General features: G+C 46.8%; 2 protein-coding genes across 2 annotated transcripts; both read left to right on the top strand.

The window, feature by feature from the left end:
- The first annotated feature begins 19447 nt into the window (after positions 1-19447).
- LOC119931589 (histone H2B type 1-P-like) lies at positions 19448-19825 on the top strand. The gene has a single exon (XM_038750378.1). It carries the CDS (start codon positions 19448-19450, stop codon positions 19823-19825), a length of 378 nt encoding a protein of 125 aa, XP_038606306.1.
- A 9793-nt stretch (positions 19826-29618) lies between these two features.
- LOC119931304 (zinc finger protein 2-like) lies at positions 29619-64539 on the top strand. Its single transcript, XM_038749863.1, has 7 exons — positions 29619-29699; positions 32499-33028; positions 33718-33817; positions 36062-36138; positions 37392-37518; positions 39471-39587; positions 61329-64539. Exons 2-7 carry the CDS (start codon positions 32618-32620, stop codon positions 62744-62746), a joined length of 2250 nt encoding a protein of 749 aa, XP_038605791.1. The 5' UTR covers positions 29619-29699; positions 32499-32617; the 3' UTR covers positions 62747-64539.
- The last annotated feature ends 7122 nt before the right edge of the window (positions 64540-71661 follow it).

Genomic DNA, 71661 nt, shown 5'->3' with positions numbered 1-71661 from the left:
GATAAGCCAGTTCTACATTTTGTCTTCATGAGGCCTATTTGCCAGCAGATTCATAACCAGGGCCATTACAGGGCTCAAGACATAGTGGATCCTGTTCAATGCATATGGTTTGCTCCTGATCCACCAGGTAACAAAGAGAGTGACTCAGCTGTGCCAAACATGCCAAGCCTTCAACGTCATCCCGAGAAAGGAATTGCAGCAAGGAACTCAACCATGGATGACCTTGCCTTTTGAAAATCTGCAGATTAATCTGCCTCCTTGCAATGGCTATAAATTTGTGCCAATTGTGATTGACCAACTGACTCGTTGGGTTGAAGCTGTTCCTGTGACCAAAGCCACGAAAGTTATTTCATGGAAGAATGCCTCAGTGAACTTTATAAGGTGTTTGGAATTACCCATAGGTTACACACCCCATTTAATCCTCAGAGTTCAGGCCTCAGAGTGGGTTAACCGGGGGATCAAACCCTATTGGGAAAATTGTGCTGAGAAACACAGCTAAAGTGACCTCAGGTATTGACAATTGTTTAGTTTCAGTTACGGAACAGCCCTAGAGTGGACACGGGCCTTAGCCATTATGAAATCTTGTTTGGTCACCGCCCCCATGACCCGTCAGTTTGCTGTCCCCAATAGCTCTTTACTGGGGGGAGACCAAGTTGTTCGACTGTGTTAAATCTTTGTGCAAGCATCTTGTCTCACTTCAGAGAGCTGGAGCTCTTTCTCAGCCAGTGCCACTGGGCTGTGGGGTTCATCCCTACCAACCGGGTGATCGTGTGTGGGTAATGACTCCCAGATGATCTAGCATGCTGACTGGTGTGAGAAGGCCCCTTGCAAGTAATTCTAACAATCCATACCACCTATCGTGGAAGGAGGCGTCTGGAGTCATCACTCTTCAGTAAAGCCAGCAGCCTTTGATGGCAGCAACCCAGTGATCATACAACCCTTGAAGTTGCACCCCTACCCCACCTCGGGCGATTGGAACCTGACAGGACGGTTACTATGCAATGCTTAATAACTGGGGCCTGAGTGTTGACTTCATCTTTGGTGGTCCAGGCGGTTCCCTTACCAAATAACATCTACCAGGATTTAGTCCTCAAAACTGCCTCCACAAGCTCTTGCATTACCACCCTGAAGCCTCAGCTGAGGCTTCCTCAGTTGCGAGCTCTAATACAACTGAGATTAAAAAGGCAGTGGATAAGAAATATGGATGGTGAGGCTATACTAATGATTTTAGTTTGACTCAAAAGGGGGGATTGTGGAAAGTTATATGCAGGCCATTTGGTGTAAACAGCCTTAGCAGAAGTAATATCATTTTGAGGAACACAAAAGAGAACTTTAAAAATGTCATTGTATAAAGTACCTTCTGAGTTAGAAAATCATTAGTAGTTGCTAAGTTTTACTGCTGAACATTGGGGATGTGTCAACAAGCTCTGGCACCTAAGACGACCTTATCTGGGAATCAAGATGTCTATGTGAGTTATTGAAATACACACTTAAGGGGGAGGTGGGGCTATTGTTTGGGTAAAAATGTAACTGAAAACGTGTCTTCTGGGTCTTACACTAATCAATTCCCGAGGTGTGTGTTTGACCATTCTTCAGAATAAAATTTGGAGACCTTCTGAACCATGTGTGACTGACTATGCAGAGCAATGAACAGGCATAATTTGACATGAAACAGGAGTGCCTAAAGATTGTGAAGTCAATCAATCAATGGTATTTATTGAGCTCTTACTTTGTGCAGAGCACTGTACTAAGAAGGTAGACATGTTCCCTGCCCTCAGCAGGCTTACAGTCTAGAGTTGTACTAAACACCTGGAAAGGAACAACGGTAATGATAAGTATGGCTTTATATTAAGCACTTACTCTGTTCCAATCCCTGGGGAACCAATTTCTATTCCTCTCAGCATTCACCATTTAAGAGGAAGGGAGAGCAGGAATTTTAATCTCCATTTTACAGAGCAGGAAATTGTGGCCCAGAAAAGTGAAGTGATTTGGCCAAGGCCACACCAAAAGCCAGTGACAGAGCTGGAATTAGAACCCAGGTCTCCTGAGTCCCTATCCACACTGTTTTCACTGGGCATAATGCCAAAATGTACTTTTCAGGAGTTTACAATCTCATAGGGTGAACAGGTAAACAAAAATGTTTTGGCTATTGCCAAATTAAGTTTAGGACAAATGGAACCCCCATGGTCACAACAATAATAATAATGTTGGCATTTCTTAAGCACTTACTACGTGCCAAGCACTGTTCTAAGTGCTGGGGTAGATACAGGGTAATCAGGTTGTTACCAGGTAAGGCTCACAGTCTTAATCCCCATTTTACAGAGGAGGTAACTTAGGCACAGAGAAATTAAGTAAATTGCCCAAAGTCACACAGCAGAAAAGTGGCAGAGCCAGGGTTAGATCTCACGATCCCTGACTCCCAAGCACGTGTTCTTTCCACTGAGCCATGCTCATTCACCCATGGCTCCCACTAGAGCTCAACGCAGGCAGATGCTGCCATTGTGAGCAGTGATCCAGTAAGGCACTGGGCGTGACACACCTGCTGAATAAAAACAGTAACAAGATACCTGTGCAGTGATGACAATCTGGTCATCTGTAGATCTGATCAAGGAGAAGGTTCACACATACCAGCATCAACATAAGGATCTCTCACGGAAAGGGTTTGTGCATACTGTCATTAAAAGCTAGAAGAATCAGTGCTATTTACATTGTTTCAAGAGTAATTTCCACTGTAAATGTGTTCCTACATATTATCAACTAAAGACAGGAGGAACTTGCTCAGCATGGAGGATTCTGGGATGGACTGGGAACTAAAGAAAGGAGTTTGGGAAGCATTTTGGGAGTTTGGACTTCTATATCTTTAAAAGACACAAGTTTTTGCTGCATAGGTGTGTTTCTACCTGATTATGCTGGGATGGTGCACCCTGTACTGTGGGGCCCGTGGATCATTTAATAAAGAGGATCAGTCTTAAGACAAGATTCTGGTGTGTGGTTCCTTAATAACGGTTCCTAGTGTGACAGATTTGTTACCGATGGAGGTCAGTGATTACATACTCTTCAACACTCATCATCATCATCATCATCATCAATCGTATTTATTGAGCGCTGACTATGTGCAGGGCACTGTACTAAGCGCTTGGGAAGTACAAATTGGCAACATATAGAGACAGTCCCTAGCCAACAGTGGGCTCACAGTCTAAAAGGGGTCATCAACACAGTCATCAACCTTCCACTTCAACACCAACTCTCTTCTCGACCCCCTCCAGTCTGGCTTCCATCCCCTACATTCCATGGAAACTGCCCTCTCAAAGGTCACCAATGACCTCCTGCTTGCCAAATCCAACGGCTCATAATCTATCCTAATCCTCCTCGACCTCTCAGCTGCCTTCGACACTGTGGACCACCCCCTTCTCCTCAACACGCTACCCAACCTTGGCTTCACTGACTCTGTCCTCTCCTGGTTCTCCTCATCTCTCCGATCGTTCATTCTCAGTCTCTTTGGCAGGCTCCTCCTCCCCCTCCCATCCCCTTACTGTGGGGGTTCCTCAAGGTTCAGTTCTTGGTCCCCTTCTGTTCTCCTTCTACACTCACTCCATTGGTGACCTCATTCGCTCCCACGGCTTCAACTATCATCTCTACACTGATGACACCCAAATCTACATCTCTGCCCCTCCTCTCTCGCCCTCCCTCCAGACTCGCGTCTCCTCCTGACTTCAGGACATCTCCATCTGGATGTCTGCCCGCCACCTAAAACTCAACATGCCCAAGTCTGAACTCCTTGTCTGCCCTCCCAAACCCTGCCCTCTCCCTGACTTTCCCATCACTGTTGACGGCACTACCATCCTTCCCGTCTCACAAGCCCGCAGCCTTAGTGTCATCCTCAACTCTGCTCTCTCGTTCACCCCTCACATCCAAGCCGTCACCAAAACCTGCCGGTCTCAACTCTGCAACATTGCCAAGATCCGCCCTTTCCTCTCCATCTAAACCGCTACTCTGCTCGTTCAAGCCTTCATCCTATCCCTTCTGGACTACTGTATCAGCCTCCTATCTGATCTCCCATCCTCTTGTCTCTCCCCATTTCAATTCATACTTCACGCCACTGCCCAGATTGTCTTTGTCCAGAAACGCTCTGGGCATGTTACTCCCCTTCTCAAAAATCTCCAGTGGCTACCAATCAACCTACGCATCAGGAAGAAACTTCTCACCCTCGGATTCAAGGCTCTCCATCACCTCACCCCCTCCTACCTCACCTCCCTTCTCTCCTTCTACAGCCCAGCCCGCACCCTCCGCTCCTCTGCCGCTAATCTCCTCACCGTGACTCGTTCTTGCCTGTCCCGCCGTCGACCCCCCGGCCCACGTCATCCCCCTGGCCTGGAATGCCCTCCCTCCCCACATCCGCCCAGCTAGCTCTCTGAGCTAGGCCCTACTGAGAGCTCACCTTCTCCAGGAGGCCTTCCCAGACTGAGCTCTCTCCTTCCTCTCCCCTTCCTCCCCCTCTCCATCCCCCCCGCCTTACCTCCTTCCCTTCCCCACAGCACCTGTATATATGTATATATGTTTGTACGTATTTATTACTCTATTTATTTACTTATTTTACTTGTATATATCTATTCTATTTTATTTTGTTAATATGTTTTGTTTTGTTCTCTGTCTCCCCCTTCTAGACTGTGAGCCCACTGTTGGGTAGTGACCGTCTCTATGTGTTGCCAACTTGTACTTCCCAAGCGCTTAGTACGGTGCTCTGCACACAGTAAGTGCTCAATAAACACGATTGATTGATAGATTCCACTCTCTGGATTTTGACACCTTCACTCCATTGGTACTGCTCTGAGTTCTTCAAAGGGCTATACACTCTTATAAACACGACAGCCAGTGTGGCAATAGAACAACAGGTCTCAGTCCGCATGAAAACCTTATGGGATGCCCCATGGTGGACCACTCCTTGCTTCCACAGCCAATCTTGCAAAATATGCACCTTAAAGATGATTTGCTGTTAGATTATCGTAGATCACTAATTAAATGCATTTGGAGTTTTCATACCCAGTTCTAGGAAGCCCTTCCAGTGGAACCTGACTCACCCTGCCATTCTCTACCACCAAGGAATTAGATCCAAAGATCCAAAGTGTTACTCTCCACTTCATGACTAGACTGTAGTAATAATAATGATAATAATTATAGCAATGGTATTTGTTAAATGTTTACTATGTGCCAGGCACTTTACTCTGCACTGGGGTTGATACAAGCAAATGGGGTTGGACACAGTCCCTGTTCTACATAGGACTCACAGTCTCAATCACCATTTTAGAGATGAGGCAACTGAGGGACAGAGAATAATCATGATGGTATTTATTAAGCACTTTCTACATGCCAAGCACTGTTCTGAGCACTGGGGTAAGTACAAGGTCATCAGGGGGTCCCATGCAGGGCTCACAGTCCTAATCCCCATTTTACAGATGAGGGAACTGAGGCACAGAGAAGTTAAGTGACTTGCCCAAAGTCACACAGCTGACAAGTGGCAGAGCCGGGATTAGACCCCATGACCTCTGACTCCCAAATCCATGCTCTTTCCGTTGAACCATGCTGCTTCTTTGTATATATGTACAAATATATGCAAGTGCTGTGGGGAGGGGAAGGGGATAGGGAAGAGGGAGGTAGGGGGATGGGGAGGGGAGGAGGAGGAGAGGAAAAAAGGGGGGCCCACTCAGGGAAGGCCTCCTGGAGGAGGTGAGCTCTCAGTAGGTCTTTGAAGGGAGGAAGAGAGCTAGTTTGGTGGATATGTGGAGGGAGGGCATTCCAGGCCAGAGGAAGGACGTGGGACAGGGTTCAAAGACAGGACAGGTGAGAATGAGGCATAATGAGGAGATTAGTGGCAGAGGAGTGGAATGTACAGGCTGGGATGTAGAAGAAGAGAAGGGAGGTGAGATAGGTGGGGGCGAGGTGAATGGAGAGCCTTGAAGCCGAGAGTGAGGAGTTTTTGGTTGATTCGAAGGTTGACAGGCAGCTACTGGAGATTTCTGAGAAGGGGAGTGACATGCCCGGAGCGTTTCTGTACAAAGATAATCCAGACAGTAGAGTGAAGTATAGATTGAAGCAGGGAGAAACAGGAGGATGAAAGATCAGAAAGGAGCTGATGCAGTAATCCATTCATTCACTCATTCATTCAATTCATTCAATGAATAAATTCAATCACATTTATTGAGCACTTACTGTGTGCAGAGCACTGTACTAAGCGCTTGGGAAGTACAAGTCGGCAACAGATAGAGACGGTCCCTATTCAACAGCAGGCTCACAGTCTAGAAGGGGGAGACAGACAACAAAACAAAATATATTAACAAAATAAAATAAATAGAATAGTAAATATGTACAAGTAAAATAAATAGAGTAATAAATCTGTACAAACATGTACACAGGTGCTGCGGGGAGGGGAAGGAGGTAGGGCTGGGGGGATGAGGAGGGGGAAAGGAAGGAGGGGGGCTCAGTCTGGGAAGGCCTTCTGGAGGAGGTGAGCTCTCAGTAGGGCTTTGAAGGGAGGAAGAGAGCTAGCTTGGCGGATGTGCGGAGGGAGGGCATTCCAGGCCAGGGGGAGGACGTGGGCTGGGGGTCGATGGGAGGACAGGCGAGAAAGAAGCACAGTGAGGGGATTAGCGGCAGAGGAGTGGAGGGTGCGGGCTGGGCTGTAGAAGGAGAGAAGGGAGTTGAGGTAGGAGGGGGTGAGGTGATGGAGAGCCTTGAAGCCGAGAGTGAGGAGTTTTTGCCTGATGCATAGGTTGACTGGTAGCCACTGGAGATTTTCGAGGAGGGGAGTAACATGCCCAGAGCGTTTCTGCACAAAGATGATCCGGGCAGCAGCGTGCAGTATAGACTGAAGTGGGGAGCAACAGGAGGATGGGAGATCATAGAGGAGGCTGATGCAGTAATCCAGTCGGGATAGGATGAGAGATTGAACCAGCAGGGTAGTGGTTTGAATGGAGAGGAAAGGGCGGATCTTGGCGATGTTGCTGAGGTGAGATCGGCAGTTTTTGGTGATAGATTGGATGTGAGAGGTGAATGAGAGAGCAGAGTCGAGGATGACATCAAGGTTCTGGGCTTGTGATCCAGTCGGGATAGGATGAGAGATTGAACTAGCAAGGTAGTGGTTTGGATGGAGAGGAAAGGGAAGATTTTGGCGATGTCTTGGAGGTGAGACCGGCAGGTTTTGGTGACAGATTGGATGTGTGGGGTGAATGAAAGAGTGGAGTCAAGGATGACAACAAGGTTGTGGGCTTGTGAGATGGGAAAGATGGTAGTGCTGTCTACGGTGATGGGAAAGTCAGGGAGAGGACAGGGTTTCGGAGGGAAGATAAGGAGTTCAGTCTTGGACATGTTGAGTTTTAGATGGTGGGCAGACATCCAGATGGAGATGTCTTGAAAGCAGGAGGAGATACGAGCCTGAAGGGAGAGAGAGAGCGTGAGGGTTGAGATGTAGATTTGGGTGTCATCAGCGTAGAGATGATAGTTGAAGCCGTGGGAGTGAATGAGGTCACCAAGGGAGTGAGGATAGATAGAGAACAGAAGGGGACCAAGAACTGACCCTTGAGAAAACCCTACAGAAAGGGGATGGGAGAGGGAGGAGGAGCCTGTGAAGGAGATGGAGAATGAATGGGCAGCGAGATAAGAGGAGAATGAGGCGAGGATGGAGTCTGTGTGCAAAACCAGCACAGGTATAACAATTAGTCTAGTTAAGGGCTTTAGTGAAACTACTGGCTCCCTGAAGGGAGGTGTTGGTGTTCCACCAACCCAAAACATAGTTTTTTTGTAGGAGGGCAGTCCATAAAGGAGCGGTCATGTTGGTAGTCGCATTGAATTCCCGGCTCTCTCAGCACTGCCTGAAACTGTCTGTGATGGGGATGCCAAATTACAACAGTCTGTCCTGCTCAGAAATCGGAGGTAGGGAAGGGTGAGGGAAAAAAAGAGCGTGAGAAAAAAAACCCAGCTTCTAATGCTTGGAGCAAGGGAGAGGTTTCTAGGGCATTCAGAATAATAATCCTTCTAGTTCAGTCATCTGTGTTGACCCAGGGATTTCCTCACCACTGTTCTACCAGAGACGGGATGGAGCGCCGTGGCTCTTTCCTGCCACCTGCATGCCACTTGGTGGTCCCTCTTATCTGTAAACCACACTCCAGTCCTTTGGAGAGTGCCTCCTTTTCTTTTGGGGGAGGGTGTCCCTTGTACTGGAGGCAAAATAAGGTCCAGTGGGAGTGGGGGTAAGAGAAGGGCCTCTTTTAACTTCCCTGCAAGTGAGGGTCCTCCTTCACTCCAATCCCTGTGTTCAGTGTCTGGGGTTATCAATCCTGGGGAGGATTTATTTGGATTCTCTCTTTGGTGTGTGGTACAGGAAGAAGAATTCAGACCTTTACTGGGTCGGAACCATTGGTACCAAAGGGCCTCATAGGTGGCAACCACGTTTTTCTCAAAGGGTGTTTATCCGTTCTTGGCGATCTTCCATCCTGCCGATCCAAATTGGATTGGGGTTTGCTCTTTCCATAGGCCATACTGCCATACCGCTTCTGTGACCCCAATATGCAAGGAATGTAGCTGGACTCTTTGGAACAGTCCGAGGTCTTGGAATTGAGACACGGCATCCAAAAGGTAACCGAGTGCCTCCACCTCCTTTGCCTCCCATTTCCAGTGAGCTCCCATGTGAAGAAGGTCATAGGTGGTTGTGCCTTGATGGAAAATTCAGGAATGTGGTTTCTCCAAAAACCTAAAGCACCCAGAATCGGCCGGAATTGTTTCCAATTTTGGGAGTCAGGCACAGTCTCCCATCCCATCAATAGACCCAGGGGAAGCACTTCTCGACCCCCTTCCCATTTCACCGCTAGAAATGTAACGACTGGGCCAGGATATTTTTCTCCGGGGCCACTTCCACCCCATGGTTTGTAAAAGTGTGAGGGCATCCTGTTGGACTTGTCTTACTCGCACCTCTGTTGGTCCACCAATAGAGGTTGGTCCACCAATAAAGATGTCATTGATATATTGAAGGACCAAGTCGCTGGCTTCTAATGGGAGCTGTTCCAACAGCTGGTTAGCGAATTATGAGCGATTGTGTGACTGTGTGTGCCAATGGTCATCACCAACATCCAGGGTCTGCTCCCCGGGAAATTTGTGCAACCCGTTGTCTAATACAGATTTCTTAAATTATCTTTCAATTCCAATTCATGAAAATCCTGATTCAGTTATCATTCCCCTTTTTTTCTTTCGCTACACATTGCTAGTTCCATAATGAACCTATTATGGCAAGTTTCCTTGTTCAGACCACCATGTTTATACTGGCCAAATATAAAGATGGCAGTCTGTGTTCAACTTGCTCACAGACCTTTTCTTTCTTCTTCTTTTTTTTTTTTTTTACCAAATTAGTAATGGAACCTACAGCTAACATAGTAGAATCTCTGATTTGGTAATTGAATAGCCACCCCTACAGGAATTCCTTTCCTGGGAGAGAGAGAGAGAGAGAGAGAGAGAGAGAGAGCGAGAGAGAGAGAGAGAGAAAGAGAGAGAGAGAGAGAGAGAGAAAGAGAGCAATTCAAATGGCAAATGGTCTCCGAATGACCTCTTTCACATTTTCACTCTTCATTAACCTTTCCAGCAATACAATCCATACTTCAAAAAAGAGAAGTTAATAATTTGCTTGAGAGAGGCGCCTTTTCTCAAACAGATTTTCCTTCTGATCTTTTAAAGTGATAGCTCCAGTCATGCTCTCAAACTGTGGAGCTACCCCGTTTCCTTAGGAATTTCTCTTGCAGTACACAATACAAATTTTCATAACACTATCCAGTTCATTCAAACACAACTCATTCTACACACCTTCTTACATAGACACAAGGGTGCATCCAGTCCCAACACATTCGTACGACCTGCTAAGTACCTTAAAACAGAGCATACACAAAACGTTACTCACCTTCCACTAGCATTGCCCTCATCATAGCGTGGCTTAGTGGAAAGAGTGCCAGTTTGGGAGTCAGAGGACGTGGGGTCTAATCCCGCCTCCGCCGCTTGTCTGTTGTGTGACCTTGGGCAAGCCCTTAACTTTTCTGTGCCTCAGTTACCTCATCTGTAAAATGGGGATTAAAAGTTTGAGCCCCATGTGGGGCAACCTGATTACCCTGTATCTACCCCAGCGATTAAAACAGTGCTTGACACATAATATTCATTTATTCATTCAATCATATTAATTGAGCCCTTACTGTGTGCAGAGAACTGTACTAAGCGCTTGGGAAGTACTATTTGGCAGCATAGTAAGCGCTTAACACATACCATTATTATTATTATTATTATTATTATTGAGGGAAGTGCCAGTTCATCTCCCACATGAATACTCCAGTCTTTCCAAGACCGCACCAATGAGCCCTGGAAGGCTGGTTATGTCGCGACTGCTCCTCGAGTATTATATAAAGCCAACGCAAGGAATTGGGGTCTGCCAGGGGCCGCCATTTGAACAATCTGCCTGCAGGAGTTGGTTCTCCTGTTTCTCCTCATCTCTCCGGCCGTTCATTCTCAGTCTCCTTTGCGGGCTCCTCCTCCCCCTCCCATCCCCTTACTGTAGTGGCTCTGACCCTCAAGGGTCAGTTCTTGGTCCCCTTCTGTTCTCTATCTACACTCACTCCTTTGGTGATCTCGTTTGCTCCCACGGCTTCAACTATCATCTCTACGCTGATGACACCGAAATCTACATCTCTGCCCTTGCTCTCTCTCCCTCCCTTCAGGCTCGGGTCTCCTCCTGCCTTCAGGACATCTCCATCTGGATATCTGCCCGCCATCTAAATCTGTATATGTCCAAGACTGAACTCCTTATCTTCTCTCCCAAACCCTGTCCTCTCCCTGACTTTCCCGTCACTGTAGACGGCACTATTATCGTTCCCATCTCACAAGCCCGCAACCTTGGTGCCATCCTCGACTCTGCTCTTTCGTTCACCCCTTACATCCAATCCGTCACCAAAACCTGCCGGTCTCACGTCCACAACATTGCCAAGATCCGCCCTTTCCTCTCCATCTAAACCGCTACCTTGCTGGTTCAATCTCTCATCCTATCCCGACTGGATTACTGCATCAGCCTCCTCTCTGATCTCCCACCCTCCTGTCTCTCCCCACTTCAGTCTATACTTCACGCTGCTGCCCGGCTCATCTTTGTGTAGAAACGCTCTGGGCATGTTACTCCCCTCCTCAAAAATCTCCAGTGGCTACCAGTCAACCTACGCATCAGACAAAAACTCCTCACTCTCGGCTTCAAGGCTCTCCATCACCTCGCCCCCTTTCATTCATTCATTCATTCAATCGTATTTATTGAGCGCTTACTGTGTGCAGAGCACTGTACTAAGCGCTTGGGAAGTACAAGTTGGCAACATATAGAGACGGTCCCTACCCAACAGTGGGCTCACAGTCTAGAAGGGGCTCCCAGTCTAGAAGTGAGCCCCCTCCTACCTCACCTCCCTTCTCTCCTTCTACAGCCAGCCCGCTCCTCTGCTGCTAACCTCCTTACTGTGCCTCGTTCTTGCCTGCCCCACCATCGACCCCGGCCCACGTCCTCCCCCTGGCCTGAAATGCCCTCCCTCCACATATCCACCAAGCTAGCTCTCTTCCTCCCTTCAAAGCCCTACTGAGAGCTCACCTCCTCCAGGAGGCTTTCCCAGACTGAACCCCCTTTTTCCTCTCCCCCTCTCCATCCCCCCACCCTACCCTCTTCCCTTCCCGACAGCACCTGTATATGTTTGTACAGATTTTTTACTCTAATTATTCTACTTGTGCATATTTACTATTCTATTTATTTTGTCAATGATGTGCATCTAGCTTTACTTCTATTTATTCTGATGACTTGACAGCTGATTACAAAACATGTTTTGTTTTGTTGTCTGTCTCCCCCTTCTAGACTGTGAGCCCATTGTTGGGTAAGGACCGTCTCTATTTGTTGCCAACTTGTACTTCCTAAGCGCTTAGTCCAGTGCTCTGCACACAGTAAGCCCTCAATAAATACAATTGAATGAATGAATGAAAGGAGCCCTCGGTCGCTACTTCCCCTAAGGGATCCAGAGTCCTTTCTCCCATTGTGAACATCGCAGCCAGACAGATAGATAGGTCTCCAAGAGAAGACCTAGAACCATAGACCCATAGAACTGTGTGCTTTACATAATATCTGTCTGTCTGTCTGCAATCACAGGAAGCAATGGGCCAAAGGGCATTAAGTTTAACACGTTGTTTACATGAAGTACAAACTGCATTGTTAATTCTGCTAACTCTTTGTGGCTGGCTCCTCCTCTGCCTCCCACCCACTAACTGCTGGTGTCCCTCAAGGTTCATTTCTGGGTCGCTTTATATTCTCGTTCATTCAATCGTATTTATTGAGCACTTACTGTATGCAAAGCACTGTACTAAGCGCTTGGGATATTACAATACAACAACAAATAGACACATTCCCTGCCCACAGCTAGCTCACTGCCTAGATGGGGAGGCAAACACTGACATAAATAAATAAATAAATAAATAAATAAGTAAGTAAGTAGGTAAGTAAGTAAGTAAATAAATAAATAAATAAATAAATAAAAATAAATTACATAAGTGCCGTGGGGCTGGGAGGGAGGATAAAGAGTGCAGTTTGCACCTTGCATTAACAACTTGTTAAGCCTAATACCCTTCAACATATCACTTCCTGCGATCATCCCAACGAGCCAGACAGGTAGGCTCCATGTGAAGACACACCCTCAGGGGCCTGAGGTGAGACACCTTAAGAATGGAACACAAAGGAACTGTAATCAATAGATGAGGATAAATAGGCAGAAGAAGCTCGATATAACGGTCAACTAGTATAAAATGTCTGTCACTACTATCTCACTATCCTCTGAAGGAAATTCAGAGAGTGAGCCCGGGCCCAGGGACCTCTTAGGTCAGGGACGCTCATTAAAGGACCTATACACCAGAAGAGATTGATCATTCCACGATAGGAAATTCTAAAAGTCCCTGTATTGATAAATTAAATAGTCTCAGCAATCTCATCGCTCCTGGGTGAAGGGCTTAACAGAAGTAGGATCCGTTGTGCTTGATATTTTTCTGCATGTTAATAATAGTTTATTTCTGAGATACTGAATATCGTGATATATTCCCTTGGTAAAGCTGAGTCACGAACCGTCCCCATCCCTAAATGACTCTATTGGGAATGTAGCAGAGGATGAATAAATGGAGCAAGTCAGGACAACGAAGAAGGGAGTGGGAGAAGAGGAGAGGAGGGCTTAGTCCGGAAAGGCAACCCGGAGATGTGCCTTCAATTAGGCTTTGAAGTGGGGGAGAGCAATTATCTGCCTGATATGAGGAGGGAGGGCGTTCCAGGCCAGAGGCAGGATGTGGGTGAAAAGTAGGCAGCAAGATAGACGAAATCACGGTACAGTGAGCAGGTTAGCATTAGAGGAGCAAGACTGCGGGCTGGGTTGTAGTAGGAGAGTACTGAGGTGGGGTAGGAGGGGCCAAGGTGATTGAGCGCTTTAATGCCAGCAGTGAGGAGAATTTGTTTGATGCAGAGATGGGTGGGTAACCACTGGAGTTTCTTGAGAAGTGGGGAAACATGGTGTGAACCTTTTTGAAGGAAAATGATCCACGCAGCAGAGTGGAGTATGGACTGGAGTGGGGAGAGACAGGAGGCTAGGAGGTCATCAAGAAAGCTGATTTAATAATCAAGGAGAGATAGGATAAGTGTTTTCATCCATGTGGTAGTAGTTTGAATGGAGAGGAAGGGGTGGATTTTAGTGATGTTGAGAAGATAGAACCGACAGGATGTAGTGATGGCTTAAATATGTGGGTTGAATGTGAGAGAGAAGTCCAGGATAATCCCACGGGTATGGGCCTGTGAGACAGGAAGGATGGTGGTGCTATCAACAGAGATGGGAAAGTGAGTGGGAGGACAGAGATTGGGTGAGAAGGTAAGAAGTAAAGTTTTAGTCATATTAAGTTTGAGGTGACCGAAGAACATCCAAGTAGAGTTGTCTTGAAGGCAGGAGGAAATGTGAGACTGTAGAGAGGGAGAGAGACCAGGGCTAGAGATGCAGATTTGAGTATCATCTGCATAAAGGTGGTAGTTGAAGCTGTGTCAGCGAATGAGTTCTCCAAGGGAGTGGGTGCAGTTGGAGAATAGAAAGGGAACCAAAACTGAACAGTTAGGGGGTGTGAGGCAGTGGAGAAGCCCGTGAAAGAGACTGAAAATGAGTGACCAGAGACATAAGAGGAGAACCTAGAGAGGACAGTATCAGTGAAGCCGAGGTTGGATAATGTTTTCAGGAAAAGGGGTGGTGGCCAATGTCAAAGGCAGTTGAGAGATCGAGGAGGATTAGGATGGGGTAGAGAAGGATTAGGATGGAGTAGAGACCTTTGGATTTGGAAAGAAAGGGATCATTGGTGATCTTTGAGAGGGCAGATTCCGTGGCATGAAGGAGATGGAAGCCAGATTAGAGGGGATTAAGGAGAGAATTGAAGGAGAGGAATTTGACACAGAGGGCATAGCCAATCCGGTCAAGGAGTTTGGAGAGGAATGGAAGTAAGGAGATGGGTCAATAACTGAATGAAGCTGTGGGTTCAAGGGAGTTTTTTTAGGATGGGGGAGATATGGACATGTTTGAAAGCAGTGGGGAAGAAGCCACTGGAGAGTAAACAGTCCAATCACTTATCATATTCCGCCTTACTCACTGAATCAGCCTCCTTGCTGACCTCCCTGCTTACTCCAGTCCAGGCTTCACTCTGCTGCCTGGATCATTTTTCTACAACAACGTTCAGGACATGTCATCTCGTTCCTCAAAAAACTCCCCTGGTTGCCCATCTACCTCTGCATCAAGCAGAAACTCTTCATCAATGACTTTTAAAGCCCTCAATCATCTTGTCCCCTCCTACCTCACCTCATAACTTTTCTACTACAACCCAGCCCGCACATTTCACTCTTCTAATGCCAACATACTCACTGTAATAATAATAATGATAATGATGGCATTTGTTAAGCGCTTACTATGTACAAAGCACTGTTCTAAGCGCTGGGGGGATACAAGGTGTTCAGGTTGCCCCACATGGGGCTCACAGTCTTCATCCCCATTTTACAGACGAGGTCACTGAGTCTCAGAGAAGTTAAGTGACTTGCCCAAGGTCACACAGCAGACATGTGGTGTAGCCGGGATTAGAATCCCTGACCTCTGACTCCCAAGCCCGGGCTCTTTCCACTGAGCAACGCTGCTTCTGTACCTCGTTCTTGTCTATCTTGTCACCGACTTCTTGCCCACATCTTGCCTCTGGCCTGGAATGCCCTTCTTCGTATCCAAAACACAATAACTCACCCCTCACTCCTTGAAAGCCTTACTGAAGGCACATCTCCTCCAAGAGGCCTTCCCTGACTATATCTTCCATTTCTCTTCTCCTACACCCTTCTGCATTGCCCTGACTTCCTCCCTTTATTCATCCCCTTTCCAAGCCACACAGCATTTATGTACATATCTGTAATTTATTTATATTAATAGCTGACTCCCCTTCTATGCTGTAAGCTTATCTATATTGTATATTGTATTCTCCCTAGTGTTTAGTACAGTGCTCTGCACACAGTAAAGTACTCAATAAACACAACTGACTGACTTACTACCTGTCAAACACTATTCTAAGTGCTGGGATAGATTGATACAAGTCAATTAAGTTGGACACAGTCTCTGTCACTCATGATGCTCACAGCCTAAGTAGGAGGGAGAATAGGTGAACTGAGTCACAGATAATTTAAGTGAATTGCCCAAGCTCACACAGCAAGCAATAGGCAGAACTGAGATTAGAACACCAGTCCTCTTACTCCCAGGCCCGAACTCTTTTCACTGGGCCATGCTGCTTCTTATGGCAGAGCACCATACTAAGCGCTTGAGAGAGTACACTATAACAGAGTTCACAGACACGTTCAGGTTATCTTGAGTGGTCTGCAGAGTGTGGGTTAGGGGACTAAGGATGAAGAGACAACTGATAGGTAAAATGGAGAAAGCTGGTGACGAGCCTTAAAGGAATGATCAGGAGTTTCTACTTTCACTTTCTCACTCACCTGAGCAAGTTCCTCTCGTGGTCTTTCTTCTCTCAGCTCCCTGCAGATATAAGCCCAGGTTGGGTGATAACATCATGTTTGGGAATTGGAAAGTTTGCTTATAGGGAAGGAAATTCTATATGGCAAATTGTACTGAGGACTTAGAGATCCCACAGAGCTCAGTCTTGGCTCTTGTGTCATCAGTGTCTGATTGCAAGAGGCAGGAAATGTCCATGAAGGACAGGTTTTGGAGACCCAGAGGAAGAACCACGGGGACTTTTATATCAAACTCATAAATTTATTCCCAGGCAAACTGAGAGAGGTCCAGGTGTGGGCACTTTTCCTGCCTACTCTTTTTTCCTGCTGAGAGGATGGAACACATTCATGGTATCCTGCAGGAATAGGACCCGATCTCTTCCCGAGATTTAAATAGACAGGACTAGGCAAAGCACAATAATGTTGCTGAGAACAGGGATCAACAGTATCAGACTATGTCCTCTTAACTCCCCAAGTGGCAGAGGGATTGAGGGAAAGGGAAACGTATTCTGTACTGGTCCAGAATTTGTGGGAGTGTTTGGGAGGCGATGGTTAAATGGAAGAGTTAAAAGTTGGGAGTTTAATGTTAGTAAAGGTGTGGAGGGGGTAAGGCCAGGCGGGGGTTGAAAGGTTCATTGGAAGGATGTTTGCCTACCAAACTATGCCACAACAGATGAATCCTGGCATCTGGCACATCATCACGTTGCTTCTTTAACAGTGTTAAAGCTGCACACTGGAAGGTCTGTGGGTCATCCCTTCAGGACCTGTTGACCTCTTTGAATTATGAGTTGGGGTATGAGTTGGCTAGAGTGGTAACAATGGTGTAGTGTTACTTTAGGGTTTACTTTTATGAGTGAGAAATAAAATTCATGATAAGGTTTGGTATAGTATGGCGGCCAGCAACAGGAATGCTTAGAATGATAACGTCCCATTATCAATGAATATATCTGAATATGGAGTTGAACACCTCCAATCACCCTGTAATTGCAAACTGGATGCTTATACCTTTGGAATTACATTAATCTCAGAATTAATGGATTATAATAATCCATTATAATTAAATAATATGTCGTGTTAAGAGGAGTGCTTGGAGAATGTTAAGGGTTTGATGGAAGTTCATTTACTTCTCCTGGAGAAAAGGTTTCTGAGGCTCAAAAACTCCACTTTGTGCAATCAAGCCCTCTAGGTTTGCAGTTGGCTAATCTGTAGTTCCCACGGAAAATGAAATATTTCCAGGAAAACTTTGTTGTTCAAATTCCTCCAATTCATTCACTAGTACTTATTGAGTGCTTACTGTGTGCAAGCACTGCACTAAGCGCTCGGGAGAGTACAATATAACAAGACACATTTCCTGCCCACAACAAGCTTATAGTCTAGGGGGACAGGCTTACAGTGCAGTCATAAAGTGGAGTTTGACACCTTGAGCTGAAAGGAATCACAAACTCTGTACCTTCTGGTGAGGAGTCAACATGAGGAGGAAACTCTTGTGCCACTCCCATGGAAACTGCATTTTCCGGAAGCACTTCCCGACCAATTTATGGGGCAGGAGACCTGGGTCCTAATCCTGGCTCTGTCACTTGCTTGGTGTGTGACCTTGTGCAAATCAATTATGTTTCTCTGACTCAATTTGTTTATTAGTAAAATAGGGATTACATTTTTGCCTCCCGTTTAGACTGCATCTGATCTGATCATCCTGTATCTACCAAGCATGTAGAGCATGGTAGGGGCCCAACTATTATTATTGTTATTTATAATCATTATTAATAATATTAACATTATTACCTCCCAGATGGGGTACAAACACAAACCAAAACTGAGCCCTCTGGGTTCATTCATTTATTCAATTGTATTTATTGAGCACTGTACTGAGCAAAGTATTGAGCAAAGCACCGTACTAAGCGCTTGGGTGAGTACAATAAAACAACAGACACACTCCCCGCACACAAAGAGCTCACAGTGTAGAGGGTTCAGAATAGAAAGGATACAAGAGGACAAGAGTGAACTGGATTATGTAGAAAGAGGGAGAGTACCCGATTTTTCTTTAAACGACTTGTAAGAAATACTAATTTGCAGGCGTTAACCCACTCGTACTGATTATCATGTTAAAAGGGATTTTATTTCATCGTGTTTAACATTAGCAGCTATGTTAAAAGACAAGGGTACAAGACATTCTGTGAAAGTGAAAAAGGGAACAGATAATTTTACACTTTATCAACACATTTCAGTTTTTATGTAATTGGATATGTTTGCATTCATGATTCTGAATGACATTTATAAATTCCATGCATAACGTCAACATAAGAAACTCAACTGCTTTAATAAAGAGATTGAATAATATCATTGAAAATAAAAACTATGTAAAACAAATGTAATATTTCAGTGTTTATTTCATTTAAAACTTGAGCCACCCACAGGGAGAATTCACTCCAGCACAAAATATCAATGTAAGGTAATCTGTGAAGGAATCATAATAAGAATGAAAAGGTTAAAAAAAGATTAATAATGTGAAGATGATAAAATAAAGGCTCCTATATCATTAATTTCTCAGGTCATAATCTTCGATAATCTTTGATCTTTTCTGAATGGATGGGCGATTATAAAACAAGCCGTTGGTTTCGCGGTTAGTGCTTGGCACATAGTAAGCGCTTAACAAACACCATTATTATTATTTCATTTTATTATTTTATTTTCTATTTTTTCTTATGAATCGGGCTTAGTCTCAGCTTTACTATCCTTGGCCCTGTTGTGGCTTCAGTATTCATGAGCAGCAGTCCGGCCTACATACAGAGCAAGAAGCGGCCTTGGACAATACTTAGTTCAGCAGCTTGTGTAGCAATTCGTCCTCTGTTCAGGGCCGGGTGGTGGGGCTACTGAAGGACAATTCAGTGTCTTGGGCCGCGTTGCTCTCCAGCTCCTACTCCATCGGGGGCTCCAGCACCTTGGCCAGGAGTGCCCGGGCCCGACCCGCTCGAGCCCTTGAGGAGCAGGGGCTAAACGACCCCCAAAGGGACCTGCAGCTCTTTCGCAAATGAGTACAATGTGGCCTTACACCGGACATAAAGTTAGTGAACTCAGGTGGAAATAGAGAAATAAAGGTGAATCATTTTCAGATTTTTCTATATGTGGGAGGGGAAGTGGGGCGTCACACCAAGTCAATTGACGGGTGAGAACATGGCTTTGTCACTCCAGGTAATAAGAAGAGGAAAAGGGAGTCTTCTCATTTGCATTACGTGTCAACTCATTTTCTTCCAATCAAAAGGGAGTTTTAGAGGACTCATTTGCCTGCCGTCCCTATAAATGCCAGAGGGTGTCCAGAACACAACCCCATTCTCAGAGACCAGCGACCGGCCAGGTTACACGATGTCTGAAACAGTCGAGTCCGTGCCAGTGCCCACAGACGGCTCTTGGAAGGTGGTGGCCAAGGATCTGAAGGCTCGCAAGAAGCGGAAGCACAGCCGCCGGGAGAACTACTCCATCTACGTGTACAAGGTGCTGAAGCAGGTCCACCCGCTCACCAGCATCTCGACCAAGGCCATGGGAATCATGGACTCATTTATCAACGACATCTTCGAGCGCATCGCCAGCGAGGCCTCCCGCCTGGCGCGCTGTAACAAGCGCTCGACCATCACATCCCGGGAGATCCAGACAGCCGTGCTGCTGACGCTTCCCGGGGAGCTGGCCAGGCATGCGGTGTCCGAGGGCACCAAGGCCATCACCAAATACACCACCGCGAAATGAGAGGCCCGTGAGATTCCTCACGCACTGAACCCAAAGGCTCTTTTCAGAGCCACACACGTTTCTCGAAAGAGCCTTATCACTTAATTTGTATTATGTATAATACAATTAGATTTGTATTAATTTGTATATGTCGGTGTTATTTCCTCCGCCCCCCACGGCCTGGGGTCAGCAATGAGTCCCCTGGCCTTGGTATGGTGCGATGTCATGGATCATCTACCGCCCTGTTATCTTAGGGCCGGTATCACCAAGGGACTGGCTCCTGCGGTCCGTGGTCGCCATATGATGCCACAGGGCAACTCCAGTCTCTGGACAAAGTTCTGCCGCAGCGCGTGGAGATGGTGGCACCCGGGGACTCCTGCGGCTGCCTTAGCACCTCCACTTTTTTCCCCCTCTTAATCCTTCCCAGTCTGGGGCTGGAACATCCTCCTGCATTCCTCTGAAATTTTGTCCATAGGGTGACGGTAGCAATTCTAGGCTGGTGGACCTGGACACAAAGTGGAGATCCAGAAGCAAGTGTTGACGTTAACATGTAGAGCTCACAGGACTTTTCACGCGGTAGGGGAAAACTTCGAGGAGGAGCTATCCCCGCCCTCCCCAAACCGGAGACGGTTTGGAGCCAACTTCCTGCAGGACCACCATTCAAACGCTATAAACTTAGTTTATCGTTTATAAATTATTAACTGAGAATTCAGAGGCTTATTTCAGGTCACGAAACATTTGCACAGGGAAGGGTTAGAGAGAAGGATGGGAGTTGGGGGGAAACTGCCTGCGCCAGCTATGGGTATTTGAGAATGGGAATATGCAAATGACCAAATAGATTCAAAGTTCTGCTTTCTAGGAGAAAACGTTCTCAGTGCCTGGATCTGTGGCTATGTGCTGAGGTCTTTGGGAGGGTATGGGAATAAAGGTCCTTAACTATGAATGTGATGCTGTCCCATTTTAATTTTTTTAAATTTTTTACGGCATTTGTTAAGTGCTTATAATGAATGTGTCAGGCAATGTACTAAGTGCTGGCGTAGATACAAGTTTATCAGATTGGACAAAGTCCCTGTCCCACATGTGGTCCAGTCTTATTCCCCATTTTACAGATGAGGTTACTGAGGCACAGAGAAGTCCCCCACGGTCACACAGCAGACAAGTGGCAGAGCTGGGATTAGAACCCATGTCCATCTGACTCCTAGGCCTGTGCTTTATTCATTTTGCCATGCTGCTATTGCTACCTCTCTGGAAGTGGTAGCAGTTGTCAGGAAACTGAAGCTGCAGATTTCACCAGCTCATCCATTGAGATTTTTAAGAGAATGCCAGTTCAGGCACCAGTTCCATGCATGAAGGGAATAGGGGAGGAGGAGGAGGACCTGACACAGACCATGGACACTGCTCACAATGGTGACCTATTTCCAAACATTTACTGTGGGAGGAACACCTTCTGCTAGGTGCAGAGAAGAGTCAGAGAAGAAAAACCTCCAAGGACACGGCTACTTTGTGTTCCAGAAACTTAGATCTACCCCTAGTCTACGTCCTCCCTGAGGATAGGCAGTGGGTGGAGAAACAGCATGGTCTAGTGGATGACCTCTCTGGACCTCACCCATCTTTCGGAGTGCCTCACAGCCCACCTCGCCGCCCTCTCCTCTCTACCCAGTCTTGATGATCAGATTACTGCTCTCAACTCTACCCTTTCTACTCAGCTAAACTCACTCGCTCCCCTTTCCCTTCGCCGCTCTCGCACCACTAACCCACAGCCCTGGATCACTGCCACTGTCCGCCTCCTTCGCTCTTATGCTCGAGCTGCCAAACGCTGCTGGCGAAAGTCTAAGCACCATGCCAACCTCGTTCACTTCAAGTTTATCCTTTCCTGCCTTAACTCAGCCCTCTCTTCTGCCAGACAAAACTATTTCTCCTCCCTTATTGACACCCATACCCATCACCCCCGCCAGCTCTTCCGTACATTCAACTCTCTTCTCAGGCCCCCGGTTCCTCCCCCTCCTCCTTCCCTCACCCCCAACGATCTGGCCTCCTACCTCATTAACAAAATTAAATCAATCAGGTCCGACCTCCCCAAAGTCTCTTCCCCCCCCTTCTCCAACCCCCCGACTCTCAACATTCTCTGCTACTCTCCCATCCTTCCCAGCAGTATCCTCAGAGGAGCTCTCCTCCCTCCTCTCAAGTGCTGCTCCAGCCACCTGTGCTTCTGACCCCATTCCCTCTCATCTCATGAAATCTCTCTCTCCATCCCTTCTCCCCTCCTTAACTTCCATCTTCAACCGCTCACTCTCCACTGGTTCCTTCCCCACTGCCTTCAAACATGCCCATGTCTCTCCCATCCTAAAAAAACCCTCTCTTGACCCCACCTCACCTTCTAGTTATCGCCCCATATCCCTCCTACCATTCCTTTCCAAACTCCTTGAACGAGTTGTCTACACGCCCTGCCTAGAATTCCTCAACAACAATTCTCTCCTCGACCCCCTCCAGACTGGCTTCCGTCCCCTACATTCCACGGAAACTGCCCTCTCAAAGGTCACCAATGACCTCCTGCTTGCCAAATCCAACGGCGCATACTCTGTCCTAATCCTCCTCGACCTCTCAGCTGCCTTTGACACTGTTGACCACCCCCTTCTCCTCAACACGCTATCTGACCTTGGCTTCCCAGACTCCGTCCTCTCCTGGTTCTCCTCTTATCTCTCCGGTCGTTCTTTCTCAGTCTCTTTTGCAGGCTCCTCCTCCCCCTCCCATCCTCTTACTGTGGGGGTTCCCCAAGGTTCAGTACTTGGTCCCCTTCTGTTCTCAATCTACACGCACTCCCTTGGTGACCTCATTCGCTCCCACGGCTTCAACTATCATCTCTACGCTTATGACACCCAGATCTACATCTCTGCCCCTGCTCTCTCCCCCTCCCTCCAGGCTCGCATCTCCTCCTGCCTTCAGGACATCTCCATCTGGATGTCGGCCCGCCACCTAAAGCTCAACATGTCGAAGACTGAACTCCTTGTCTTCCCTCCCAAACCTTGTCCTCTCCCTGACTTTCCCATCTCTGTTGACGGCACTACCATCCTTCCCGTCTCACAAGCCCGCAACCTTGGTGTCATCCTCGACTCCACTCTCTCATTCACCCCTCACATCCAAGCCATCACCAAAACCTGCCGGTCTCAGCTCCGCAACATTGCCAAGATCCACCCTTTCCTCTCCCTCCATACCGCTACCCTGCTCATTCAAGCTCTTATCCTATCCCGTCTGGACTACTGCATCAGCCTTGTCTCTGATCTCCCATCCCCGTGTCTCTCCCCACTTCAATCCATACTTCATGCTGCTGCCCGGATTATCTTTGTCCAGAAACGCTCTGGGCATATTACTCCCCTCCTCAAAAATCTCCAGTGGCTACCAATCAATCTGCGCATCAGGCAGAAACTCCTCACCCTGGGCTTCAAGGCTCTCCATCACCTCGCCCCCTCCTACCTCACCTCCCTTCTCTCCTTCTACTGCCCAGCCCGCACCCTCCGCTCCTCCGCCGCTAATCTCCTCACCGTACCTCGTTCTCGCCTGTCCCGCCATCGACCCCCGGCCCACGTCATCCCCTGGGCCTGGAATGCCCTCCCTCTGCCCATCGGTCAAGCTAGGTTTCTTCCTCCCTTCAAGGCCCTGCTGAGAGCTCACCTCCTCCAGGAGGCCTTCCCAGACTGAGCCCCTTCCTTCTTCTCCCCCTCGTCCCCCTCTCCATCCCCCCATCTTACCTCCTTCCCTTCCCCACAGCACCTGTATATATGTATATATCTTTGTACATATTTATTACTCTATTTATTTATTTATTTATTTATTTATTTATTTATTTATTTATTTATTTTACTTGTACGTATCTATTCTATTTATTTAATTTTGTTAGTATGTTTGGTTTTGTTCTCTGTCTCCCCCTTTTAGACCGTGAGCCCACTGTTGGGTAGGGACTGTCTCTATATGTTGCCAATTTGTACTTCCCAAGCGCTTAGTACAGTGCTCTGCACATAGTAAGCGCTCAATAAATACGATTGATGACGATGATGAAGGGCTCAGTAAATACCACTGATTGATTGATGGATTGATGTGTACAACACCATTCTAAGTACTAGGATAGAGATGAATTTAACAATTTGGACACAGTCTCTGTCCCACACAGGACTTACGGCACTATTTCTTGGGCACTTACTGTGTGCAGAGCACTGCACTAAGCTCCCGGGAAAGTACAATAAGTAGGGTTGGTAGACATGAGCCCTGCCCTTAAGGAGCTTAGAGTCTAAATTACCTGGTTAAATTAGCAGAGCAAATGCCACCAGAACTCAGCGCTGAGCTGTAGCTCACTGAGGTGCTTAGTGGGCAGGAAAGGGATGAAAGAAAGAAAAGCTGGGCCTTGGTTCTAAACTTGAAGAAATTTGGGGAGAACAGTCAATCAATCAATCAATCAATGGTATTTATTGAGCACTTACTGTGTGCAGAGCTGGGGGAGATATGATAATTGGGATGGACCCTGTCCCGTCCCACCTGGGGCTCACAGTAGCGGCTTGCCGAGTTCCAGCTCCGGGCCAGCTGGGATAATCATGGCAGCTGTGGTTCCCCAGTAGGAGCTCCCTCCTCTACTGTTGGCTGGAAAGCACCAAGTGGAAAGAAGTCAGAGGGCGGACTTTCCCTTCCTGGTCCAGGGGAATGGGTCGCTGGGGCCGGGATCACAGAGAAGCAGCGTGGCTTAGTGGATAGAGCAGGGGCCTGGGAATCAGAAAGACCAGAGTTCTAATCCCAGCTCTGCCACATGTCTGCTGTGTGACCCTGGGCAAGTCGCCTCACTTCTCTGGGCCTCAGTTACCGCTTCTGTAAAATGGGGATGAAGACTGTGAGCCCCATGTGAGACAGGGACTGTGTCCAACCTGATTAACTTGTATCTACCCCAGCACTTGGAATAGTGCTTGGCTCATAGTAAGCGTTTTAACAAGTACCATAATAATAATAATAATAATAATAATAATAATAATAATAATAATAATCATGGAATGGAGAACCAAGCCTGGAAGTTCCCTACTTCCCAAGAAGCCCAGGCTGTTGCATCCTCATTGCCCCCAGTGCCCCATCGGACATGACTTTTTTGGTTTCTGCATCTACTTATACAGAAACGCTCCCCTCCTCAAAAATCTCCTGTGGCTGCCTGTCAACCTAAGAATCAAGCAAAAACTCATCACTCTCGGCTTCAAGGCTGTCCATCACCTTGCCCCCTCCTACCTCACCTCCCTTCTATCCTTCTACAGCCCAGCTCACACTCTCCACTCCTCTGCCCCTAACCTCCTCACCTTGCCTCGTTCTTGCTTTCGACCCCCAGCCCACGTCCTTCCCCTGGCCTGGAATACCCTCCCTCCACATATCCACCAAGCTAGCTCTCTTCCTCCCTTCAAAGCCCTACTGAGGGCTCACCTCCTCCAGGAGGCCTTCCCGGACTGAGCCCCCCTTTTCCTCTCCTCCTTCCCTCCTCCTCCACCCTACCTCCTTCCCCTCCCCACAGCACTTGTATATATTTGTACAGATTTATTATTCTATTACTTGTCCATATTTACTATTCTATTTATTTTGATAATGATGTGCATATAGCTATAATTCTATTTTTTCTGTCGATTTTGACACCTGTCTACATGTTTTGTTGTCTGTCTCCCCCTTCTAGACTGTGAGCCCGTTGTTGGGTAGGGACCATCTCTATATGTTGCCGACTTGTACTTCCCAAGCGCTTAGTACAGTGCTCTGCACACAGTAAGCGCTCAATAAATACGATTGAATGAATGAATGAATGAATGAATGACCACAAGACAGGGAGTCAGGAAATCTGCCACCTCAATCAATCAATTTTATTTATTAAACATTTACTGTGTTTATTACTTGGGGAGAGTACAGCAGAGTATAACAGACTTGGTAGGCTCTTTCCCTACACACAGCGAGCTTACAGCCATAACAGGGGGACACAGACATTAATAGAAATAGATAAATCATTAATACGTTCAAAGGAGCTGTTCGGCTGCGGGAGAGGTGAATAAAGGGTGCAAATCCAAGTGTAAGGGTGATACAGAAGGGAAAGGGTGAAATGAGAACTTAGTTGGGAAAGGTCTCTTGGAGGATATTTGTCTTAAAAAGGCTTTGAAGGTGGGGACAGTGATTGTCGGATATGAAGAGGGAGGGCATTCCAGGCCAGAGACAGGGCGTGGACAAGAGATGGGCGGCAAGATAGTTAAGATCGAAGTACAGTGAGCAAATTGGCATTGGAAGAGTGACTTACAGGCTTGGTTGTGGTAGGAAAGCAGCGAGGTAAAGTAAGCGAGGAAGTGGATTAATTATTGTGCCGCTAAAGAAGACAGATAGATTGCTGAACACATGTTTTGGCCAGGGTTGGAACAGGGGAGAAAGGCTCAGCCAGCAGTTTGGGAGCTTTAGAGCTTCGAGGAGGGGCTGGCCCAGTGCTCTGATCCCTATGGAAGTCAGATCACCATGTCACAGCCCTTTCCCTACCCCAACCCAGTCTGGGAAGGGTGGAGAGAGTGTCACAGCCCTGGCCCACCCAGAATCCGTAGACAAAGAGGCGTTAACACCCCATAGCCCAGACCGAGGGGTGACCAACCACACAGCCTGGCAGGACAGGATGGATATGTGAGGGGTCTGAGGCTGTGTTACATGGCTCTAATTGGCCACGGACATACTGATCGACCATGATGAAGACCGATGAAAGCACTGACCAAACCGTTTGGATTTACAGTGGAGCCAGTCCCTTACCCCGATGTTTGTGTGTGTGTGTGTGTGTGTGTTTGTGTGTGTGTGTGTGTGTGTGTGTGTACGGGAGGGGGAGAAGGGAGGGGTTTGGAGATAGCAGCCCAGAAGGATGACTCCACCCTTGGATTGAGAAATACCAATGCCACAATACCTATACCTTGTGAGTAGATGTTGTTAATCCATTAGATAATGGAAATAGCTCTCAAACATATACATTTCCCAGCTGATGGAACATCCATTTCTTCTGACTTGGCAGTTCGAGACCTGAAATAGTGCACTATAGACTCACCCGACTGCAGTCAAAGTCACAATTCCAGGTGCTAGTCACAATTCCAGCTGACTAATGCAGAAGAGGATTCCTTCAGCCAAGAGTAGACTCTAGAAGGCTCCAGAACCAAGGGGCCAGGACAGAAAACGTTCCCTCAGACACTGGATAGGCTGCTTGAGATTGAGATCGGGTTAGGGCTGGAGGTTGGAATGGGTAGATGGAGGAAAGCTCCTCATCACTTGCTGAGGAGCTGGGATGGGACTGACACCCAACTGGGACTGTTGTTCCTGAGGAAGTGAGGAAAGAGAGCAGACATCGTGGTTAAGAACATAAGCAGAAGGGAGTGAAGGATCTCAGGTCAGTCACGTGGGGCAATTTCTATTCTACACTGCAGTAGGAGACTGCAGTCTAATGGTAAATTATTTCCGTGGTTCTTCCAGAGCAAGATCTCACTGCCAGTCATTGGGAAAGTAGTTCTTACTGGCCAAACAGAGAAACCCAATAAGAAATCCTCCAAGATATTTTGTTAATCCTCTATCTCTTACAATGCAACAATATGCTCCCACTCTTGTTCGTTCTCTTTCCAGAGAGCCTGGATTCCCTCCTCCAGGGCTTAGATGACTACTCCTTTCTTCTTTCCTGATTTCACTTTGGGGTGGCTGCTAATATTTGCTCAGTGGTGAAGGTCCTCCCTACCTCTCTCAATCCCCCTTTATGCTTTATATTGTACTAAATGAACTGTCCCAAGTACCCAGCAACTTCAACTACTGACACCAGTTGTACAGCCTGGCCTGCTTGCAGCCAGCTAAATGTCACCAAAACGTGATACACCAATTCAGGTCACTGAGCTCCGAGTTACATGACACAGTGTGGCCTGTTGGAAAGAACTTGGGTTTGGGATCTTGGTTATAATTCCAACTCTGTCAGTTGCCTGCTATGTGACCTTGTCCAAGTCACTTAACTTCTCTCTGCCTCAGTTTCCTCATCTGAAATATGGGGCTGCCTGCTCTCCCTCCTACTTAGATTGTGAGCCTCATGTGGGACAGAGACTGTATCTGACCCCACCACTTAGTACTTGACATACAATAAACTCCAATGAAGGGGAGGGAGTTCCAAATGATATGGGCAAGGGGTCTGCAGCAAAAGAGGGGGGATCGAGGTATAGCGAATAGGTTGTCGTTAGAGGAGAGAGGGCAGGCCAGGTCGTAGTAAGAGATTAGTGAGGATAGGTAGGAGGAGGAGAGTTTATCAAATGTCTTTAATCTGATAGTAAGGAAGATCTATTAGATGTGGAGAGGGGTGGGCAACCATTGGAGGTTTGCGAGGACTGGGATGATGTGGACAGAACCGTTTGTTTAGAAAAATGGTTCTGGCAGTGAAGTTAACTGTGGAATAAGGTATGGAGAGACTGGAAGCAGGGAGGTCAGGGAGGAAGCTTCCCGTCTCACAAGCTCGCAACCTTGGTGTCATTCTCAACTCCGCTCTCTCGTTCAACCCACACATCCAATCCGTCACCAAAACCTGCCGGTCTCGCCTCCACAACATCGCCAAGATCGGCCCTTTCCTCTCCATCCAAACCGCTACCTTGCTGGTTCAATCTCTCATCCTCTCCCGACTGGATTACTGCATCAGCCTCCTCTCTAATCTCCCATCCTCCGGTCTCTCCCCATTTCAGTCTATACTTCACGCTGCTGCCCAGATCATCTTTGTGCAGAAACGCTCTGGGTATGTTACTCCCCTCCTCAAAAATCTCCAGTGGCTGCCCATCAACCTACACAGCAAGTAAAAACTCCTCACTCCTGGCTTCAAGGCTCTCCATCACCTCGCCCCGTCCTACCTCACCTCCCTTCTCTCCTTCTACAGTCCAGCCCATACCTTCTACTCCTCTGCCGCTAACCTCCTCTCTGTGCCTCATTCTCTCCTGGCCCACCATCGACCCCCGACCCACGTCCTCCCCCTGGCCTGGAATGCCCTCCCTCCACACATCCGCCAAGCTAGCTCTCTTCCTCCCTTCAAAACCCTACTGAAAGCTCACCTCCTCCAAGAGGCCTTCCAAGACTGAGCCCCCCTTTTCCATCTCCTCCTCCCCCCCACGCTCTACCTCCTTCCCCTCCCCAAAGCACCTGTATATATGTTTGTACAGATTTATTACTCTATTTTACTTGTACATATTTACTATTCTATTTATTTTGTTAATGATGTGCATTTAGCTTTAATTCTATTTGTTCTGATGACTTGACACCTGTCCACATGTTTTGTTTTGTTGTCTTGTCTCCCCCTTATAGACTATGAGTCCATTGCTGGGTAGGGGCCGTCTCTATATGTTGCCAACCTGTACTTCCCAAGCGCTTAGTACAGTGCTCTGCACACAGTAAGCGCTCAATAAATACGAATGAAGAATGAATGAATGAATGAAACTAATAAGTGGCTGTTTGGGTATAGGGAAAGGGAGTGATTCTAGAGACACAGCCCTCTCTTAGGTCGCCAGTAATCTCCTTCTTGACAAATCTAATGGCCTCTACTCCTTCCTAATCCTCCTCGATGACACTGGGAGCAGGGGGCGGAGCAGGGGCAGGACAGGAGCCCAGCGCTCTTCCAGAGCGTGGCTCCAGCCTCTCGGTGTTCTGCCGCGCGGCCGCCAGCTACCACCGAGACGGAAGATGCCTCTGGAAGGCTAGCGAGGAGCCCGAAGTGTGGTTCTCCCGCGTGAAAGGAGGCTCGCCGGCCACTGTGGCTCTGCCTTCTGCTCACGTGGGTCCCGGCCGTTGGTCCCGTTGGCAGTTGAGGGGGAAGCCTCCCTTCCGCCCAGCTCGGCCGCTGACCCCGGAGACCGGCCCCGGGCGGGTGAGTTAAGAGGTGGCTTTGTGGGTCCTGGGCAGAGGAGAGGGACAGTGGCAGCCCACTGCAGGCCTCAGCCCTCTTTGAAGCAGTGTGGCTTAGTGGAAAGAGCTCGGGTTTGGGAGTCAGACGTCTTGGGTTTTAATCTATGCTCTGCCCAGGTCAGCTGTGTGACTTTGGGCAAGTCACTTAGCTTCTCTGTGCCTCGGTTACCTCATCTGTAAAATGGGGCTAATAATAATAGTAATAATGGTATTTGTTAAGCGTTTACTATGTGCCAAGCACTGTTTTAAACATTGGATTAAGACTGTGAGCTCCACTTGGGACAACCTGCTTACCTTGTATCCATCCCAGCGCTTAGAACAGTGCTTGGCACATAGTAAGCGCTTAGCAAATACCATTACTATTATTATCATCCCATCCCGCTTAGCTGCTCCATCCTGGGGAGCGAGATGGAGCTACTTTGAGGAGACACACACCTCCCCCACCAACTCCCGAGGGAGGCCCTTTTTTGCCTTCCTCCCCTCTCCACCACCACTCTCCTTCATCTCACTGCCCACTCCATCTTTCAGTTCGACTTTTCTTAGACCAATTTTGGTGGCTCATAAACGTTTTTTTCCCGGTGGGAGAGGAGGATGGTCGATTCCTGACATTTTGGGGGACAGGGATCCACTGTTGGAGGAGCAACCGGGAGTCTGCAAAGAGCAGGAGATTATGACTTGTTTTCTTGTGGATGTGTTGTATGCCTTTCCATGTCAGGAACTATGTGGTAGGGTTTCCATTCTAACCCTGAATCCCATATACCGGGGGGGGGAAAAGGGCCTCTCCAACCATTCTCTGGTTTTTGGTAATGTCTGTCTCCCTCTCTAGACTGTAAACTTGTGAGTATGTAAAGTGTCTACCAAGTCTGTGGTATTATACTCTCCCAAGTGCTTAGTACACCACTTTGCATTTAGTAAGCCCTTAGTCAATTCCATTGATAGATTGACTGAAAGTCAGGAGCCTGATGATTGTATGACCTTAGGCAAATCAATTCTGTGTTGCTCAGAGTCCTCATCCCCGAAATTTGTATTAAATGCACATTCTCCTTCTCTTTACGGCACTCAACCACTTTGCCCCCTTCTGCCTAACCTCACTGCTTGCCTACTACAACCCAGCCCACACACTTTGCTTCTCTAATGTTAACCTCACTGTACCTGGATCTCATCTATCTCACCACCAGCGTCTCACCCACCTTCTGCCTCTGGCCTTTGGCATGCTCCCTCATATCCAACATACAATTACTCTCCCTTACTTCAATGCCTTACTGAAGGCATATCTCCTCCAAGAGGCTTTCCCTGACTAAACCCACATTTCCTCTTCTCTGACTCCCTTCTGCATTACCCTGGCTTGCTTCGGGTTTGGGCGTCAAATGACACGGGTTCTAATCCCAGCTCTGCCTTTGCTGTGTGACCTTTGGCAAGTCACTTCACTTCTCTGTGCCAGAGTTACCTCATCTGTAAAATGGAGATTAAGACTGTGAGCCCCACATGGAACAACCTGATTACCTTGCATCTACCCCAGTTCTTACAACAGTGCTTGGAAGATAGTAAGCCCTTAATACTATAGTTATTATTATAATTATTATCCACTCCAGCCCGAGTACTTATGTACATACCTCTAATTTATATTGTTTGTCTCCCCCTCTAGACTTTAAGCTGGTGTGGGCAGGGAATGCTTTATTGCACTCTCCCAAGCGCTTAGTACAGTGCTCTGAAAACAGGAAACACTCAATTTATGTGACTGACTGACTGCCCGACCCAGATTAGTCCTCCTCATTGCCAGCCATCTGGCCCTTCCACCCTGGCCTCCTCGGTTCCTGGCCCCCAGCTTGGTGCAGCTTCCTCTCCTTACCTCCAGCTGGGCTACCTCTTTGCCCCCTCATACTCAGACATAGACAGCAGACCTTGGGTCACCTGACTGCCTTGGGACATTACTGGAGGAACTGCCCTGCTCTGTTCGTGGCTTCAGTACACCCAGTGCACCAGGGTGCAGTTCCCTCTCTGCCAGACCTCCGCCCTAAAATCCTACACCATGAGCCATGAGGTCTCAGCTGGGGAAAGGCGACCCAAACCCCTGCTTTCTCTGGGGTGGGGAGAGCCGACCCCAAGCACCTTGGTTGTAGTTTCCAGTTTGAGAGAGCCAAGCCTTCTTTGAGGTCTGGAGATCCAGCCTTTTCCACATGGGAAGAACTAATCCTAGACTCCTGCTTGTCCCATGGTGGGGATAGTGGAGCCTAAACTGCCTCCGCAGGCCGACCGAAGGCCTAGCCTTGATCCAGGGCAGTCTCTGAGCTCTCCCCTTTACCCCTCCCTAATCAAGTAGCTTTCTGCTGCCCTTGGAGCTCAAGTAAATAGGAGGAAAGAGATGCAAGGGGGAACAACATCCCAGTGTTAAAAAGTCCTTTAGAAAGACCCCTTTTTTTTCTAGGGAAATGGAGGATCCATGTGACAAAACTTAAAATAGTTGCCACATGTGTGCCGAGGGAGGACTGTGGAGTGGTGACTGCATGCCTAGTGGGTATCACAGAAGGGGGTCTGCTGCAGAGTGTTGCCTTGAATGTCCCAACTGATGGTCATCTTGGCAGTGGTTGTAAGCACAAGGTCCACAAGGCTTGCTATCCAGATGTGCCTGCTTACCTGGCTCAATGTCTGAAGCCAGCCCTGATTCCTGATGGGATCTGGTAAAGTTGTAGAAAATTACTCCCTGACGGGGCATGAATGGGAATTCTAATCCCCCTTTGTCTGTCTTTGTGATTTGTTTAAGGAAGTTACACTCTACATGATGTTCCTGGAGGAAATCACAGGGGAAATGTCCAGTCATTGAGGGCAGAGACTGGTTGAAGTACACAACAAAGCAGTCCCGAGCTGGAGGGACCATGGACAATGACTGCAAAATCAAGGTGGGTGACGGCTCTGAAGCCCCACGTCTGGGCTCCTAAGGAGCAGGAGCGACTTCTGACAACAAACGTGGAAGAGGACTGGGCCCTGAGGACCGAGTCTGGCCAACATGGGAATGGAGAGTTCTGCCGCCGGAACTTCTGGCGGTTCCGCTATCAGGAAGCATCCGGGCCCCGGGAGGCTCTAAGCCAACTCCACGAGCTCTGCCTTCAGTGGTTGATGCCAGAGAAACACACAAAGGAGGAGATCCTGGAGTTGCTGGTGCTGGAGCAGTTCCTGACCATCTTGCCTGGAGAGCTCCAGACCTGGGTGCGGATACATCGACCACAGAGTGGAGAGGAGGCAGTGACCCTGGTGGAAGATTTGCAGAGTGATCTGGATGGACTGGAACTATTAGTAAGGGAGGAAAAGTTCATATAGGAGATGCCAAGTTTTCTGTAAGGTTTAGTGGCATGACTAAGGCAAGGTTAGGGGGTTACATTGCTCCATTCATTCAATCATATTTATTGAGCACTTACTGTGTGCAGAGCACTGTATTAAGCGCTTGACTAATCAATGGAATTTATTGACCAGTTAGTGTGGGCAGAGCAAAATACTAAGTGCTTGGGAGAGTATAATACAGTTTAGTTGGCAGACCCAATTTCTGCCCATGAGGAGCTTACAGTCTAGAGGGTACTTACATGTGAACACTCTGATTCTCTTCTCCCCTAGGCTTTGGCAGGGGCGTTGCTGAAGGGATTGGAGGATACTTTCTCCTGCTGTTAACCAAGTCCAGTGATTGTTTCTGGCTCTTGCTCTCTAGTTAATATCGCTGTTCAATCATTGGTCAGAAGGACCTATGGAGGAAATAGCTGCGGAAGAGAAGATGCCAGGGGCAGGGAAAAGGCTCCTTGTCTTTGATCTCATCATTTCTAGTGTACTTCCTATGCCACCCTCTTCTCTGTCCTTCTGACCACTGAGTGAGTCTTTGGTTGTGTCTCTTAATGAACTGGGCTTGGAATTATTGTATGTGATTTTTGTGTATGAGATCTTAAATTCGACATTGAGACCTTTTCTCACCCTTCTGTGCTGATCTTTGTCCCCAGGTCCCGGACTGTGTATCTGGTTGGAAAGTGCTTCCAGAAAATGCAGTGTCCATGGGAGTCGCACAAGAGTTTCCCCCTCAAATTGGCTTCTTACCAGAAGGTACAGATTGTGTGATTCCTTTCAGTTCATGGTGTCACTCTCCACTTCATGACTAGACTGTAAACTCATCGTTGGCAGAGAATGTGTCTATAGTTATATTGTACTCTCCCAAGTGCTCAGTACAGTGCTTTGTGCACAATAAGTGCTCAATATATACTACTGAATGAATGACCCTTTCCCACCTTCCTTCTCTCTTTTTCCATGCCCACTTTGATCCTCGGAGACTTCAGCATCTAAATAATAATAATAATGGCATTTGTTAAGCACTTACTATGTACAAAGCACTGTTCTAAACGCTGGGGAGGATACAAGGTGATCGGGTTGTCCCACTTGGGGCTCACAGTCTTAATCCCCATTTTACAGATGAGGGAACTGAAGCCGAGAGAAGTAAAGTGACTTGCCCAAAGTCACACAGCTTACGAGTGGCGGGGCTGGGACTTGAATCCATGACCTCGGACTCCAAATCCCGGGCTCTTTCCACTGAGCCATGCTGCTTCTCTAGTAGACTCTCAGCTCCTGGAGGGCAGGAATCGTGTCTGCCAACTCATTCATTCAATCGTATTTATTGAGCGCTTACTGTGTGCAGAGCACTGTACTAAGCGCTTGGGAAGGACAAGTTGGCAACATCTAGAGACGGTCCCTACCCAACAGTGGGCTCACAGTCTAGAAGGGGGAGACAGAGAACAAAGCAAAACATATTAACAAAGTAAAATAAATAGAATAAACATGTACAAATAAAATAAATAAATAAATAGAGTAATAGTAAATAGAGTAATAATAAATAAATAGAGTGATAGAGTAATAGTAATAGTAATAGAGCAACTCGACCGGACTCCCCCAAACGCTCAATCCAGTGCTTAGGAAGCACTCAGTAAATAGCACCGATGGATCCCCACCGCTCGGCGCCTGGTTCCATGGAAACCGAGATGCCCCGCTGTTACACGACCCAGGCGAGAGGCTGCCCTGGGTCCCGGCCACCCGGGGAGACCCCCACCCCTCCATCCCCCCAAGAGTGGGAACCCGGGGATGGCGTCGGCCCGTGGGCACTTAGTAAATGAATGTACCCGGTGACTCCTCTGCTGCCCGCCTTCTATCACTCCTTGACATCTCCAACCTCTTGCTCCACTCCACCTTTCCCACTCACCAACTTGGTCACAATCTCGATCTCATCAACCCTAACCGCTGCACAATCTCCACCCTCACCAACTCCAAAATCCCTCTCTCTGACCACAACCTTCTTACCCGCCTCCTCTTTCACACTCCCCCTCCCCATAAATCAGTATTACTCCCCCACAGAGACCTCCACTTTCTCGACCCCATCCACCTCTCTCAGCGCATCACACCCCACCTCACCTCCCTACTCACTCTACCCACTCTTGATGATGAAATAGATACTCTCAATTCAACCCTCTCTACTCAGTTCAACTCACTGTCTCCTATTTCTTCCCTCATTCAGACCCAGCCGCATGTTCCATCGTCTTATCGGTTGCCAAATTGTACTTTCCAAGCATTGTTTAAATGCTTACTGTGTGCCAGGCAGTGTACTAAGTGCTGGAATAGATAGAAGATAATCAGGTTTGACACATTCCGTGTCCCACAAGGGCCTCACCATTTTAATCACTACTTTGCAGATGAGGTGACTGAGATACAGAGAAAGAAGGTAATTGACTTGCCCAGGGTCACACGGCAGATGAGTACTGGGACCAGGGTTAAAACACAGGTCTTTCTGACTCCCAGCAGGGATCAGTGAGCTTTTATCCTTACTGGCTTAAAAAGTCAGCTCTCTCTAAGTTCACCAGTCAGTGGCTGGCCAAAGCCACGTATTCCCCTTTCTATACTCTTTCTGGTGGACTCACCCTCAGACAATTTTCTTCTGGTTCTGTTAATGCTTCTGTTATGACTTCCTCTGTATCTGCTTCCCTTTCCTTTAGTGTGGAATGCTGAGAGCAGGGCCCCAGAGGGGAATCCAAGACTCAGTCCTGGGTCTTCAACTTTTCTCTTTGTGCACTCACTTCCTGTAGAGTTCTTGAGCTCACATGGCTTTGGTTTTGATGATTCCTAGAGCTGTCTTTCTAAATGTTACCGATTCCATGTTTCTCCATATTACTGGGTTACTTCTTGGTTTCCCTTCCACTGCATACAGTTAAACACATTTTGAGTGGATAGGAAATCCCAGGCTTGGTTTTCTGGGATTTCAAGATCTGGCACTTGAGGCACTCAGAAATTTTTCTTCTCTTCCATCAGCTCTGCCTGTTCTTCTCCAAGAGGGGAGCCCATTTGAACAGGCAATGGCACCTGAACTTCATAAAACCAGAGCTCAAGTGAGTTCCCTCCTGAGTCCCTATTGCTTTTGCCCAACATGGCCTTGCCTCATTCCCTCTTGTAGCTTCAGCAAACTTCCCCATAGGAACCTCCATCTCTTCCTCCCCTCCCCTACCCCATCTCCTCTGCCCAGTGCAAACGCTATTCTTGTGTAATCCATGTTTCTATCACCACTCAACCTTTGGTTTTACCCTTTTGTCACCCGTCGTCCGGGGACGGGTTCGTTCAGTGATCGGCGAGGCGAGAGAGAGCGAGAGGCCGGGGACGGAAAGCCTAAGTTTTATATGAAATTTATTCCGCGAGGTGAATTGAATTTATGTATTTGTTTAGGCGCAATGGATTGAGCTTCCCTTTTGGGAGGAATATAATCAATTGGCAATATTAGAGCTTCCCTACACGGGAGGAACGCAATCATCCGTTAATCGCACGTGGGTGAGTTGGCTAACTCTCACCCATGTGCACTTCCCACTCGGGAAGAATCCACTTACTTTCCCACATGGGAAGAATTCATTACATTACCCGCGCACGTGGTGGGCGGCTAGCTCTCACAATGTGCTCTCCCTACATGGGAGGAATCCACTCATAATTCCCATCAGCAGCGGGATACCTGGGTCCCACCCACAAGACACTCACCCATCCCGCGGCCCTTGCCTCAGTGTGTTGGTTCTGGTTGTAGAGCGGGCATCTGGCCTTCTGGGCAGGGAGAGACACGTGGGCTGCTGCTGCAGCTGCAGCGGCAGCTCCTGCTGCTGCGTGTCCTGGTGTTCTGACCCCGAAGGTCGGAGGCGACAGGTATTTATTGCCTGTGCCCCTAGGCCATTCCAGCTTCCGGTCTCAGTCTATCCAATCTCTGCCCTCCCCGCCTCCTCCACACCTAATTTGATTGGCACGGGGGCGAGGGCCACCTTCTGTATTCCCAGCTTGGGCTGTCAATCTAGCAGATTTGGTCGTGGGGGCGGTATCCCACCCTCACTTCCGAGTTCCGCCTGCTGGCTCAGGTGGTCACGAGATAGCTTTTGACCTTGAGATGGCCGGTACCCGAGGGTCACCTCGGGACACCTTTGCAGCACCTCACAAAACTTCCTCCCCTCTCCACACTCTCCTTTCCACAGTGTGACCCCTGGAATTGCACTATATGTACCTCCCATGGCCTCCAGCCCTGAAGCAGGGAGGTATCCCCTTCACCGCAATATGAATTATGGGCTGGTTCTTGGAACACTGGGAACTGACTGGAAAACTCGTGGCATTTCAGGGATTGGTGACATTTGAAGACGTGGCAGTGACATTCACCTACCAAGAGGGGCAGCTTCTGGACCTTGCCCAGTGCACCTTGTACCGGGAAACGATGCTAGAAAATTATGAGAACCTCACTTCATTGGGTAAGTATTCCATCAGTCAATCAATGGTATTTAATCATCATCATCATCATCAGTGGTATTTATTGACCAGTTACTATGTACTGTTCTACGCAGCTGGGAGAGTCCTATACAACAGAGTTGGTAGACAAGTTCCCTGTCCACAAGGAGCTCACAGTCTAGATGGGGAGACAGACAGTAAAAGAAATTGTGGATGCCTACCTATGTGCTCAGGGACTGAGTGTTGTCACCATAAACAGCACCACCATTCTTCCTGTCTCTCAAGCCTGTAATCTTGGCATTATCCTCGACTCATCTCTCTCTTCCAACCCACACACTCAATATGTCACTAAATCCTTTTGGTTTTACCTTAACAACATCGCTAAAATCCGCCCATTCACCTACATCCAAACTGCTACAAGTTCATCGAAGCACTTGTCCTATCCCTCCTTGATTACAATTCATTCATTCATTCAAATCTTATTTATTGAGCACTTAGTGTGTGCAGAGCACTGTACTAAGCGCTTGGGAAGTACAAGTCGGCAACATATAGAGACGGTCTCTACCCAACAATGGGCTCACAGTCTAGAAAGGGGAGATAGACAATATCAGCCTCCTTGCTGACCTCCCTGCTTCATGTCTCTCCCTGAAACGGTCCATACTTCACTCTGCTGCCTGGATCATTTTTGTATAAAAATGTTCAATACACTTTTCCCCATGCTGGAACCTCCAGTGGTTGCCCATCCTCCTCTGGATGGAGTAGAGACTCCTTACCATTGGTTTTGAACCACTAAATCATCTTGCCCTTTTCTACCTTACTTTGCTGCTTTCCCATGACAACCCACCCCACACATTTTTCTTGTCTAGTGCCAACCTCTAATTCTAAAACGTTTTTGGCAGTGAAATAGAAGAGACTGGGGTACATTGAGTACGTTGGCGTGACAGGAGCAAACCACGAAGATTGGGTCATGATAAGAAATCACTGAGGTAGTTTGGGGGCAGTGAGTGCTTTAAAGTCAATGTATTCTGTCGTATTCGTCAGAGACTTTGTGAAAGGGGGTTTCATTTCACATGGGAAACAAGTTAGGCAGAGGCGTCAGAGTGTTTTATTACACTGAGTCTTTCATCTGGAAAGATGGATGAGTGTCCTGCACAGAGGAACTTATTATGGTGCCAGTGACATAGCCACTTTTTAGGGTTGCAGATTCGAATGGCTGAGGTTAGAGATGTGGAGAAAGCTGGTGAAGTTTGCCCTCGAGGAAAGGGGACTCCCTCTTTTTCCTACTCTTCCACTGCCCCTTGATCTTTACCACTCTTGCTGCATCCTGACCCAGCCTAAGCCTTTTTTAGTTTGCAGCTCTCCACCACCATCCCTGTGCCCCCTGCAGCCACAGTGCCAGCAAGACCTGTCATGGTGGTAATGAGGTTTATCTTATTGGAGCTTTGGAAGGAGAAATGGACAGTCCAGGAGAGCATTTGTGGAGAAGGGGCATGTGGGGTGACTTGGAAGGTAGGAGAAGTAGGTTTGGGGCCCGGCAGGAGTAAAGTCTGAAAGCCGTGGATCCTCAGAGATGGAGAGGGGCAGAATAAGAGTCAGGGAGTGGATACCTTTACATCTCTCAAAAGGAAAGATTGAAGATAATGCTTTGGAAATTTCTAAGCTGTGAAATTTGATCTTCTCTTGGGCTTCTTGCATTATCCCAGTATGTATTCCTCTTTTATAAATGTTTTCTGGCCTCTCAGTAGGGAGAAAGGCAGGCAGACCTATTTTTCCCAGTGACTAAAATGTCTAATACGGGGTCCATCTCCAATTTGCCTGGAGACACATTTTTGAGTCTGCTACAAAGGTTCCCAAGGTTGCTCCTCTGAGCCTCCTCTGTAGACTGGCCATTGTGAACACAGTAGCCCTTCCCCAGCTCTGGGGAATCTCCCCAGGACCAGCGATAAACCACCTTGTTTTCCTTTTTCCCAACAAGTAGGATTTGCAGTTGTCAAGCCAGATGTTATCTCCCAGCTAGAGGAAATGAAAAACCCATGGGACTGTAATCTTCTACAAACTGTGGATAGAGAGACCCCAAGAGACTGCTACACAGGTGAGTGAGTGGGAAGAGAACCTAGTCTGAAAAATTCAGGGGTGGGCAGTGCAGGCAAGGTTGTGCATCGTGGGGTTGCTTCAGGGCTGGAGGCTCAGAAAAATGTCAGACAGGGGCTTGCAGGTATCCTTAGGAGGGTCCATTCCAATCACTTAGGATCCTGTTTCACATGTATTTGTTGGCAGAGCCTGTGGCTAAATTACAAATGATGTGACCAATTCCTAGGATAACAGGAGTTGAATCCACCATAGGGTTAAGCCCCTAGTTACTGACTGTTTGCATGGATTCTCATTTCTGTGTTCAAGTAGCAACAACAAAGTAGCAACCAGCACAGCGCTGAGAAGGAAAGTGCCTTTGGAGGTTACAGTAAGCTCCCATTTCTGCAAATATGGCATGTGTTGGAGTTCCACAAAGTTCTGTTCATCCCCAGTGATGATCCTTTCACACGACTGAATTTCCAGTGAGCAAGCAGTTCAAATTCAAGAATCAAAAAAATCCTATACATTTCTGCTTTTGTTCTATTTATATGCAATATCCAGTCTTCACTCCAGTCAGAATTTCAGCTATCCCAGGGTCTTAGGGGCTCCCTCCAAGAGTGATGAGGATAGATAATCTACAAATCTTAGTTGTTGAACGTTAGAATTGATAGTGTTTCTTTCCATCAGGTTCTGAGGGTTTGCCTGACTGAGCAGACATTTTTACTGGCAGGATCAGTGTCTTGAGGAGACCGCGAGTTGAAAATAAGATTGATCACTATTTCATTGGACATGATCCAGTTCCTCAGCTGGGCTTCAGGGCTCTAGAGATTTGCCTTCGTTACTGGCCTGGAGGAGATGAAAGTATGAGTCCAAGATAGGGTATTCAAGGAAAAATTTTAGATGTAGAGAGGAAACTTTGACGTTCACCTTTCCTGCAGCCCCACAGCACTCATGAGCATATCCATCTGTAATTCATTTTAATGTCTGTCACTCCCTCTATTCTTTAAAGCTCCTTGTGGGCAGGGATTATTTCTACCTACTCTTTCGCATTGTACTCTCCCAAGCTATTAGTGTACTCCTCTGTATGCAGTGTTCATTCATTCAGTTATATTTATTGAACACTTGCTGTGTGTGGATCCCTGTACTAATCGCTTTGGAGAATACAATATAGCAATAAAAAGACACATTCCCTGCCCACAGTGAGCTTACAGTCTAGAGTAAGCCCTCAATAAATACCATTGATTGATGGGTTGATTAGGGATGTTTGATATTGCATCCCTAACCATTTTGATATCAGCCAAGTGGATCTATTGATATTTCCCATGCCTAGCGTCTTGTTTGTAGATTCTACTTGCATATGACTACCTATGTCATGAAGAGTTTTTTGTGAATGTTTTGCATCTTCATCGTTCAGATGTCAATGGATGCCCTTGTTGATGTTATGGGATCTGTTATGTTAAATGAACCCAAAAGTTTGTTCAATTCACCTGCTTCATGGTTATGTAGATTTCAGTCATGCTTCCCCTCAGCTTTCATCTCTCCAGAGGATGTTTTTTGGTCATTCTCTTACTGAAGCTACCTCATACTCCTGTTCATTTTTTTAAAATCTTCTCCCTATTTTCAGTCCTATGTATTTATTAGGATCAGCCACCAGAATTCTCTGACATATTCCTTATGCAGGTGTTACATTTTATATAGTGACAGAACCAGACCTCTTTAAACTTCTATCCGCATCGTGGCGATATCCAGTTCAGAATTGGCCATTTTGGCTTCCTCCATCCAATAAATTAGTAATCTGTCTGATTTGTGAAATTAGTTGGATCTGAAAAAATCTTTCTCGGCAAAGACTGATCAAAGTAGTATATATTGAGCACCCACTTGATGAAATGTATTGTTCTAAGAACTGGGAAAATACAGAATAAAGTGATACATCCCTTGCCCACAAAGAAGTTACACTCTAATAGGGAAGATAAGTCTAAAAATATTTGGACCTGGAGAGATCAAAATAAATAATGTAATAAAAATGTACATGAGTGCTGAAGATGCATATAAATAAGGGTATAGGTGCTGGAATTGGTCGATGCATTAGTTTGGCTTTAGGTACTGGAAAATTAATCAGGAAAAATGGTTTGAAGGAAGATGTATTTCTGGAAGGCTGTCATCTGTCATTGGTCAGATTTGGGGAGCGAGAATGTCCCAAGTCGAGGGAACAGCATGAGTGAGGAAATGGAAGAGGATGAGTTGAGAGTGAGGTACAGCTAGAGGGCTGTCTTGAGAGGAATGAAGAAAGCAAGTTGGGAAGTAGTGGGTGGAGAGAGCAGAGAGGTAAGTTTGCAGGAGTTGGTGGAACTCTTTGGTGTTCTTATATGAGACAGAGAAACACAAGACAGCAGTGTGGGATTTTAACGGGAGGTGAGTTGTAGACCAAGTGATGCTTCAGGAAGATGATCCGTACAGCAGTATGCGATATAGACTGGAGTGGGGAGAGACAGAAGTAGTAAAGGAGCACGGAGCATGATGCAGTAGTGTAGCCATGTAAGTCATAAGATTAAATCCAGCTGTTTGGGTGGAGAGGAATAGGCAGATCCATGAGATATTGTTGAGGATTTAACACTAGGCCAAATGTGAGAGTTGAAATGATAGTAAGGATGTCACAGACTGGGGTTTGGGGATGGGGAAGATAGTGGTCTTATCAACTGACATGGGAAAATTAGTGGAAGGAATGGGTTTTGTGGGAAAGATGAGTTCTATTGTAGACATTACTCAATCAATAAATCGTATTTATTGAGCAATTACTATGGCCAGAGCACTGTTCTAAGCACTTGGAAGATTTCAGTGCAACAGAATTAGCAGAAACAGATCACTGCCCATAACAATTTTATAGTCTAGAGGTGGAAACCAACATTAATATGAATAAGTTATTTGTAATATATAATTAAAAGATATGTACATAGGTTCTGTGGGGCTGGGGGTGGGAAAATATCAAATATCCATAGGTCATAGATTGAAGTGCATAGATGATGAAGAAAGGGGAGTGAGCCAGTGAAAAGAGGGCTTAGTTGGGGAAGGCTTTTTGGAGGAGATGTGACCTTAGAAATGCTTTGAAGGTGGAGAGAGTCGTGGGCGTTCCAGGCTAAGGGGAGGATGTGGTAAAGGAGTCGGCAGTGAGATAGATGAGATGGTGGCACATTGAGGAAGCTGGCGTCAGTGGAATGGAGTGTGCAGGCTGGGCTGGACATATTGATTCATTCTAATAGAAGTGTTAGTCAATCAGTCAGTCTCAATAGTAGTCTCAATATTTATTGAGAGCTAACTGTATGCAGACCACTGTACTAAGTGCTTAAGAGTGTACAATATAACAGAGATGATAGACATATTCCCTGCCCACAAACTTATAGGCTAGAGCAAGAGAAGACTGGCATTAAATTATGGATATCTATATTAGTGCTGTGGAGCGGAGGGGGCAGGGTTCATTCATTCAATCATATTTATTGAACATTTACTGTGTAGAGAGTACTGCATTAAGCACTTAAGAGAGTTCAATACAACAATAAATAGTCACATTTCCTGCCCACAATGAGCTTACAGTCTAAGGTAGATGGAGACAGACATCAATACAAATAAATAAAATTACAGATATAGACATAAGTGCTATGGGGCTGGGAAGTGGAAAGAACAAAGTCAGGGTGATACAGAAGGGAGTGGGAGATAGGAAAAGTGAACTTAGTTTAGGAAGGCCTCTTGGAGGAGATGTGCCTTCAGTAAGGCTTTGAAGAAGGGGTGAGTATTGTCAGATTTGAGGAGGGTGGGAGTTCCAGGCCAGAGGCAGGACATGGCCTAGGGGTCATCAGCGAGACAGGTAAGATCAAGGCACAGTGAGAAGGTTAGCACTAGAGGAGTGAAGCGTATGGGCTGGGTCAAATAGAAGAAGAGAAATGAGGTGAGGTGGGGTGGAGAGGCAAGGTAATGGAGTACTTTAAAGCCAATGGTGAGAGGTTTTTGTTTGATGTGGAGGTGGATGGGGAACCACTGGAGTTTTTTGAGAAGAGGGATGACATGCCCTGAACATTTGCGTAGAAAAATGATCTGGGCAGTACAGTGAAATATGGACTGGAGTGGGGAGAGACAAGAGGTTGGGAGATCATCAAGGAAGTTCATGCAGTAATCCAGGTGGGATAGGATGAGTGATTGTATTAACATGGTAGCATTTGGGATGGCGAAGAAAGGGTGGGTTTTTGTGATGTTGTGATGGTGGGACCAACAGGAGTTAGTGATGGATTGAATATGTGGTTAAATGAGAGAGAGGAGTCAAGGATAACACCTGTGAGACGTGAAGGTCTCGTGGTACCTTCACGTGGTACCACCACGGATGGTGGTATCCTCTGTAGTAATGGGAACATCATGGGGAGGACAGGGTTTGGGTGGGAAGATGAGGAGCTGGGTTTGGGATATGTTAAGTTTAAGGTGACGGGTGGGCATCTAAGTAGAGATGTCAAAGGCAGGAAGAAATGCATGACTGCAGAGAGGGAGAGAGATCAGGGCTGGAGATGCAGATTTAGGTATTATCCACAATAGAGGTGGTAGTTGAAGCCATGGGAGTGAATGAGTTCTCCAAGGGAGTGGGTGTAGATGGAGAATAGAAGGGAACCCAGACTGAAACTTGAGGGACACCCCACAGTTAGGGGGTGGGAGGCAGAAGAGGAGCCCATGAAGGAGATTGAGAATGAACTTCCAGAGAGATAAGAGGAGAATCTGGAGAGGAAAGAATTAGTGAAGCCAAAGTTGGATAACGTTTCCAGGAGAAGAGGGTGGTAGACAGTGTCGAAGGCAGCTGAGAGGTCGAGGAACATCAGGATGGAGTAGAGGCCATTGGATTTGGCAAGTAGGAGATCATAGGAGGCCTTTCTTTGATGGGGCTGTCCCTTTGGAGGGAAGGGGATGGAAACCATATTGGAGGGGGTCAAGGAGAGAATTGGAGGAGAGGAATTTGAGACAGCGGATGTAGACTAATTGCTCAAGTTTGGAGAGGAATGTTAGGACGGAGATGGGGAGATAACTGGAGGGACCAGTGGGATCAAGGGAGGGTTTTTTTTTTAGATTAGGGGAGAAACGGGTGTGTTTGAAAGAAGTTGGAAAGAAGCCATTGGAGAGCGAATAGTTGAAGGGAGGAAAGAAGGGAGGGGGTTAGAGTTTTGTTAAGGTGTGAAGGAATGGGGTCAGATGTGCAGGTGAGGGAGTGGCTTTTGGGAGGAGTCAGGAGATCTCTAGAGATACTGCTGGGAAAGATGGGAGAGTTGAAGAGTGGGCTGGGAGGGGGACGTACTGAGGAGGGCCAGGGGAGATATTAAGAGCTCACACCTGATGGTACCAGTTTTCTTAATAACATAGGTGGCCAGGTCAGTGGGGGCAAGGGATGGAGGAGGTGGAGAACAGGGGGCCTGGGGAGGGAGTTAAATGTTTGGAACAACTGGTGAGGGCAGTGGACATGGGTGTCAACAAGGGTGGAGAAATAGTTTTTCCGGACTGAGGAGAGGGCAGAGTTAAAGCATGAAAGGATAAATTTGAGGTGGACAAAGCCAGCCTGATATTTAGACTTCTGCCAGCAGCGCTCTGCGACTCGAATACAGGAACGAAGGAGGTGGACTGTACAGGTTATCCAGGGCTATAAGTTAGTGACAAGATTAATGACTGTGAGCTTCTAGACTGTGAGCCTGCTGCTGGGTAGGGATTGTCTCTATTTGTTGCCAAGTTGTACTTTCCAAGTGCTTAATACAGTTCTCTGCGAAAGTAAGTGCTGAATAAATATGATTGAATGAATGAATGAATGAATGAATGAATGAAGGGATAGGAGAGCAAGAAAGTTGAGTTCAGTAGTGAGAGTGGTTTTTAGAACATCTATTTGCTCAACAGGGATGGTAATTTGGGTATGGATGCTACGTTGTGCATGATGAATTGAGAAAATTAGATGGGGTCCAGAGATTGGAGGCCTCCGTGGGGGAATAGTACAGATTTACAGGGAGGAGGTGTGTGGGAGAGGAAGCAAGTGAGGAGGTTGTGGTCAGAGGGATTTCAGAGTTGGCAAGGGTAAAAACTGTGCAGTGGTCAGAGATTATGAGATGGAGTGTGTGTCCAAGGTGGTGAGTGGGCAACGTGGGGTGGAACAGGAGGTTAGCAGTGTTCAGGTGTGATAGAAGATGGGCAGCAGGAGGGTCATTAAGAACATCTATGTGGATATAGAAGTCCCCGAGGATCAATGTGGGCATGGAGAAAGAGAAGGAATGTGAGAAAGGGATCAAAATGGTTGAAGAAGTTGGAGGTGGGAGCTGGGGAACGGTAGGTGACAGTTATTAGAATCTGGAGGGGGGGTGTGTGTACAGGCAGATGATATGAGCTTCAAAGGAAGGGAAAGAAAGGGGTGGGGGAGGTGGAATGGTGTGAAAGCGGCACTGGGGCACGAGAAGGAACCCAACATCTTCTCCTTTTTCAGTGATTCTTGGGGAGTGGGAGAAGATACTGCCTCCTATGGAGAGAGCAGCAGGGGAAACTGTGTCATCTGGGGAGAGCCAGGTTTCAGTGATGGCAAGGAGGAGGAGTGACTGGGACAGGAACAAGTCAAAGATGAAGGGAAGCTTCACCATGATGGAGTGGGGGTTTCACAGGCAACACTTGGCAGAAGCTGTGGAGGGGGTAGCAGGGGAGGGGACAGTGTGAGGTGTTGGGAGAGTTTGGATGGGAGTGAGTTGAGAGGGACCAGCACAGGGAAGGGGTGGTGTTGTGACAAGATGACAAGTATGGGGTGGGGAGGACGCACGGGGTGGGGAGGAGTTGATTCATTCATTCAATCATTTATTGAGTACTGTGTACAGAGCACTTTACTAAGCGCTTTGGAAAGTACAATACAGCAAGAAAGAGAGACAACCCCTGCCCACAAAGAGCTCACAGTCTTGGGGGGCGGTGAGATAGACATCAATACAAATAACCTGACATCAATATAAATAAATAAAATTATAGATCTATACATGAGTGCTATGGTGTGGGGAGGGGGGAAGAGCAAAGGGAGCAATTCAGGGTAACACAGAAGGGAGAGGGAGATGAGGAAAAGTGGGGCTTAGTCTTGGAAGGCCTCTTGGCCTTCAATAAGGATTTGAAGGAGGTGAGAGTAATCATCTGGCGGATTTGAAGAAGGAGGGCATTCCAGGCCGGAGGTAGGACATGGGCTAGGGTCGGCAGCAAGACAAGTAAAATTGCAGCACGGTGAGAAGGTTATCAGCAGAGGAGCAAAGTGTGCAGGCTGGGTTGTAGGCGAGAAACCAGGTGAGGTAGGAGAGGGCAGGGTAATGGAGTGCTTTACAGCCAGTGGTGAGGAGTTTTTGTTTGAAATGGAGATGGTTAGGCAGCCACTGGAGATTTTTGATGGAGGCCTGCATGCGGGGCAGGGGGAGACTAGGGGTGGCACTGGGACCAGGATTTCAGGGGTGGGGCGGGAAGGAGGGGTGGGGGTGGCATAAGGGGAGGGGAGGAGTTGAAGTGGGATGAGAGGACTGGGATGGGCCGACAGGCACGGGGGCGGGGGGTTGAAGGGTAATGGACTTGGTGAAGTAAATAACAGAAACAACAACTTAATAAATGACAGCAATAGCAACTTAATCTGGTAATACCCAGAAGAGGTGGTTAAATTGTCCTTGGACCATTGAGTGTGAAAAGACCAGTGACTAGGGGAGCCTTGGGATGATAGTTGATTTGTCCCTGGGGCATGGAGAGTGAAGAGAGTGTTCAGTGGAATCCTGAGGAGATGGTTGAAATGTCCTAGGTGGCTTGGGAGTGAAGAGTCCCAGGGAATAGTAGTAAATAGCCTGGGTTGGGCAGAGTAGGTGAGAAGAGAGACAGCTTTTGAAATGTAATAATGTATGAATGAATGAATAATGTGTCTTTATCTCCTGGTGATTATTTAGCCACACCCTAGTCCAGCAGCAGGGAAAGGGGAAAGGAGAAGAAAACGGCTGCCTCTCAGACAGAGCTGTTCTGGATTGGAATTTCCAACAATCCAGGGGAGCAGGTGGTCAGGCAGACGATAGGCAGTGGTTCCATTGCCTGATGACCTGGTCAGGCTGAGGCCGCTTGGAGGAGAGTTTTTGGTGCCCTTGGGAAGGTCGTAGTCCTGTTCAATGTTCAGTGGTCCGCACGAGTTTCTGGCCCTTTGGATAGAGATCTCGGCTTCCTCAGGCAGGTTCCTGATCCGGGGTGTAGATGATGGTCCGCGCCAGTTTTTCTGGCCCTCTGGATGGAGAGATTTCAGCTTCCTGAGGCAGGTTCCTCTCCCAGGAGGTGGTTGATGGTACACGCCAATTTCTGGCCCTCTGGGTGGAGAGATCTTGACGTCCTCAGGCAGGTCCCTTACCCACGGGGTGGATGATGGTCTGCACCAGTTTCTGGCCCTCTGAGTGGAGAGATCTCAGCTGGCCCTCTGGGTGCAGGGATCTCGGTGCCCTCGGGATGGTTCCTGACCCGGGGCGTGGTTGACGGTCCAGTCAGTCCTGTATCAAGAGTTCAAATCTAAGTATCAGGATGTTGAAGAAGGGAGAGGGAGTAGAGAGATTAGGGAAAATGAAGGCTTACTCAGGGACAGCCCCTGGGAGGAGATGTGTTTTATAATTCTTTGAAGGTGGGAAGCATGATTGTTAGTCAGATATGAACTGGGAAGGCGTTCCAGGCGAGAAGGAGGACATGGGCAAAGGGTTGACAGTAAAATAAAAGAGATCGAGGCACAGTGAGTAGTTGTCATTATAGGAGCAAAGTGTGTGAGCTGAAGTATAATAGGAAATGTGCTAGGAAAGATAATGGGTAAAGTGATTGAGTGGTTTAAAGCCAATGGTAAGGGGTTTCTGTTTAATAATAATAATAATGACATTTGTTAAGCACATACTATGTGCAAAGCACTATTCTAAGCGGGGGAGTGGATGCAAGGTGATCAGGTTGCCCCACGTGGGGCTCACAGTCATAATCCCCATTTTACATATGAGGTAACTTCAGAGAAGTTAAGTGACTTGCCCAAGGTCACACAGCAGACATGTGGCGGAGCCGGGATTCGAACCCATGACCTCTGACTCCAAAGCCCGTGCTCTTTCCACTGAGCCACGCTGCTCCCTGTGAAGGTCGATGAGCATGCACCAGAAATATTTGGAAGAGTGGGGTTTACATGGCCTGGACATTTTTAGAAAAATGATCTGGTCAGCAGAGTGAAATGTGGATTGAAGTGGGGAGAGACAGGAGTCAGGGGAATGAGCAAGGAAGCAGATGCAGTAATCAAGGTGGCATAGGATAAGTACTTGGAGTAACGTGGTAGCAGTTTAGATGCAGTGGAAAGGGTGTATTTTAGTATTTATGAAGGTTGAACTGACAGGATTTGGTGAACTAGTGGTTTGAGTGTTATTGTTTATTCTTGTACCCTGCCAAGTGCTTAATACAGTGCTCTGCACACAGTAAGCGCTCAATAAATACAATCGAATGAATGAATGGAAGAGATGGGGAGTCGTGGTGCTGTCTACATTGACAGGAATGTTAGCGAGAGGACAGGATTTGGGTGGGAAGATGAGGACTTCTGTTTTGGAATTGTTACTGGGGTGTTGATGGGATATCCAAGAAGAGATACCCTTAAGGCAGGAGGAAATGTGAGGCTGCAGAGAAAGAGAGAGGTATGGGTTGGAGATGTAGATTTAGGAACTGTTCACATAGAGGTGGCAGTTTAAGCTGTGTCAGTGAATGAGTTCTTCAAGGGAGTGGGTGTAGATGAAGATTAGAAGGGGACCCAGAATGGAACCTTGAGGGACTCGCAAAGTTAAGGGGGAGAAAGAGGAGGAGCCCACAAAAGAGAGTGAGAATGACCAGGCTGAAGAGAGAGGAAGAGAACGAGGGGAGATCAGTGTCAGTGAAGCCAAGGTTTAAGGAGGAGAGGGTGATCGACAGTGTTGAAGGCAGCCGAGAGGTTGAGGATGATTAGGATGTAGAAGAGGCTGTTGGATTTGTGAATATCAATGATGACCTTTGAGAGTGATTAAGACCTTTTCATCCTCCTAATACGATTGATGATATTGCTAAAATTACCAGTATATTTATGTTATATTTTGAGTGTATTGCTTTTATAATTTTAAGCTGCAAGTGCAAGGGTGGATTTAAAGAAGTTATTTATGGTTTCTGTGGAGTGAAGTAGGGAAGACAGATTGTAGGAGGTCAAGGAGAGAATTGAAGGAAGGGAAGTGGAGGCAGTGGGTAGACAGCTGGAGTTTGGAAAGGAGTGTTAGGAGGGAGATGTGGCAATGCCTGGAGGGAGTCGTGGGATTAAGGTAGGGCTCTTTTAGGAAGGAGGTTGTACCTCCCTCTGCCCTTCCCCATCCCCCTCCCCACAGCACTTGTGTATATTTGTACATATTTATTGCTCTATTTTATTAATGATGTATATATGTATATGCATGTATATATATATATATATATATATATATATATATATATAATTCTGTTTATCTATTTTGATGGTGTTGACACTTGTTTTGTTTTGTCATCTGTCTCCCCGTTGTAGACTGTGAGCCCAGTTTTGGGTAGGTACTGTCTCTGTGGCCAAATTGTACTTTCCAAGCACATAGTACAGTTCTCTGCACACAGTAAGCGCTCAATAAATGTGATTGAATGAGTGAATGAATGAGAGAAGGAAGCACTCTGCGGAGATGATCTGGGGCTGTGGGTTAGTAGTTCAAGATCAGCGGAGGAACACTGAGGATAAATGAGTTGAGTTCAGTAGAGAAATCGAAGTTGAAGGTGAGGATTTGTGTTGAGAGGAGAGTTGGAATAGGGAGACTAAATGGGACAAAATGACCTGCTATAAGTAGAGTGGGTCAAGAGATAGGAGATCTCTGGCTGGCAGGGGGCAGGACAGCTCTTGTGGGTAGAGATGTGTGAGTGGCAAGACAGGTGAGGTGGTTCTGGTGGGAGACTGCTTAGAACAGTGCTTAATACCTAGGAAGCACTTTACAAATTCCATAACAAACAAACAAGAGTAGGATTTCAGAGTTAGATACAGTAGATATTGTAAAGTGATTAGAGATGATCAGTTCAAGCAAGTGTTCTGGTTGGTGAGTAGGTGAGGTGGGGTGGAAACAGAGGTTCATTTCGAGGCAGTGGGTGTAGACGACTCGTTCAAGGAGTTAGGAAAGGAATGGTAGGAGGGAGATAGGGTGATAACTAGAAGGGGAGGTGGCATCAGAGGGTTTTTTAGGATGAGGGAGACGTGGGCATGTCTGAAGGCAAAGGGGAAGGAACCAGTGGAGAGTGAGTGGTTGAAGACGGAAGCTAAGGAGAGGAGGAGGGAAGGGGTGAGAGATTTCATAAAATGAGAGGGAATGGGGTCAGAAGCACAGGTGGATGGAGTATTGAGAGGAGGGAGGAGATCTCATCTGAAGACAGTGCTGGGAAGGATGGGAGAGTAGCAGAGAGGATTGAGAGCTGGGGGTTGGAGAAGGGGGAGGAGTGACTTAGGGGAGCTCAGACCTAATGGAGTTACTTTTACTGATGAAGTAGGAGGCTAGATAGTTGGGAATGAGGGATGGAGGAGGGGAAGGAACAGAGGGCCTGAGAAGGGAGTTAAATATATGGAAGAGCTGACGGGGATGATGGGCATGGGTGTCAATAAGGGAGAAGAAATAATTTTGCCTGGCAGAGGAGAGGGCAGAGTTAAGGTAGGAAAGGATAAACTTGAAGTGAACAAGGTTGGCTTGGTGTTTAGTCTTTCGCCAGCAGCGTTCAGCAGCTCGAGCATAAGAGCGAAGGAGGCGGACAGTGGCAGTGATCCAAGGATATGGGTTAGTCGTACGAGAGCGGCGAAGGGAAAGGGGAGCGAGTTGATTAAAGAGGGTAGAGTTGAGAGCAGTAATCTGGTCATCAAGACTGGGTAGAGAGGAAAGGGAGGCGAGCTGGGGTGTGAGGCGCTGAGAAAGATGGATGGGGTTGAGAGAGCGGAGGTCTCTGTGAGGTAGTAATATAGATTTACAGGGGAGAGGAGTGTGAGTGAGGAGGTAGGTGAGAAGGTTATGATCAGAGAGAGGGATTTCAGAGTTGGTGAGGGTGGAGATAGTGCAGCGGTAGGAGATGATGAGGTCGAAGGTGTGACCAAGTTGGTGAGTGGGCAAGGTGCGGTGGAGCAGGAGGTTGGCAGCGTCAAGGAAAGATAGAAGGCAGGCAGCATTGGAGTCACCAGGGACATCCATGTGGATGTTGAAGTCTCCGAGGATCAGAGTGGACATGGAAAAGGAGAGAAGGAAGGTGAGAAAGGCCTCAAAATAGAGAAGTTGGAGGTGGTGCCTGTGGGGGGCGTTAGATGACGGCTACAAGAATCTGGAAGAGGTGGTAGAGGCGAATAATGTGGGCTTCAAAGGAGGGGAAGGAAAGGGAAGGAGGAGGAGGGATAGTGCGAAAGCGACATTGGGGAGCGAGAAGGAAACCGACACCACCTCCTTTTCTGGTGAGTGGGGGAGTGGGAGAAGAAGAGGCCTCCACTGGAGATAGCAGCAGAAGAGATCGTGTCATCTGGAGAGAGCCATGTTTCAGTTAGGGTGAGGAGGCGTTGAGAGCTGGAAAGGAATAGGTCCAGGATTAAAGGGAGTTTACCTGTAATGCAGCTGTGGTTCCAAAGGCCAAACTTGGCAGCAGCTGTGGAGGGAGGGGAGGGAGGGGGAAGGGTGCGAGAGGTGGGGAGGGTTTGGATTGGGATGAGCTGGCAGGGGCCTGGGCAGGGAGAGGGGGAAGAGGGATGGAGATGAGAAAGGAGAACTGGGATGGGGTGGGGGCAGGGAGGAGGGGAAGGAGTGGGCTAAGTGAGGAGTTGAGAGTTGGTGTTGGTACAAAGGGATTCTGGGGAGGGGGTGAGGGGAAGGGGTAGGGGTGGGGGAAAGGTAAGGAAAGAGCTAGGTGGTAGAGGGGAAGGGGAAGCTGAGGAATGGGAAGGGCAGTTGGGAGTCGGGGAATTGATAGTTCATGGTGAGGTCAGCAAGGAAAATGACAGCACAGCGGGAAGTTAACAGTTAACATGCAGTTGCAGTAATGCAGTAGCAATAATAAAATAAGTAGGTGATGACATCACAGGGGGTAGTTAACAAGTAACATGCTATGACCCCCTCCAATCTGGCTTCCATCCCCTACACTCCACCGAAACTGCCCTCTCAAAGGTCACCAATGACATCCTTGCCAAATCCAACGGCTCCTACTCTAACCTAATCCTCCTCGACCTCTCAGCTGCCTTCGACACTGTGGACCACTCCCTTCTCCTCAACACGCTATCCTACCTTGGCTTCACAGACTCCTTCCTCTCCTGGTTCTCCTCTTATCTCTCCAGCCAGTCATTCTCAGTCTCCTTTGGGAGCTCCTCCTCCCCCTCCCATCCACTTACTGTAGGGGTTCCTCATGGTTCAGTTCTTGGTCCCCTTCTGTTCTCTATCTAAACTCATTCCCTTGGTGAACCCATTCGTTCCTATGGCTTCAACTATCAACTCTGATGACACTCAAATCTACATCTCTGCCCCTGCTCTCTCTCTCTCTCTCCCTTTAGGCTCATATCTCCTCCTGACTTCAGGACATCTCCATCTAGATGTCTGCCCGCCATCTAAAACTCAATATGTCCAAGACTGAACTCCTTATCTTCCCTCCTAAACCCTGCCCTCTCCCTGACTTTCCTGTCACTGTAGACGGCACTACCATCCTTCCCGTCTCACAAGCCCGCAACCTGGATGTCAATCTCGACTCTGCTCTCTCATTCACCCCACACATCCAATCCGTCACCAAAACCTGCCGGTCTCACCTCCACAACATCGCCAAGATCCGCCTTTTCCTCTCCATCCAAACCGCTACCTTGCTGGTTCAATCTCTCATCCTCTCCCGACTGCATTACTGCATCAGCCTCCTCTCTGATCTCCCATCCTCCGGTCTCTTCCCACTTCAGTCTATACTTCACGCTGCTGCCCAGATCATCTTTGTGCATAAATGCTCTGGGCATGTTACTCCCCTCCTCAAAAATCTACAGGGGCTGCTAGTCAACCTACGCATCAAGCAAAAACTCCTCATTCTCGGCTTCAAGGCTCTCCAACACCTCTCCCCTTCCTACCTCACCTCCCTTCTCTCCTTCTACAGCCCAGCCCGCATCCCTCCGCTCCTCTGCCGCTAACCTCCTCACTGTACCTCGTTCTTGCCTGTCCCGCAGTCGACCCCCGGCCCACATCCTTCCCCTGGCCTGGAATGTCCTCCTTCTGCACATCCTCCAAGGTAGCTCTCTTCCTTCCTTCAAAGCCCCGCTGAGAGCTCACCTCCTCCAGGAGGCCTTCCCAGCCTGAGCCCCCTTTTTCCTCTCCTCCCCATTCCCCCTACCTTACCCGCTTCCCCTCCCCACAGCACCTGTGTATGTTTGTACAGATTTATTACTCTAGTTTACTTGTACATATTTACTATTCTATTCATTTTGTTAATGATGTGCATCTAGCTTTATTTCTATTTATTCCGATGACTTGATACCTGTCCACATGTTTTGTTTTGTTGTCTGTCTCCCCCTTCTAGACTGGGAGCCTGTTGTTGGGTAGGGACCGTCTCTATATATTGCCAACTTGTACTTCCCATGTGCTCAGTACAGTGCTGTGCACACAGTAAGTGCTCAATAAATACGATTGAATGAATGAATGAAGTCAGATGACTCAATTAAGAGGAAACAGGTGACAGAGGCCATTCTCCGTTAGGGACAGAGCAAGAGAGAAGGAAAGTGAGAAAATTGATTCTAAAAATTGGAGGTGGGTCCTGAGAGGTGGTTGATGACTGTAACTAGTAGTTGATTTTGGTGTTAAAGGCAGTGACCTGTGTTTCGAAGGAATAGAAAGAGAGGGATAGTGGTTAAGGGGTGGTGTGAAAGTGGCATTGAGGGACAAGAAGTAAACCAACCTCTCTCTGTTTCCCAGGGAGTCAAGGGGAGTGGGAGAAGAAGAGGCACCCCCATTAGGAGACAGTGTCAGGAGAGATAGTGTCATTTGGGGAGAGCTGGGTTTCATTGACAAGAAGGAGCAGTGACTGGGTTAGAAACCGATTGAGGATGAAAGGGAGTTTCCCTAAGATGGAGTAGGGGGTTCCACAGGCTGTATTCGTCTTTGGTAGTGGGGAAGGACAAGCGATGGAGGGCTCATGTGGCTGCTGCCGGCTGAGCCCTTCCCTGGGTTGAAGCAGAGGATCATGGGAGTTCCGACGTTTTTAAGGAGGGGCTGCCTCTGGGGGTTGGGAAATAGGAGAGCAGTGAATGGTTCACAGGACTGCTGTCAACACAGCCTTCCCCAGGTTTTGTGAGGTTATGTTGCTGCTGCTTTTGCTCATCCTGAAATATTCCCAAAATCAAACTCTCAACGGCTTTGTTACTTAAGAAAAAAATGTGCACAATTGAGAACATTTGAGGCCAGCATCAAAAAGGAACTAAGCTAAGTAAGTAGCTTGCAAGATTTGCAGGGTTACTTTTTTAACTCTGATTTTCTGCTGCCATGGCCATTGTGTGATACTTTATAAGATTTAGAGGATTCTTTTTCCAAGCCTTTGCCTTTGCTGCTCTCTAGTCATTGTTTGTGAATTTTCTCTAAACATGTTTTTGCCTCCTGGTAGCAGTCAGAGCTCTCCTGTGCTGCCATCGTAGGGTATTAAATCTCACAACCTCTCTAAATTGGTGAAAGATGAATGTATTTCAACACTAGTCAGTATGTGTGATAGACCAGCATCTCCTCAGCCCTTTTCTCAACCACAATGGCCCCTGGAGGCACTTAAGGAGGCCTCAGACACCTGATAATGTTCACAAAGTCCTAAAGCTCCTTGGATATTCCATGCCAGGAAAGGCAATATTGGGGGCCCCCACTAGAAGACCCCAGTCCTCCCTGCCGTAGGCTACTGCAACCACCCCTGGGCTCTCAGGCCAGCCCTCCTAACAACTGGGGTGATCATTCAGGGCCCAGCAGAGGCTCCGGGAGGGTAGGAGGAGGCTCGGATCCCTCCCCATCCCTCAGCTTCCCAGGCTCACGTGTCCCTCAGGCACCCGGGAGACTTTTGAGGTAAGATCTCAACTGAGTCAAGGTAACAAAAATGAAAGAATTTTGATCCAAAAACACCTTTCCTTTTTCTTTACTATTTTGCTCTCCCTCCCCAGAACCTTTCTCCTTTCCTGCAAGCATTCTCGTGCTCTCATTCATTTGACTCAATTGCAATCAATCCATCAATCAATAGTATTTTCAATCACTTAATAATAATAATAATAATGGTATTTGTTAAGCGCTTACTATGTGCCAAGAACTGTTCTAAGCACTGGGGGAGATAAAAGGTAATTAGGCTGTCCCACGTGGGGCTCATATTCTTAATCCCCATTTTACAGATGAGGTAACTGAGGCACAGATAAGTGACTTGTCCAAGGTCACACAGCTGACAAGTGGCTGAGCTGGGATTAATGTTTGCAGAGCACTGGATTAAGCATTTGGGAGAATACAGTGCAGTACAGTTGGTAAACTTCAACCTCAACCCATTTTCTCCCCAACCCCCAATGTCTGCACTCAATTCTAGTTCTATGTTTCAATCCCTGTCCACAGAGAGTTTGTGGTACATCCCAGGTTTTAAGTTCATCCCCTCCGGATCCTTCCCTCAGGATTTTCAGATGCCAGGGCAAAACTTCTGGTGATTCACATGATCATTCCCCTTCTCGGGAGTAGGAGTCTCATTACTCAGGGATACTAACCACTGAACCCCAAGCTGGAGCGCCCTTTCTTCTCTATCACGCTTCATAGGATCGTTCAGTCCCACCTAACACAACGTGGCTGAAGAGTTCTCTTCAATTAAAGAAACTTGCCTCCTCTTTTCCAAATCAACCCCTGTAATTAGGTATCTTCCAGAGGAGCCCCCAGCTAAGTGCCTTGTACTTGGATCCAATTAGTTTTACCTCAGGGAGAGTGCCATTATGAGTAAATTTCTACTTCATTTAGCACCTTTTGGGATTTCCCCCTATCTTTTCTATATGGGGCTCTTTTGAGTGATCTTTTCAGGGGATATCATTTGCACTAAAATCTAAAAGCGTTCCATACCAGCTGACAGAAAGCCTTTTTATCACAGGTTAAATCTCGAGTTTTAGCAAATTTGCAAAGGAAATAATCTAGCCCCTCCTCCCTAGCTCATCTCCCTCCTCTTCTGGCCCCCAAACTTCAACCTCAACCCATTTTCTCCCCGACCCCCAATGTCTGCACTCAATTCTAGTTATCATCATCAATCGTATTTATTGAGCGCTTACTATGTGCAGAGCACTGTACTAAGCGCTTGGGAAGTACAAATTGGCAACATATAGAGACAGTCCCTACCCAACAGTAGGCTCACAGTCTAAAAGGGGGAGACAGAGAACAAAACCAAACATACTAACAAAATAAAATAAATAGAATAGATATGTACAAATAAAATAAATAGAGTAAAAAATATGTACAAACATATATACATATATATAGGTGCTGTGGGGAAGGGAAGGAGGTAAGATGGGGGGATGGAGAGGGGGACGAGGGGGAGAGGAAGGAAGGGGCTCAGTCTGGGAAGGCCTCCTGGAGGAGGTGAGCGCTCAGCAGGGCCTTGAAGGGAGGAAGAGAGCTAGCTTGGCGGATGGGCAGAGGGAGGGCATTCCAGGCCAGGGGGATGACGTGGGCCGGGGGTCGATGGCGGGAAAGGCGAGAGCGAGGTACGGTGAGGAGATCAGCGGTGGAGGAGTGGAGGGTGTGGACTGGGCTGTAGAAGGAGAGAAGGGAGGTGAGGTAGGAGGGGGCGAGGCGATGGAGAGCCTTGAAGCCCAGGGTGAGGAGTTTCTGCCTGATGTGCAGATTGATTGGTAGCCACTGGAGATTTTTGAGGAGGGGAGTGATATGCCCAGAGCGTTTCTGGACAAAGATAATAGTTCTATTATCTTTGAAAAATAGAACAAAATAGTTCTATTTTTCAATCAGGCAATGGGTTCCAGTGTTGAGCTAGAATGAGAGACAGTTTTCCTACCTACAAGGAACTTGCAGTTTAATAGAGAAGACGTAAAGGGTATTTACAAATAGTAAAAGCAGGAAAAAGAATAATACTATTGCAGAAGGGTTTATAAGTGTATTTGATGGAATAGCTTAGTAAATAGTTAAAGTTACAGGTAAATATACAGATAAATCCAAATATATTTTTGAACATGAAGGCTGTGATGGAAATAAAATACATATTATTTTTTCTCTGTAACCCCAACCAGTGGACCATGCTACAGCTGTTGGTTTTATCACCTGCCCCTTCTATGCCCAGCTGTTGCCACAATTGCTGAACCTTAGGATTGAAGGGATGAGCTCAGACTGGGGTGGGATGCCGGAGAGCGTAGAGCAGCAAGGGTGGGAAAGGGGAAGAGGCAGCAGATGAAGAAAGGGTGGGGAGGGGAAACTCAAATCTTCACCCCAGTGACCTACTCCTCCTCCACTACTATCATCTCTGTCTCTTTTTCCTTCACATCCTCGCTCTCTACCACCATTTCCCTCCTTCCATTCCTCTCCAAACTCCTTGAGCAAGTTGTCTACACCTGCTATCTAAAATTCTTCTCCTTCAGTTCTCTGCTTTGACCCCCTCCAATCTAGCTTCCATCCCCTTCACTTCACAGAAACCGCTGTCTCAAAGGTCACTGATGATCTCCTTCTTGCCAACTCCAGTGCCCTCTATTCCATCCTAGTCCTCCTTGACCACTCAGCTGCCTTAGACACTGTCAACCACTCGCTTCTGGAAGCATTACCCAACCTTGGCTTCACTGACTCTGGTTTTTCCTGGTCCTCCTCTTATTTCTCTGGCCATTCATTCTCCATCTCTTCATTGGCTCCTCCTTTGCCTCCCACCCCCTCACTGTGGGTGTCCCTCAAGGTTCAGTTCCTGGGTTCCCTTCTATTCTCCGTCTACATCCAATCCCTTGGAGAATTCATTCACTCCTATAGTTTCAACTACCACCTGTATGCAGATGATACCCAAATCTACATATCCAGCCCTGTTATCTCTGCCTCTCTGCAGTCTCACATTTCCTCCTGTCTTTAAGACATCTCCACCTGGATATGCTCCCTTCACTTCAGACTTAACATGTCCAAAGCAGAGCTCCTTATCTTTCACCTAAACCCTGTCTTTGTAAATGGCACCACCATTCTTCCTGTTCCACAAGCCTGTAACTTTGGCATTATCCCTGGCTTCTCTTTCGTTCAATCCGAATATTCAATCCATTACTAAATCCTGTTGGTCCCACCTTCACAAAAATCACCAAAATCTGCCCTTTCCTCTCCATTAAAACTGTTATCACATTAGTGCAATCACTCATCCTATGCTGCCTGCACCAGCCTCCTTGCTTCCTGAATCCTGTCTCTCTCCACTCTAGTCCGTGCTTCACTCTGCTGCCTGGATCACTGTTCTACAAAACCTTTCCTCACACAGTAAGTGATCAATAAATATGATTACATGAATGAAGGAGTCAGACACAGGAGAGTTAGATAAGGTTCAAATATTTGGTTGCCTTGGCAGGAATGAAGAGTGTAGCTAGAATTTAGAGAGTGATGAGCATATTTTACATTCTAGTCATTTATTTCAATTCATTTTACCTGAGTTCCTTGTTTGACTTTAAACCAGAGTGCCTTATTGCCATCGCATTCTAAGCCTTGATGAACATTTCCCCCTATGATTGTAGTTTCCTCCCCTCCACTTTTCTCCCGGAGAGCCAATTTTCCAGCCTTTATGAACCAGGACAACTGAGTTGATGTTACTTTAATTTTAGTTATTCTATTTCCTTTCTCACAGTTATTCCCACACTGAGAATCAGAGATGTTAGGTCATAGAAAGATGAGGGAAGAATATAGAATGCCCCTGTTAATTTTATAAGAACTCAGACCCTAACAAGTTTGGAGGAGGTTAGAGGAATCCTTTTCTCAAAATCTCTCATTTACCTGGACATGTAAATCTGTGAAGACTGGAGAGCACAAATTTACTTAGTAGTACAATATTAGAGGTAGCTTTGAGCTTCCACTGGGTCCAATGCACTGTACTAGGTGCTTGAGAAAGTTGAGGTTCAGAAAAGCAGGTTTCCTGCCCACAAGGAGCTTGCACCCTCAGGGTGAGACAGAGGGAGGGTATTAATAATTAACTATGTGTTGAGGTGCCAGAAGGATTGATGTGATTTGAAATGTTGGGGGTTAATTGAGGAAGGCTTCTTGAAGGAAGTAGATTTTTATGAGGGTTTTGAAGGTGGGAAGAGCTGTGATCTGACAGATTTGGGAGGGGAAGATGTTCATGCCAGGGGAACAGCATGAGTGAAGAGAAACATTCTCGGCTAGGGATAAGCTGATACAGGTAGAAGGTGAGCTTGGGAGGAAGGAAGAGAGTAAAGAGGGCTAATAATGCAGGATTGAGGGACTGGGCAGAGCATCTTGAAACTGATTGTGACTTTCCAATTAGGTTGGGCCCAGGTGGTCAGAGTCTGACCCCCTACTTCAGTGTCTTTATATTCTCTGAAACATCCGGAAAATTTGCCAAGCACTTTCATTCTTTCAGTGTGGTGCGTTTTGGTTGTCCTACCTGATGGTTTGTAAACTATCTAGGGGGAGAAGGAGAAGGATGAAAATCCAGCCTTGGACTGTCACAGTGCTATTCTAAAATCCTCATGTCCAATAATACACAATATCTAAACCCAAACCTGGCTTATGATTCCATTATAGGAAACTCAGTGTCTCCCTTCCTTGAATCCCAACGCAGACCCTAGCTAACATGGTATGTTGCCTTTCCCTCTAACCTTAGGTAAATACAATGCAGTGGAAAGAAGGGTCCCACCCAGGAGAGTCTCCCTCAAAACATGATCCTTTCCTGTCTGGAAAAAAGAATAACTGGGAACACAAAGTGCTCTCAGGAGACAAAATTTAAAGACATGTTTGGCTTTCTGACTACTGACCACCCTTCGCCCAAGGACCCAGCAATTGTCCATTTTGTAGACAAGCTAGCTATTGTGCATTAAGCAGTTTCTCTAGAGGGGCGATTCCCACAACCACAGAAGACTCCAGCTTCAATCCACCTTTACTGGTGTTCATGCTTTGTGAACAGAGAGTTGAGTGGTTGTGAGGCCTAGTCAGAGAGCATGGTCCAGAGTCTCTCTGAATCATTCCTTAATCATCATTTATTGGAGCCCTGCACTGCCACTTGCAAGAGATGGAACAATCCACCGGGGCTGACAGGCTGAACCTAAACGCTCTGCATTCCAGTTTCTGTACCTTGTTCTCCCTGCCCTGGTGGTTCCTAAGTTCCCTCCCCTCGATCATCCTACTCTGTGCCTCTTGGTACCACTCCTACTTCCTCTTTCATTGCTAGTGCATTTTAAAAGCTAATTTCCAAATGCATCTTTTAACATAATCTTTCGTGCTTTCTGCACGTGTTCCCTTCCCACCCTGAGATGTCACATTAGATCACTTTTTGGTCACCTTCTGGTTGCTTGTGTCCAGGAATTCCTATCTTTTGAATTTCTCCATCTTGCATTTGCTTCTAGCTGTGGCTTGGTCTTCCTTTTTTTTTTCTTCTTAACCTGATTTGAATATTGGGTTTAAAACCCTACTTTGAAGTTTGCCCAGACCCAGCTCCTACTGTTTCACCAGCTGCTTTTGCATGGTTTACCTTGGTTGTTCCAATATTGATGTTTGTCTTACTTTTATTCCAGATTGTAAAACAGGAACTGAGATGGAGTCAATTGGCCTGAAGTATGATATATGTGAACAAACAGGTTTTCATGGGCTGCCACTGGAAGGATACCAACAAAGTATTCTCATGTCTTCTTTGGGAGGAGAGGCATTTGAATATAGTAATAGGTTGGCAAAGCAGAGAAAGGGGAAACAGAAGAAACTTCTTACCCAGAATAGTGATTTGAGAAATGTTGCTGAAATCCCTAAGAAAACCTCAGAGAAAAGATCCTATGTTCATGGGAAAACCCTCCAATTAGGGTCCTGCCTTACTGAACCTCAGAGAATTAATACTGGAGAGAGACCCTACAACTGTAATGAATGTGGGAAGGCCTATACTAACCCTTCATCCCTTTGGAGACATAAGAGAGTCCATACTGGGAAGGAACCTTTCAAGTGTAATAAATGTGGAAAAACCTTTGGGGAATCTCCCTCCCTAAGAGAACACAAGAAAACTCATACTGGAGAGAAACTTTACAAATGCAATGAGTGTGGGAAAGCTTTTAGTTACTCTTCCTACCTAAGAGTACATGCGAGAAGTCATACTGGAGAGAAACCGTACAAATGTAATGAATGTGGGAAAGCATTCAGGCATCTTTCAAGCTTTATTGTTCATCAGAGAATTCATACTGGGGAGAGACCATACAAGTGTAATGTATGTGGGAAGTCATTTTACAACACTTCGCATCTAAAAGTACACAACAGAATTCATACTGAAGAAAAATCCCATAAATGTAATGAATGTGGGAAGGCCTTTGGGAACTCTTCAAGCCTGAGACAACATAAGAGAGTTCATACTGCAGAGAAACCGTGCAAATGTAATGAATGTGGGAAAGCCTTCACTCAACGCTCATACTTGAGCATTCATCAGAGAATTCATACTGGAGAGAAGCCCTACAAGTGTAATCAGTGTGGGAAGGCCTATATTGACACTTCATCCCTGTGGAAACATAAGAGAGTTCATGATGTAAAGAAACCAAGCAAATGTAATGAATGTGGAAAAACCTTCACTCATTGCTCATATTTGAGCATTCATCAGAGAATTCATACTGGAGAGAAACCCTACAAGTGTGGCGAATGTGGGAAGGCCTTTGTTGACTCTTCATCCTTAGGTAAACATAAGAAAGTTCATACTAAGAAACCTTTCAAGTGTAATGAATGTGGGAAAGCCTTTAGGATCTCTTCCTCCCTAAAAGAACATATGAGAACCCATGCTGGAGAGAAACCCTACAAATGTAAAGAATGTGGGAAAGCCTATAGTTACTCCTCCTGTGTAAGATTACATATGAAAAGTCACACTGGAGAGAAACCATACAAATGTAATGAATGTGGAAAAGCCTTCAGTCGACTCTCATACGTAAATGTCCATCAGAGAATTCATACTGGGGCAAGACCCTAGAATTGTAATGAATGTGGGGAGCTCTTCAATGATTCTTCATCCTTAAAAGTACGTAAGGTAATTCATACTGGAGAAAAACCCTTAAATGTAATGGATGTGGGAAGGTCTGTACAGACTCTTCATCACCAAAGAGCACAAGGACAATTCATACTGGAGAGAAATCCTGTAAGTGTAATGAATATGAGATAGCTTTCATTCACCATCCACAACTTACTGAGCATGAAAGAGTCATCAGAGAATTCATACCTGAAGGGAAATTCTATGATGAGTATTTGAAAGGTTATAGTCCACATTACCATTTGTGCAAATCCAGGTGTAAGCAACATATTGACTTGGAATTCTGTGCAAACTGGGGAAGTCAGACTGAAAAGAAGGGAGATGGGGATTCTGCCGATTTTGCATAAGCGGAGACTAAATTAATTTTCCTCTTCTGGAAACTTCAGAATTTAAATATGTGACCTTCTTTCTGTCTTGCAATGTAAAGCTAGACCTGCCCAAGCCCTTTACATAGAAGCTCTATCTTTTCTTAGTCTTTCTCCCTGAAGTTTCTCAGTTTTCTAATTTTCCTGCTTCCTTAAGATGACTTCTGCATTTCTATGCCCCACTGCCCTTCAGTGTCCACTGCTGAAATTTCCATTTTCCCTTTAACAGCTCCAATACAGTGGACACAGCCATTGCAGAACTCATCACTAGCCCCACTCTCTGCAACTGCAAAGTTGGTAGTGGAGGGATAGGATTGGGGTGGGGAAAAGCTCTGGAGCTCTGCATGTCTTCTTTGTACACTGCAGCTGAGTAAAATGCCTATCCTCAGTCCTCCTTTCCCCTCCATGGCTGAGGAACTCTTTGCCTGCTCCTGTCGTGCCCTCTGAACATTGGGTCAAGTAGAAAATGTCACTGCTCTGTTCTCTTGGCCTTTTTTCACTTCCAGAGCCAAGCAACACATCTGATATTTGTAGCCACATCTCCCCATTCCCCCTTGGCCTCCATCGCCATGGCCGAGCAAATTATCTTCCCTCCTCACCAATCGGGGCTGGCACCATCTTATCAAGGAGGCCCCATCCCGTCCTACTTTACACCACCAAGTGGGAATGAGAACAGCACCTGCAGCCTGAGGCCTCATACAACCTCAAAAAGCTAGTGGCCATGTACACCATTGCTGTGGGCTTTGAATCTTGAACAGAAGTTCTTTAATCACAGCACCCTACTGACTTTTGTTTTATTTTGTGTATTGCATATGGTTCCATTATGGATCGTCAGAGTGTAAAATAATTCTGACAAAGTTAGATGAAGAGTGTAGTTTGCACATCATGCAAACAATGTGTTAAACAATGCCCCCCAATGTATCTCTTCCTGTGATCACAGCTAGCCAGACAGATATGCTCCAAGTGAAGACCAAATTTTGACACACCCGCAGGGACCTGGGCAAGATGTCTTCTAAGAACAGAATTCAGTGGACCTGTAATTGGTAGATTAAGGCCATTATGTGGAATAAGCTTGATGTAACAGTGAACAAGCATAGTATAAAGGATTGGGGGAAACACCTTGTCCGAAGGGATGACAGGTAGGAGGAGTTCTTATAGCCAGGGATGCTCATGCTGGTCTTGGCCCATACTTGGACCGAACACTGACAGAGATTAATCATCTCATAAAAGGAGAAATTCTTAACACCCATTGGGTTGAAGGGCTTAAACTGTGTCAGAGATCATCACCCTTGGGTTAGAGGGCTTAATGGAAGCAGGATACTTTACTCTTAATGTTTTGTGAATGCTAATAAAGTTACCTGGGCAGCCTAACATCCGTTTCCAGTGGCCATGCTTAAGACCTTCCGGTTCCAGATGCAAAAGACTTGGGTGATGCATTCCTCTCACACTTCGGACTTTATTCAACTAGGCCAGACTGCTTTCTCCCAAGCTCTGTCCTCTCCATGACTTTTTCATCACCGTAGATAACACCAATCCCCCTGATCTCACAACCTAGGACCATCACATTGCCTTCTACTCATCCCTCTCATTCAATCCACATATTCAATCTGCCCCCATTCTTGTCAGATGCCCAGGTGGTGGGGGTGACTTTTGAGAGGAGGCAGGAGATCTCCTCTAGAGATACTGTTGGAGGAAATGCAAGGGAGAGATATCAGGGCTGAAGATGTAGATTTGGGTATCATCTGCATAGAGGTGATAGCAATTCTGTCCTACCCTCATTTGTCACTATACTGCATGCTCTTACTAAGTGACTTGGGTTATTTGACAGAAATGGAGACCCTCTCAGAAGGGTGTAGGAATCTCATGAAGAAAAATGGGTGGACCACATATGCTGGGACAGCGAATGGCTAAAGGAAGTATGGGGACACCTGTCTACTTGTTTTGATTTGTTGTCACAACCTAGGACCTATATATATGTATATATGTTTGTACATATTTATTACTCTATTTATTTATTTATTTTATTTGTACATGTTTATTCTATTTATTTTATTTTGTTAATATGTTTTGTTTTGTTTTCTGTCTCCCCCTTCTAGACCGTGAGCCCACTGTTGGGTAGGGACCGTCTCTATATGTTGCCAACTTGTACTTCATAAGCGCTTAGTACAGTGCTCTGCACACAGTAAGCACTCAATAAATACGATTGAATGAAAGAATGAATGTTGTCTGTCTCCCCCATCTAGACTGTGAGCCCATTGTTGGGTAGGGGCCATCCTTATTTGTTGCTGATTTGTACTTCCCAAGTGCTTTGTACAGTGCTCTGCACACAGTAAGTGCTCAATAAATCTGATTGAATGAATGAATGAGTGGGAAGATCAGGAAACCTTAAACACAGAATTAGAAGCATAGTAGAAGGGAAAAAGGAAGACTGAAGAGGGAATGGAGGCCACTATCAGCCTCCTTACTCAGCGAGGAGGAACCAGGCAGAGGAAAGAATGGGAGCCATGGAACTATAGGCAGCTGCCTGGCAAGGAAACTCTCAGGTCTTAAAGGGGTGGGTGGCCAAATTGGAAAGGACCCTAGGCCCCTCAGTGAAGCAGTGATTAGAACAAGTCTGATGGAAGCCGGTTACTCTGGTGGAGGTAGCAGCAGTATTGTATTAAGATGGATCAGGATTCCAATTAGATCCCAGTATCCTTCCAAGGATGCCCCTGTCCCTGGTCATTCTGAGGGCTTCCACTTTTCGGGAAAGGGAAACCACACTGAACATCCTCCTTCCATCATCCCACTTTATCTGATGATGAAGGAGATCGGGACAAAAGGGAGAAATCTGAGGAAGAGGCAGAGGTTTACACCCTAGCTAGGAAGTGAGAGAATTCCAGGGTAGGGCATTGACTTGATTTACTGGTCAACAACTCAGTGAGGTATAGGAGCAATACGCTAAACAGCCCAAGGAATTTTGGATAGAATGGCTATGATGCCTGTGGAAAATCGGGGCCTCAGTCACTTTTATCCCTCGGGACAAAGCCCATAGTTTGCAGCTAAGCCTTGGTATTACCTTACCTGGAACCGTGGGAACCCTATGGGAGTCTGTGATCAGAGCCATGACAGGTTCATCCAGAAGACTGGAGACCCCATATAGGCTTTGGTCTATTAAGTTCCGAAGAGTAGGGTTATTTGGACCGTGAGCAGTGATTCCACACTTCCTGTTACCCTCTCATACAAACTTTTCCTTTTAGTAATGGCAGTGATCAAATTCTCATTCAGAATCATTGAAATCTGGGCACCAGTATCAATAGTAAATAATACCCAGGGCCCTGGTGGCATTTTATAGTCAAAGAAGGTCATGACCTACTTGGAGAACTTAATAGGGCTATCGAACTGTAAGTTTTACATAATATGCTCATGATGGGAGAGGGGACTCAGGATCCCCTAAAGGAAGTAGTGATCCAGGCCACTAATAGATTGTGTGAGCAGTGGTCCGCGGTGGCCTCTGGTTCCTTGTGATGACGACTTTAGATAATGCACGAGGAGCAGATGAGTTAGAACCAACCTTCTCGAACTTATTGGTGTGATCAGGGAAAGACCAGAGTATTCATGTGGGAGGCAGCCAGGCACTTCCCAGGTTAAGGGCAATGCTGATGGAAAGGAAGGACTACCCCAAAGTGGGGAGTTCACCTAGACCACCTGCAGGGAAATCCCGGGACAAATGACATTTTCAAGGGAGAAAAGATCTGTTGTTCCACTTCCTGGACCTAGTTTTACCCCAGACCAGTTGGATGAATTACCTACAGCAATCTTCTGGCAGATACTGGCAACCCGTCTAGGAGGAAACCTGAAATGGGCAGCCCCAGGGAGGGAGGTCCGCCCTTCAGCCCCTTTTCTTCCCAAATTGTAAGGCAAGTTTGTTACCTGATGAGGGAACAAGGACCAATCTTGCCCTAACCAACTCATAGCCCAACTTTGACTATACAATGTCACCAGGGTCCTGGGAATTATTTACTATCGATACTGGGGCCCAGATTTCAGTGATTCTGAATGAGAATTTGATCATTGCCATTATTAAAAGGAAAAAAGGAAAACTTTGTGTGAGAGGGTAACGGTAAGGGTGAAAGCACTGCCCACGTTCCAAATAACCCTCTTCTTGGGAAGTGGACCGTGGATGGTGGTGGTAGCTATTGGACACATGGCCCTCCTAGGGCTGGACGTTTTGAGTAAAATTCCCCTCCAGACCTCTCTGGGTTTCTGGATCTCGAGTTCAAAATTGGAACATGAGCTCAGAGTTTCCAACCCGAGAAGGGCAGGTGCCAGCATTTTTCTTTTAGATGGGAACCGGTTTTGCTTCTATCCAAAATTACACACCTCCTGCAGTACCCGATCTCTCTGGATGCCAAGGAAGAAATCAGACAGGTTATTCAGGACCCAGCTGAATGGGGCATCCTTATACCCATTCATTCACCCTACAGCTCCCCACTGTATATAGTGCAGAAGCCAGATAAAAGCCAAGAGGTGGCACCTGACAATCGATTACCGAACCCTAAACCAAAATACCAGGCTGCTCCATGCAGCCATCCTGTCTATTCATTCATTCATTCAATCGTATTTATTGAGCACTTTCTGTGTGCAGAGCACTGTACTAAGCGCTTGGGAAGTACAAGTTGGCAACATATAGAGATGGTCCCTACCCAACAGAGGGCTCACAGTCTAGATATGTATACATCAGGCAATGGTCAGTCTATGGTATACATCAGGCAATGCATTGAAAAGGAAACCCTCCTGCCCCCCACCCCCACTCCCACCCCACCTCCCCGCCACTGGATGGCTGCCTTGGACGTTAAAGATAAGTTTTTTCATGATACTTCTCAAGGAGGAGGATCGGGAGAGGTTTGCATTTACATGGGAGGGGCGACAATGCACCTTCACACACCTCCCACGGAATTCAAACACAGTCCCACCATTGCCCACAGTTTGCTAGCCCAGTTATTAAAACAAGTCCCACCAGAAGCCAGCGACTTGGTTCTTCAGTTTATTAAAGATAAAGGTATTGGCAGACTAACAGATGTGTGATAGGGTAGGTCCTACAGGATGCCCTGGCACTTTTGCCAAGCCATTGGGTGGGCTTGGCCCCAAAGAAAATTCAAACCTCTGACCAAGTAGGTAGGTTTCACGGGTGGTGAAATGAGTAGACGGTCGAGAAGTGATTCCCCCGGATCTATTGAGGAGTTGGAGTCTGCCCGACTCCCAGAATTGGAAACAACTCTGGTCCATCCTGGGTGCTTTGGGTTTTTGGAGAAGCCACATTCCCAGATTTTCTATCATGGCACGACAACTGTATGATCTTCTTCGGAAGGGATCCCACTGGAAATGGGAAGCAAAGGAGGAGGAGGCGCTCCATTACCTTTTTGATGCCGTATCTTAATTCCAAGTCCTGGGATCGATGCAAAGAGGCCAGCCTTTTCCCTTGCATAATGGGGTCACAGACGTAGGGTGGTAGTATGACTGACAAGAGAAAACCCGATCCAATTTGGATTGGCAGAGTGGAAAATTCTCCCAGAGCAGTTACTTACCCATTGAGAAAAACTTGGAAGAATATGAATAACAAAGTTTTCCTGGAAGCCTTTCATTTTTTCGTGGGAATCATAGATTAGCAAACTACAAACCGGAGTGCACCTCAAGGAGACTCGTGTTTGATTTTACAATTTGGAGTTTTTAACCCACAAAAACCTTCTCCCCAGGAGAAGCAATGAAGAACAATCATTCAATTAAACCCTCAACATCCCTCTGGCACTCCTCTTAATAGGACATATAATTTCATTAATAAATATATTATAATCCATTAATACTGAGATTAATGTAATTTCAAATGTAAAAACATCCAGATTGTAATTACAGGATGATTGGAGGTGTTCAACCCCTTATTCAGATATAATCGTTGATAATAGGACAATATCAGTCGAAACACTCCATTGGTGGCCAACACATTCTATCAAATCTTATCTTGAATTTAATGTCTCATTCATATAAGTAAGCCCTAAACTAACACTTGTAGTTGAACCAGGAGCAAGCCAATTTACGAGTGACTGTTTTGTTCCCATGGACATCAACAGCGAAGAAGAAATTAGTGAAGGAACTAAACTGATCTCCTCCAGGACAGATTGTCCATGGGGAGAGCACTGGAGGAGGGGCCTCTTACCCCCACCCTCTTTATCCGGTAATGGGCCTGGACCAATCAACAAATGCCATATAGAGCTGCTGTTGTGCCCAAGGCAGAAAAAAAGTGGTCACTTTGAATCACCGGGGGGGGGGGGGGGGGGGGGGGGAAACATCGTCCCGAGGCTTGCAGCAGTGGTCCATGCTGCCAAGAATGGAATAAAGCCCAGTGGAGCCCAGCCACCAGAAACTTATCCAAACCTGCAGAGGTGGGATCAGCAGGAGGAGCACCCTTGATCAGCATACCAGTCCTGGACATTTTGTCAGAGTGGCTGTGAGGGAGTGTGTATATTTGTTATTCCCTTGCATGTGAGTTAAGAATTAAATAAAGCTTTTCACAGTAACCTTGATGGTTTGCCTTTTCACACTAACTTGTCATGGAGGCTAGCCCGGTCTAGGAAATTCCTGGTTAGTACAAGCCAGGGTCTCATGACAACACTATCCCATGGATACCACTCTTCTCACCTAATACCTAAACCTGTAATTTACAGAAGGCAACAGGTACCAAAGGGATGACCTACAGACACTCCAGTGTGCAGGTGTAACACTGTTCAAGAAGCAACCTGCTGATATTCCAAATGTCAGGATTCATCTGTTGTGACATAGTCTGATAGGCAAACATCCTTACAATGAACCTCTCTCCCTCCACTCTGCTTGGCCCTCCTCTGCCCTTTTACTAACATTAAACTCCCAATCTTTAACTCTGCCCACACGAACAAATTAACCATTGGTTCCCAAATCCTCCCACAACTTCTGGGTCAGTAGAGAATGCTTTTCTTTTTCCCACAAGCCCTCTGCTTCTTGGAGAGTTAAGAGGACATAGTCTGATACTGCTGATCTCTATTGTCAACAACAGTTTTGTGTTTTGCCTGATCCTTTTATTTTTCCCTTGATTTAAATCCCAGGAAAATATCGGGTCTTATTCTTGAAGGGTAACATAAAAGTGTTCCATCCTCTCAGCAGGAAAACAGAGTAGGCAGGATAAATTGTTGTTTGTAGCTTAAGTGCCCACTCCTGGATCCTCCCTCAGTTTGCCTGGGAATACATTTATGAGTTTGATATAAAAGTCCTCATGATTCATCCTCTGGGCCTCAAAAACCTGTCCTTTATGGATACCTCCTACCTCTTGCAATCTGCCACTGATGACACAGGAACCAAGACTGAGCTCTGTGGGATCCCTATGTCCGTAGTTCAATTTGCCATATACAATTTCCTTTCCTATGAGCAAAATTTCCAATTTCCCAACGTGATGTGATCACCCAATTTGGGCTTATATCTTCAGGGAGCTGAGGGAAGAAAGACCATGACAGGAACTTGCTCAGGTGAGTGAGAAAGTGAAAGTAGAAACTCCTGACCATTTCCTTTAAGGTTCATCAACAGCTTTCCCCATTTTACATATCTCCCCCTTCTAGACTGTGAGCCCGTTGTTGGGTAGGGACCGTCTCTTTATGTTGCCGATTTGTACTTCCCAAGCGCTTAGTACAGTGCTCTACACACAGCAAGCAATCAATAAATACGATTGAATGAATGAAAGCTGTTTTTCATCCTTAGACCCCTAACCCTCACTCTTCAGTCTTCCCAAGGTAGCCTGAACGTGTCTATGAACTCTATTATATTGTACTCTTCCAAGCTCTTAGTGTGGTGCTCTGCCATGAGAAGGAACATGGCTTAGTGAAAAGGACCCGGACCTGGGAGTCAGAGGACCTGAGTTTTAATTCCAGCTCTGCCTATGGCTTGCTGGAAAGTCACAAATTCTCTGCACCTCAGTTCACCTGTTCTCCCTCCTACTTAAACTGTGATCACCATGACGGACAGGGATTGTGTCCAGTTTTATCGACTTGTATCTACCCCAGTGCTTCGAACACACAGTAAGTCAGTCAGTCAGTCAGTCAGTCGTGTTTACTGAGTGCTTACTGTGTGCAGAGTATTACAATAATCACTTGGGAGAATACAATATAACAATAAAAAGACACATTCCCTTCCCACAATGAACTTAAGGTCTAGAAAGGGAGACAGCTATTAATATAAATAAATTACAGATATGCATATAAATTCTGCGGGGCTGGGAGTGGTGAATAAAGAGAACAAGTCAGAGTGATGGCCTGTGGGAGAAGAGGAAAGGAGGGCTTGGTCAAGGAAGACCTCTTGGAGGAGATGTGCCTTTTACAAAGCTTTGAAGTGGGGGTGAGTAATTGTGTGTTGGTTGAGATGTGGGAGGGCATTCCAGGCCAGAGGCAGGTCGTGGGTGAAATGTCGATGATAAGTACAGTAAGTAAGTTGGCA

This window comes from Tachyglossus aculeatus, chromosome 8, assembly GCF_015852505.1.
Source record: "Tachyglossus aculeatus isolate mTacAcu1 chromosome 8, mTacAcu1.pri, whole genome shotgun sequence".
In the NCBI taxonomy this organism is placed as follows: Eukaryota; Metazoa; Chordata; class Mammalia; order Monotremata; family Tachyglossidae; genus Tachyglossus; species Tachyglossus aculeatus.
This window is presented reverse-complemented; position numbering and strand designations above follow the sequence as displayed.

Coding starts and splice junctions, on each gene's coding strand:
- LOC119931589 (XM_038750378.1), top strand. CDS start 19,448: ATGTCTGAAACAGTCGAGTCCGTGCCAGTGCCCACAGACGGCTCTTGG.
- LOC119931304 (XM_038749863.1), top strand. CDS start 32,618: ATGACTGCAAAATCAAGGTGGGTGACGGCTCTGAAGCCCCACGTCTGG. Junction 33,029..33,717: donor TGGATGGACTGGAACTATTA/GTAAGGGAGGAA, acceptor CTTTGTCCCCAG/GTCCCGGACTGTGTATCTGG. Junction 36,139..37,391: donor TTCATAAAACCAGAGCTCAA/GTGAGTTCCCTC, acceptor GTGGCATTTCAG/GGATTGGTGACATTTGAAGA.